The sequence below is a fragment of the Entelurus aequoreus genome, linkage group LG05 (genome assembly GCF_033978785.1).
Source record: "Entelurus aequoreus isolate RoL-2023_Sb linkage group LG05, RoL_Eaeq_v1.1, whole genome shotgun sequence".
NCBI classification, from domain to species: Eukaryota; Metazoa; Chordata; class Actinopteri; order Syngnathiformes; family Syngnathidae; genus Entelurus; species Entelurus aequoreus.
This window is the reverse complement of record NC_084735.1, coordinates 78,373,027-78,436,797: the sequence shown is the minus strand read 5'-3', so window position 1 is coordinate 78,436,797 and position 63,771 is coordinate 78,373,027. Positions and strand designations below refer to the sequence as shown.

Here is a 63,771-nt window from a genome sequence, read left to right as displayed (position 1 = left end):
TATAAAACTATATCAAATGTATTATTTTTATAATACATAATGAATAATTGTGTAGTAAAAATATAATTGTATTTCATGATGTATTACACAATCGACAAAAAAACTAAATATATTGTCCTTTTAATTTTACTTTTGTTTAATTATCGTATAGTTTTAAAGTTTATTGTAGGATTCATTTATCATACACCTAAAATTATATACAGATACTTTATATTTGGTTTTTTTATTATATCTGTATATAATTATTCATTGTATGATTTATCCAGTCTAGGGTTTACTAGGCCTCTCGCCTAAAGTCAGCTGGGATAGGCTCCAGCTTACCCATGACCCTTATGAGCAAAAGCGGTATAAAAAATGGACGGATGGGTGGAAAACTGAAATAATAAATACAAAATATTTATTATACATATATAGTTTATTGTATACAGGTTTTTGTAACAATACTAACTCTCGCAGAAGTATGAAGAGAAGCTGCACCTCTCTGTCACCAAGTGGCGCTATATAGATATTGTTCAACCTTGTGAATCTTCTGTTAGGAATTGCATTGCTCATATTGCGCTGACAATGTCGAACGAAGTTTCATTTCTGGTTCTACGGTTATCATCACTCTTTTTCTTCCTTGCCACCACTGGTACTTTTCTGCAGTAGCACCACAACAAAAGTTAAAGTACCAATGATTGTCACACACACACTAGGTGTGGTGAAATTAACCTCTGCATTTGACCCATCCCCTTGTTCCACCCCCTGGGAGGTGAGGGGAGCAGTGAGAAGCAGCGGTGGCCGTGCCTGGGAATCATTTTGGTGATTTAACGCTCCAATTCCAACCATTGATGCTGAGTGCCAAGCAGGGAGGTAATGGGTCCCATTTGTATAGTCTTTGGTATGACTCGGCTGGGTTTTGAACTCACGACCTACCGATCTCAGGGCGGACACTCTAACCCCAAGGCCCCAAAAAAAGCCAAAAGCCAAAGAGAGAAAAAAAAAAGCAACTCACTTTTGCGAACTGGGACAATTGCCACTGCCAAAACTCTCCCGCTTCGACTGACCCTCGCATGACCATGTTGGAGGTTTTGGAGCTATTGACGACCAGCTGGATTTATGAGTGAAAGGTTATGAATAATGTTTAGTTATTAATCATTCATCATGGCCAACAGAGCATATATAGACCTCCCCTGGAAATTACAGCCTTACCTCCGAAACATAAATTATCCATCAGGTCGCCATCAGCTTCCTCAATGCAGGCTGACTCCAGGAACGTTGACCAATCGGAAGGCTGAGACAGAATTGTACACAAACTGTAAAATAACAGAGGGGTACTAAATTTGATTTCTGAATTGGGAATACTTTTTTTAAAGTATTTTGTTGTATTGACATTACCTTTTTTTTCGAATACAAGGAAATAATTATTGTAATAGTCTCTCAGCTTTCCCAGTACCATTGAAACTCGCACCAGTCTAAGTTCCCAGTTTTCGTGAATGCAGCATTAGCCTAGCATCACAACACTTAACATAATTGTAGTTGTGATTTTATGAGACACAAAAATGTTTTTTAATAGGCGAGACACAATAGTGGCGTGTTGAACTACAGTTGATGCCTTAACGTAAGTGTTTAGAGCCCTAGACAAGTGGAGCTTGGTTGACAACACAATAGTTCACATCATGTAAGCGAGTTAGCATGCCTGCATTGATTACCACGAGCAACAAAAACCTATTCAAGAGTCATCTTTGTCATGCGAAGGGAAGACAAGATGGACTTTTTATACGCACACAAAGACTAGAGATTAATCACTCAAAAGGAGGGACACTTTTACCTACCTTAAAAGTTTCCCGTGTGGATTGGCCCCATTAGGATCAAACAAAACCAGCTGGTTGAAAGGAAACAGCCAAGCAGGTGATGACCAAAGACACCTTCAAAATAAAACCGGAAATGATTGCTTAAAATAAAACCGGAAATAATTGCTGAAATATACTGAAAGCCAAACGTCAATTGTTTATTTAGTAGTATGTTTGATATTGTGTTTGCACTTTTTTTTATTAGAAATATTATAGTTAGTGATATTTTTTCATATTGCATTATCCATGTTAGTCAACATTATTTGATTGTATAAGAATGCTTTAATTAATATAATTCAATCATATCATTTTAATTTAAAATAAAATATATATATATATACTGTAGTGTTGTACCGATACCAATACCGGTACCGCTACCAAAGTTATTTCAAAACTTTTTGGTACTTTTCGGTACTTTTCTAAATAAAGGCGACCACAAAAAAATTGCATTATTGGCTTTATTTTAACAAAAAATCTTAGGGTACATTAAACATGTGTTTCTTATTTCAAGTTTGTCCTTAAATAAAATAGTGAACGTACAAGACAACTTGTCTTTTATTAGTAAGTAAGCAAACAAAGGCTCCTAATTTAGCTGCTGACATATGCAGTAACATATTGTGTCATTTTCCATTCTATTATTTTGTCAAAGTTGTTAAGGACAAGCGGTAGAAAATGAATTATTAATCCACTTGTTCATTTACTGTTAATATCTGTTTACTTTCTCTTTCAACATGTTCTATCTACACTTCTGTTAAAATGTAATAATCACTTATTCTTCTGTTGTTTGATACTTTACATTAGTTTTGGATGATACCACAAATTTGGGTATCAATCCGATACCAAGTCGTTACAGGATCATACATTGGTCATATTCAAAGTCCTCATGTGTCCAGGGACATATTTCCTGAGTTTATAAACATAACATAAATTTTTAAAAAACTAAAGAAGATGTGATGCCAAAAAATATCGACGTAATCATAGTAGTATCGACTGGATACACTACTGTATTTGGTATTATTACAGTGGATGCCAGGTGGAGATCCACCAATGGCGTTTGTTTACATTTTGGCGGACCAGTACTTTTCAGAGGCGGTATAGTACCGAATATGATTTATTATTATCGCGGTACTATAGTAATGCCGGTATACCGTACAACCCTAATATACTGTAAATAATACCAAAAAACACTATTTGCATGTTTTAAATGAAGATAAAAAATATATGCATTACATTAGTTTAATATTCCATTGCTGCTATTATTATTTTATTCAGTATCTAAAAATAGAAATATAATATAAATGCAATGTAATCTATTATTCCAATAATGTTTTATATTTGTTTTGGTTGGTTCCCAACTATGATGATGATGATTATTATTTGAGATAGGAATTATATTATGCTATAAGGCGCACCTAAAAACCTCCAATTTTCTCAAAAGCTGACAGTGCGCCTTATAATCCGGTGCGCCTTATATATGGACCAATATTGAGCCACAACAGGTCTCGCAACTACGGGATGCATAACGTAACCCCAGCCTCTACTGTAGCGTCTATTCTATGTGCCTTATAATGCGGTGCGCCTTATATATGAACAAAGTTTTAAAATAGGCCATTCGTTGAAGGTGTGCCTTATAATCCAGTGCGCCTTATAGTGCGAAAAATACGCTAATTGATGCGCAAAATTGTGCAGAAATATGGGGAAATAACTACAAAAGTACACTTCATTCATTAACAGTGTTACAAAAAAGATCAGTTAGAATAATACATAATGTTGGATATAGAGAACATACAAACCCTTTATTAATTGAATCGAAAATACTGAAATTCCACGAAATAGTGAATTTGCAAACAGCTAAAATTATACACAAAGCAAACTATAACCTGCTACCCAAGAATGTACAACAATTCTTCTCAACAAAAAAGGAGAAATATAACCTTAGAGAAAAATGTAATTTAAAACATTTGTACGCACGTACAACACTTAAGACCTTCAGTATATCTGTATGTGGAATTAAATTATGGAATGGATTAAGCAAATGTGGTGGAATGTCCGAATCTTAAACAGCAACAAAAGTGAATTTAGTACAAAAGTTTTATTTACCCATAATCAAATGGTACAAGGTTGGATTGAATTGCCATGCAAACAGACAACGTCTCCGGAGACGTTGGACGGATCGAGAATCATGCGAATCATGCCTAGACTTGGTCTACTTGGTTATTTATGTGTTTCCCTCGTGTGTCAAGGTCCAGTTGTTTTGGACCTGTTTATTCTGCAACATCCTTGAATCCCTTAGCCATAATAAACAATCAAAACGTTTTGTACAATGGTCAGGCCGACCATACGTTCAACTCTAACCCACATATGCTCTTCCAATGGTGCAGAATAGAAAGAAGAGAAACGAGCAGAAATTCCACTACTGTCGTGTCCTCCTTGTTGTTTTTCGACCCCGCTCTCTTTCCCGGACTTTGACAGACACAAAATATGGTACAAAGGTCAGAAATTCCACCACACAAAGAAATCAAATAATGTACTAATATAATCCACTTCAAGAAGCACTTCAAACTTAAAGTGTTTACAAAGTACAAAGAAGAAGAACCATGATAAACATTCTGAATTTATCTCATCCATCCATTCATTTTCTAGATAATCTTACTCATCTCACCATATGTAATATAACTTACTTCACCAATTAGTATTTATTTATTTGTATTGTTATTACTTATGGAGTTTATTGTGAATAAATTGAGAACAGGAAGTGAACAAAAGTTTTTAGCAACTATGTAAAGGAAAAGGGGTAGGATTAAAGGCCTACTGAAATGAATTTTTTTTTATTTAAACGGGAATAGCAGATCCATTCTATGTGTCATACTTGATCATTTCGCGATATTGCCATATTTTTGCTGAAAGGATTTTGTAGAGAAAATCGACTATTGCTCGCTGATAAAAAAAAAGCCTTGCCTGTACCGGAAGTAGCGTGACGTCACAAGCGGTTGTGCTGCTCACAATTCCCCGTTGTTTACAATGGAGCGAGAGAGATTCGGACCGAGAAAGTGACGATTACCCCATTAATTTGAGCGAGGATGAAAGATTCGTAGATGAGGAACGTTACAGTGAAGGACTTGAGAGGCAGTGATGGACGTATCTTTTTTCGCTCTGACCGTAACTTAGGTACAAGCTGGCTCATTGGATTCCACACTCTCTATTTTTTCTATTGTGTATCACAGATTTGTATTTTAAACCATCTCAGATACTATATCCTCTTGAAAATGAGAGTCGAGAACGCGAAATGGACATTTAAAGTGACTTTTATCTCCAAGACAATACATCGGTGACACACTTAGCTACTGAGCTAACGTGCTAGCATCGTTCTCAAATGAAGATAGAAACAAAATAAATAAACCCCTGACTGGAAGGATAGACAGAAGAGCAAAAATACTATTAAACCATGTACATGTAACTACACGGTTAAAAATTCTCAGCCTTGTAAGGCTTAACAATGCTGTTGCTAACGACGCTAAGGCTAATTTAGCAACTTAGCAGCCGGAACTCACAGAACTATGATAAAACATTAGCGCTCCACCTACGCCAGCCAGCCCTCATCTTCCCATCAACAGCCGTGCTCACCTGCGTTCCAGCGATCAACGGCGCGACGAAGGACTTCATCCGTGGGTTTGGCGGCAAGCATCAGCTAGGCGTCTTCTATCAGGGTAAGTAGTCCTTGTTGTGTTGCTGTAAGTATTGTACTTAGCCGCTAATACACCGATCGATCCCACCTACAACGTTCTTCTTTGCAGCCTCCATTGTTCATTAAACAAATTGCAAAAGATTCACCAACACAGATGTCCAGAATACTGTGGAAATTTGTCGAAGAAAACAGAGCTTTGTGTATTGTGTCCAATAGGGCCCAAACACTTCCGTGCATTTTATGACGTCACGCGCATAAATCTTATCCAAAGGAGATTTTCAACCGGAAGTGTGGCGGGAATTTTAAAATTGCACTTTATAAGTTAACCCGGCCGTATTGGCATGTGTTTCAATGTTAAGATTTCATCATTGATATATAAACTATCAGACTGCGTGGTCGGTAGTAGTGGGTGTCAGTAGGCCTTTAAAGTGTTTACAAAGTACAAAGAAGAAGAACCATGATAAACATTCTGAATTTATCTCATCCATCCATTCATTTTCTAGATAATCTTACCCATCTCACCATATGAAATATAACTTACTTCACTAATTATTATTTATTTATTTTTATTGTTATTACTTATGGGGTTTATTGTGAATAAATTGAGAACAGGAAGTGAACAAAAGTTTTTAGCAACTGCTATGTAAAGGAAAAGGGGTAGGATTAAATAAGCTCTGCTTCTTCCTACTCTTTTTCGAGCATGTTGAATAGAGGAACTGGAAATTGTGACGTATCATGTTGCATGCACGCATGTTCCAAATAAACACAAACTACAAATCAACAACAACAACAAAAAGTGTCCCAGGTTGATCACCTGGGTTGGAGCGTAGTTGCCGGTAAAAAAACAAGATAATTCAGGCAGTATTTGGGCTGGAGAAAAATCCTTGGACTGTACTGGCGGCAGTAAGGCGGCATTATAATTAGTTTCAGGGGAGCGGTGTGTTTAAGGACGATAAGCGAGCGGCGCTTTGGGTGAAGAGGAGTCGGCGGCTGAGTACGGCTGCTTGTTATCTGTGCAGAGCGGGGGCGTGGGGGTGTGTAGCAAAACACCATAATAACTTTGAGACAGACGACGGAGGGGGGTTGGGGGGGGGGTCGTTATGTTGATGCTGCCAGCGGCAGAAGATTAAAAACATAAATAAAAGTAAACTGACGGAAATCCACGTGAAAATCTTGTTTGTTTGCATCATCGGGAACATTTACGAGGAGGAAGAAACAACATGGTCGCCTTCACCTTCTCCTCCATGGACCTACTCGTCATCATCATCATCGTCGTTATTATTATCATGCCTTGTGTGCTGCAGCTGCGGTTAAGACGGCGAGCGATGTCAGCTTGTCAACTGACAGGAACAAGAGCGGAAAAGATCCCAAGTGGCTTGTGTGGAAAATTGCACGCCAACATGATTTTCAACATGGCTGCTTTGATGGCGTTTACTGTTATTACTATTGTGTCAATTAGGTGCTCGCGTCACTTGTTTAAAGCTCTGAATCCGTAACTAGTTAGTTAGTTAGATAGATAGAAAGAGGTAGGGATAGTGACTTAGTTTGTTCATTAGTTAAAGGTAGGGTAAGTTTGTTAAATAATTAGTAAAATGCCACCATATCAGACCTGGGCAAATTAAGGCCCTGGGGCCACATGCGGCCCGTTGAGCTTTTCATTCTGGCCCGCCGGACATTCCCAAATAATTGTTTTATATTTTTAAGATGGAAAGTGTAGCTGCCATTATGATGTGCAGGGATGGTTTTTTTTCCACTAGGTTTGTTGCATTTTGGTTAAGTTTCGGTTGATTGTAAAATATGTTGTCAATATTCAGTGTTTTATCATTCATAGTTAATATTGTAAATCCCACATTCTTTATTTTCATGTACATTCTGGGTGCCTCATTCAGTAAAAAAAAATTTAAATTCCATTCCGTTTTTTAAGGCGGTCTATCATAACGTTTTTAGCTTTTAATTATTATTGTGAGGTTTTGTATTAGTGTTCCTAAAAATAGATATACCGGCCCCCAGACACACTTTTTTTAATCTAAATCTGGCCCCCCGAGTAAAATAATTGCCCAGGCCTGCACCATAATTTTACTCATTGTGTCAAGGACTCAATGTCCAAATATTAGTTAGTTAGTTAGTTAGCTGACTAGCTATCATCTTGGTAGGGATAATTAGCTAGAAGGATAGCTCTCTTAAGGTTATATTGGAATGTATGTTGCTCATTGGTTAAATGTACAGTAAGTTAGTTGGTTGGTTAGTTAAAAGTAGGGATATTGACTTACTTTGTTCATTAGTTAAAGGTAGGGTAAATTTGTTAAATAATTAGTAAATTACCCCCATATAGTATTCTGTTTACTCATTGTGTCAAGGACTCAATGTCCAAATATTAGTTAGTTAGTTAGCTAAATAACTAATGTATGTTGTTCATTGGTTAAATGTACAGTTAGTTAGTTTGTTAGTTAAAAGTAGGGATAGTTATTTACTTTGTTCATTAGTTAAAAATAGGGTACGTTTGTTAAATAATTAGTAAAATACCCCATATAGTATTTTCTTTACTCATTGTGTGAATGACTTAATGTCCAAATATTATTTAGTTAGTTAGCTAAATAACTAATGTATGTTGTTCATTGGTTAAATGTACAGTTAGTTAGTTTGTTAGTTAAAAGTAGGGATAGTTATTTACTTTGTTCATTAGTTAAAGGTAGGGTAAGTTTGTTAAATAATTAGTAAAATGCCACCATATCAGACCTGGGCAAATTAAGGCCCTGGGGCCACATGCGGCCCGTTGAGCTTTTCATTCTGGCCCGCCGGACATTCCCAAATAATTGTTTTATATTTTTAAGATGGAAAGTGTAGCTGCCATTATGATGTGCAGGGATGGGTTTTTTTCACTAGGTTTGTTGCATTTTGGTTAAGTTTCGGTTGATTGTAAAATATGTTGTCAATATTCAGTGTTTTATCCTTCATAGTTAATAGTGTAAATCCCACATTCTTTATTTTCATGTACATTCTGGGTGCCTCATTCAGTAAAAAAAAATTAAAATTCCATTCCGTTTTTTAAGGCGGTCTGTCATACGTTTTTAGCTTTTAATTATTATTGTGAGGTTTTGTATTAGTGTTCCTAAAAATAGATATACCGGCCCCCAGACACACTTTTTTTTAATCTAAATCTGGCCCCCCGAGTAAAATAATTGCCCAGGCCTGCACCATATGTTTACTCATTGTGTCAAGGACTCAATGTCCAAATATTAGTTAGTTAGTTAGTTAGTTAGCTGACTAGCTATCATCTTGGTAGGGATAATTAGCTAGAAGGTTAGCTCTCTTAAGGTTATATTGGAATGTATGTTGTTCATTGGTTAAATGTACAGTAAGTTAGTTGGTTGGTTAGTTAAAAGTAGGGATATTGACTTACTTTGTTCATTAGTTAAAGGTAGGGTAAATTTGTTAAATAATTAGTAAATTACCCCCATATAGTATTCTGTTTACTCATTGTGTCAAGGACTCAATGTCCAAATATTAGTTAGTTAGTTAGCTAAATAACTAATGTATGTTGTTCATTGGTTAAATGTGCAGTTAGTTAGTTTGTTAGTTAAAAGTAGGGATAGTTATTTACTTTGTTCATTAGTTAAAAATAGGGTACGTTTGTTAAATAATTAGTAAAATACCCCATATAGTATTTTCTTTACTCATTGTGTGAATGACTTAATGTCCAAATATTATTTAGTTAGTTAGTTAAATAACTAATGTATGTTGTTCATTGGTTAAATGTACAGTTAGTTAGTTTGTTAGTTAAAAGTAGGGATAGTTATTTACTTTGTTCATTAGTTAAAGGTAGGGTAAGTTTGTTAAATAATTAGTAAAATACCCCATATAGTATTCTGTTTACTCATTGTGTGAATGACTTAATGTCCAAATATTAGTTAGTTAGTTAGTTGGTTGGTTGGTTGGTTGGTTGGTTAGTTAGATAGCTATCATCTGGGTAGGGATAATTAGCTAGAAGGTTAGCTCACTCAAGGTTAGATAGTAATTGACTTTGTTCATTGGTTAAATGTAAAATTAGTTAGTTAGTCAGTTAATTAGTTAGTTAGTTACAGGTAGGGATAATTATTTAGTTTGTTCATTAGTTAAAGGTAGGGTAAGTTTGTTAAATAATTAGTCAAATACCCCCATGTAGTATTCTGTTTACTCATTGAGTCAATGACTCAATGTCCAAATATTAGTTAGTTAGTTCGCTGGCTATCATCTGGGTAGGGAAAATTAGCTAGAAGAATAGCTCACTGAAGGTTAGATAGTACGTTTGTAATTTACTTTGTTCATTGGTTAAAGGTAAAGTTAGTTAAAGGTATGGATAGTTATTTACTTTGTTCATTAGTTAAAGATAGGGTAAGTTTGTTAAATAATTAGTAAAATACCCCCAAATAGTATTCTGTTTACTCATTGTGTCAAGGACTCACAATGTCCAAATATTAGTTGGTTTAGTTAGTTAGTTAGCTAGCTATCATCTGGGTAGGGATAATTAGCTAGAAGGTTAGCTCACTCGAGGTTAGATATTAATTTACTTGTTTCATTGGTTACAGGTAAAGCTAGTTAGTTAGTTAGTTAAACTTAGGCATAGTAATTTACTTTGTTCATTGGTTAAATGTAAAGTTAGTTAGTTAGTTAGTTAGTTATATGGATAGTTATTTACTTTGTTTATTAGTTAAAGGTAGGGTAAGTTTGTTAAATAATTAGTAAAATACCCCCATATAGTATTCTGTTTACTCATTTTGTCAAGGACTCAGTGTCCAAATATTAGTTAGTCAGTTAGTTAGTTAGATAGATAGTCATCATCTGGGTAGGAATAATTAGCTGGAAGGTTAGCTCACTTGAGGTTACATAGTAATTTTTTTGTGTTAGTTAGGAGGAAGAATAATCTACTTTGTTCATTATTTAAAGGTAGGGTTAGTGAGTTTTTGGTTACTATTGGATTCTTTAGCTAGTTTTGAAAGGGATTAGTTACACATGGGTTAATTTGCTAGTTATTTTGATATTGATTCATTGTGGTTATAAAATGGTGTATATCGGGGGTGGTTATATATTGTTAGGGTAGTTTGTTAGTTACTCTTGGATTAGTTCATTAGTTTTGGTGGGGCTTAGCTAGTTGTATGACCAGCAAATTTGTTAGTGTATTAGTTAGGGCTGCAACAACTAATCGATTAATTTGATTAAAATCGATTGTTAAAATAGTTGCCGATTAATTTAGTCATCGATTCGTTGGATCAATGCTATGCGCATGCGCAGAGGGTTTTTGTTGTTGTTTTTTTTAATAACAATTTTTTTTTTTTAAATAATCCTTTATTTATAAACTGCAACATTTACAAACAGCTGAGAAACAATAATCAAAATAAGTATGGTGCCAGTATGCTGTTTTTTTTCAATAAAATACTGGATAGGATAGAAATGTAGTTTGTCTCTTTTATCCGATTAGTAATCGAATAATCGAAGTAATAATCGACAGATTAATCTATTATCAAATTAATCGTTAGTTGCAGCCCTAGTATTAGTTCATAATTAGTAAATTATCTAGTTTGTCAGTTTACTTATAGTAGAGTTAGTTACATTTGGATAAATTATTTAGGTTTGATATATGGATACTGATTCAGTTAGTTTGTTAGTTAAAATTAGGGATAGTTAGCTTTTTAAGAGTTGGGTTGGTTGGTTGTTATTTCAGTGCAGAATTAGTTATATTTGTGTTCACTTGTTAGTTGTACCCTGGGTTATTGTGTCCACATTAGGTGCAGTTAGTTCAGGGTTGAGATAGTTGGTCAATTCAATTTGTGTTGGTAAATGTCTGGGATTAAATTAGTTTGTTGGTTGAGGAGTGATTGAAGATTGAGTTTTTAATTGTATAAAGTATGGATTAACTGTGTTAGTTACTTACTTAAAGGCTATGGTATGGATTAAGTTTAGCGTACTAGTGATAGTTATTTAGTTAGTTTGTTGGTTGCTCATCATCGGTTGGTGAGTTAGTTATTAGTATGTTTAGTTATTAGTGTGCTGAGTTGGATTGGAAGTTGAACCTTTGATTTCAGATGAATCAGCATGCTACATGCTGTACTTGCAACTTTGTCATATCAGCACACATGTTAGATGACATCATAGTATTTTGATATCATAGTACTTTTACACCACCTGAATACTGTGTTTGTACTGTAAACATGGTGAAGCAGCAGGACAGTGCCTTGGGTGGAAAGTCTTCTATCACGTTGGAACGAGCAGAGCTTGTCTTCGACGTCCACGTTTTTGATGGCGGCCATCGAAGTGGCAGCCGATGTCATCGCTTGTGTCAGCCATCAGCTCGTGTGTCAGCTGCACGCCGTCATGGCGTCTTCACTGCACGCTTTTAAGCGCTGCGGCGTCATGTGGACATCCTGACAAGGGGACACAAAATACTACAACCTCATACAAAGATTTGCACTTTGATCGCGAGTGACAAGATTAAAATTTGAGATTTAGTCACACTGTAAACCACATCCAAAGACCTGCACCAGGGGAAATATATTTGTGTGTATTGATATATATTTATTTATGTATTTATTTATATATACATATTTGGGCTGTCAAGTGATTTTTTAATCAGATTAATCCCACTCTAGAACTGTGATTAATCATGACAAATCATAGGTTATTATTTGCTTGCATTAATACAATTTGCTGAAGAAAATACCCCAAAATTTGGATCCAAATGCAAAATTGTAGTCAGAATTTCATACAGGAAAGATTTTTAATGTTTTACTGAACTGCACGTCATTGGTCTGCTTAAAACTGGGTGACAGTAATTATATTAAGAATTAAGTGCTCATTTTGAATGTATTTGCAACAATATTGCAAAGTTACTGATAGATCATTGAATAAATGCACTCATAAACAACTTCTGCACCATTTAAATTTGCATTTCCTCTTCTTTAGTTTAACCAGTTGTATAAACAAACACGCTTGTTTACCTTTTCAGATGACAGTGCTGATCTCTTTTTTTGGCACAATGTGACCCCAGCTCGTTGTGATTACTTACAGATGCCCAGTGTTCTCCAGTAAGCAAAATAAATTCATATGCAGCCAGTAGTTGCAACTTGATGCTCTTGTTTGTGTAGTACAGTTGGGTCATATATATCCATCCATTTTCTACCGCTTGTCCCTTTTGGGGTCGCGGGGGGTGCTGGAGCCTATCTCAGCTGCATTCGGGTGGAAGGCGGGGTACACCCTGGACAAGTCGCCACCTCATCGCAGGGCCAACACAGATAGATATACATACATATATATGTATATACTTATATATTGTCCAAATATACATATATACACTGTATTGTATTTGTCAGTAATTATTTCTCGCTTCAGTCCAATATTATTTTACTGCATTACTTTTCTTTAAAATAAAAAAGGTGCTCATATTACTCATAAACACACAATAACACGTTCACTTCTGGGTAAAGAAAGTGTCCCAAGTTGTGTTCCATTGATCATGGCTTTTTATTGTGGTCTTAACTCAGAGTAAACATACCCAGGATTGATTAATCCAACATAGAACCTGACTCCCATCCCTGATTTCCTCAGGATCCAAAACTCTTTCCGTTTTTATTCAAGTCAATGTGTCCGTTTAAACATACGCATACGCTAAATATACGCAGGGCGGATCAATTTAGCTAAAATCTGCTTGTGTTGGACAGGAAGTCATGCACAAACACTTGACTTTCAAAATGAAATGGTCAGTCTTCAAGGTGGATCTTATTTTACACTTTGAAACGTCCTAATGGGTGGGGACGGACATGAGGTCAACTCGTCAAAGGTTTTCAGACTCAATTTCACCTCGTTGACCAAAAACCCTGATTCTGGCGGTCCAAAATGAAAGAATCATATACAGGCATATACTGTATATGATGGCACATGGGGTCCTGTTTCAAATGCCAGCTGATACAGAGCCGAGAAAGCAGGGGCGGGGTTAGTGGGAGTGGTGTGGCCAGGGATGATGTTACTGTTGTGTTGTTGCTTGTGCTGTATACTTGATGGTCGTGTCACTCACTGCGTGATGGGTGATGAGCCGAGAAGACGACAACGAGAAATCGTCGAACAAAAAGCTTTATTTGTTTCAGCGAGCCGCAGACTGGAACCTGCAGCTTCCAGGAGAATGAGTATGGAATTAATCACTCTTCTGATATCCTCTCGGACAACTGTACTTAAATACCTTTTACACAAAGACCCCCACTCTTCGTAACTCTAGCCTTGGAGCCGGCCAGTCTGGACAAAAGCCCGGCCGGCTTGTTGTTTAGCCAGTAAACCTATTTGCTATGATCGGTTTGAGTCGGGTGACCTCCAACCCCTATCCTCTACTCCTACTTGTGAGGGCCTCCTACCAGATGTTGCTAATGTCTTTACTCTTCCTCCTAAACTCCAAACCTACATTCCTGTAGGATCCCAATTTCCTGGGGGCAAGAGCCACCACTCTCTGGAGCGCTTGTGATGGACATGTGCACTTTTGACTTTAGTAGAATAATCCTCTAAAGGATTCTGTGACCAAATACAAACACATGCTAGCTCACAATCATAAAAGTAAATGGTACATGGTATAATTCACCTCACTGGCTAAATAAAAAAATTAAGTTGTCGTTCTGCAAGGCAAAACTATCGTCTTTTCCACAAGTCAAGTCCAGTCAATGCCGTCACAATTGGGGTATCGATAGACGGCAAAGCTTGAGATGTAAAAGTTTGTATTTCGCTGAACGACGGAGCCGCAACACAACGGCGGTTAGGGATTGACGGACTGTGGACTGTGCTGTTCCGTTGCGGTTTCGTTTCCAGTGGAAATCCGGGTTCAGACTGTTGGGACCAATGTTCCCTCTAAGGTGCGCGCCTGTGCAATTGCGCACTGCTCAAGCGTCCTCTGCGCACGGCAAATCTATGCCACGCACAAAATCAAATAAAAAAATAAGCGCATAACAATTTTCGACACACGGACACGACAGAGAAAACCGTTTTCGTCATCATTGTTCAAATATTGTAACGTCTGTCGAGACGCTTTGAGGACGTAAATTCCATTGATCACTTTACTGAGCAAAACTCTTTATTGTCGGCCATAAACACATCACCAAAACATTAGTAAAAAAAAAATGATGTCTAGCAAAACTGGTCATTTTCTGCAGTACAAACCAGACCAAAAGCAACTTTGTTATATCAACAGCAGCCGCTCGCTCTTTCTCACTTGCGCCAACACATGCACATATGGCACTTAGCCAGTGATGCGTTTACAGCCACACAAAAAGTCGGACAACTCCAACACCACACATAAAGTGTCATTCCAGGTCGTTACACTATGATTTACCAATCAAATGTGTGCTTATTCTAGTGTCATTTATTAGGAATCTTAATTTATAAGTATTAATCATGAAATGCTGTTAGTATATTAAATAAATACTAATAAAAATATATTTTTTACAGTTGCAGGAATGTACACATGATCCCCTGCTTACATCTCATTGTGCAACATGTGAATGTTTTAACGGGAACTAAATGCAATGTCTGAAAGGGGTACAAACTATTTCCAAAGCAGAACCTCCACCCAGACAAACAATACAAGTACACAGTTCATGAAAAACAATATTTTTTGTTATTGTCATTGTAAGTGGGCCTAAACACTTATATTAGAAAATAACCTCATGGAAATGACTGCTGTCATTTGATTATAATAATAAGAGAATGTTGTCTGTCTATCTGTGTTGGCCCTGCGATGAGATGGCGACTTGTCCAGGGTGGATGGATGGATGGAGATTGAACTTGTTATTTAGTCAGGTTTGGGACAGGTGTGCTGCTAGTGTAGCCACAGTGTGCACGTCTGATGTTGCTCACATGGGCTCCACTGAATGCTCAGGGAGTTTTTGCGTTTGCTCACACACATGAAAAATTAGAGGGAGCCTTGGTTGGGACATACTATGATTGGGATATAATGAAGATAATGAAGGATGAAGTTATTAGGAAATGTTTAAAATGGATATGCTTGTGCCTCTCAATGTGTGTTTCGAGTCCAATTAAAACTGGGTGAAGGTTGAGGCCGACCATAAACTCTTACCTACCGCATTCTTCACCGGTCAATTGGCTTCTTTGCCGGAGGTCAGAAGGACAAACACCACATGTGGGGTCGGAGTCCAGGAAGGAGAAGACAGAGGAAGATTCCACGCCTGGAAGAAGACAGAAAAAGTGTCCTCTTTAAACATCTTCTGGCTCCAGATTAAACGAATACGCCGACAAGACTTTCCCATTTTAGGTTAAGACGGGGACGGCGTGGCGCGGTTGGGAGATTGGCTGTGCTAGCAACCTGAGGGTTCTTGGTTCCATCCCCACCCTCTACCAACCTCGTCATGTCCGTTGTGTCCTTGAGCAAGACACTTCACCCTTGCTCCTGATGGGTCGTGGTTAGCGCCTTGCATGGCAGCTCCCGCCATCAGTTTGTGAATGGGTGAATGTGGAAATAGTGTCAAAGCGCTTTGTGTACCTTGAACAGGGGTGTCCAAACTTTTTCCACTGAGGGCCGCACATTGAAAAATAAAAGCAAGCAGGGGCCATTTTGATATTTTTTATTTTAAAAACCAATACAATATATGTATAAAAAAGATACATTTAGGCCTCCACTCAGACTTGATCCCAGGGACCCCAAAAGGTTTTGGTCAAAAAAAATATTACAAATGTGTCACTATTTAGTATTATTATTATTATTATTATTATTATTCAAGGTTTAAATCTCTAGATCAACATTAGGTCTATCTGTCAATATAACGCTTTTAAAGATTTAAGTTGTATGCCATTTTTGTCAAGGAAAACCATTTTTTTTTATGGGAAAAAAACACAAAATACGCAATATTTTCCCCCAATAAAATTTTTAAGTGGAATATTTGAGATTATATAATAATTAGAGTCTCAAAAAGGTCAATAACTCATAACAACATTGATTTTAATTCATTATTTTTTCGAGCAATGACACTTAAAAAAAAAAAGTCCCACTAAAATTATTGGGGATTCAAAATGGTACTGCTCAGTAAAGTTTAAAAAATAAATCCAACATTTTTTAAAACTTTTACCACAATAAGTCTTGAAGATCAACTTCAGATCGATCCGTCAATTATACGTTTTATTGTTGTTTATGTTTTTTGTTTGTTCGTTTTAGGCCCTTCTTTAAAAAACTTTGTTTTTTAAATGGCAACCAAAAAATATGCAACATTTTCCCCCAAAACTATCTCAAAGTGGAATATTTAATGTGAAGTAAATGGAGCCTTGAATAGGTCAATAATTCATAATGACATTGATTTTGATTCATTATTATTTTTTAAAGAAAGAAACAGCCTGCATGGCAGCTTTGTGTTATTAGAGTAAATAATGCAACATTTTCTTGTTACATTTCACCTGTTTGCTCTTTTATACCACTTTTTATGTTTGTTTGTTTTTTTTTTCATCGTATTTTTAGAATGTGCCGTGGGGCCGTCAAAAAATTACCTGCGGGCCACAAATGTCCGCACTTTGGACACCCCTGACCTTGAAGGTAGAAAAGCGCTAAACAAGTATAACCCTTTTTTAAAAAAAACATTTTTTAAACAACTCAGACTTCATGTTTCTTGACCCTCATACCGGGTGTAATTTCAGGTTCATTGTTGAAATCATCTTTGAGTTTTTGCTGCACATTGAGTGTTTGACTGACACCCTCAGAGTAGAAAAGACCAAAAAAAAAAAATCAGAACATTCCTCCGGGCAAAGTAAAGTGCTGCAGAAATAAGAATGAGGAGGGAAGAAAAGCGGCTTTAGCACGGTCTACTTCACACGTGGATGTTTAATTCACACACAGAAATCCTGTTCCCGGGCTCTTTAGTTCACCGCTCTTAATTAACTGCGGAAAGATAACGAGCTGGGAGTCGCAAATGTGGCCCGGGAGCGCTTCGGAATAATCCAGCCCGCCCCCCCCTCCCACACACACACACATATTACTCTTTCATAGAATTGACACATTTGTGCTGATTTCCTCCACACCGCCGTAGCTTCATTAGCGGTAAAAAAAAAAAAAGCATCTGGTGAACGGTAGAGTGACTTTTACCGCGTTTTCTACGTCGCTTCCATGCTTCCCGTTTATGGATAGTCATATTTAATCACAAAAGAACTAACAAGACTTGAGGTGAATTATACTTTGTCTTAAATAAACTCTGCTTCTTCCTACTCCTTTCTCGCATGTTGAATATTGCTCATGTACTTGATATACTTTAATGTACCATTTTTAAACAAAAACATTTATAATACACAAATGAAACTCGATATGTACTATATATTTATATATATATATATATATATATATATATACTGTATATATATACTGTATATATATATATATATATATGGTAACACTTTACTATGGGAACATATTCACCATTAATTAGTTGCTTATTAACGTAACAAAGACTTAATTTAGAGTTATTTGGACACTAGGGGAACATATAAGGGTTAGAGTTAGGGTTACTAATAAGCAATAATTCTGAGGTTATTGAGGGAAGACTCTTAGTTAATGGCTTACTGGTTGTATGATAAGGCCATGCAGAACAAGGCATTAATAAGTACTTAATAATGACTAATTAAGAGCCAATATGTTACTAATTTGCATGTTAATAAGAAACTAATTAATGGTGAATATGTTCCCCATACTTAAGTGTTAATATATATATATATATATATATATATATATATATATATATATATATATATATATATATATATATATATATATATATATATACATATATATATATTTATATATATATATATATATACACACACACACATGTATATATACATATACAGTCGCCATCAAAAGTTTACATACACTTGTAAAGAACATAATGTCATGGCTGTTTTAAGTTTCTAATATTTTGTACAACTCTTATTTTTTTGTGATAGAGTGACTGGAGCACATACTTGTTGGTCACAAAAAACATTCATGAAGTTTCCTTTACCACTTTTGACGTGTTTTTGGGGTCATTGTCCTGTTAGAACACCCAACTGCGCCCAAGACCCAACCTCCGGGCTGATGATTTTAGGTTGTCCTGAAGAATTTAGAGGTAATCCTCCTTTTTCATTGTCCCGTTTAAAGCTCCAGTTCTATTGGCAGAAAAACAGACCAAGAGCATAATACTACCACCACCATGCTTGACGGTAGTCCTGGTGTTCCTGGGATTAAGGGCCTCACCTTTTCTCCTCCAAACATATTGCTGGGTATTGTGGCCAATTTTTGTTTCATTTGACCACAGAACTTTCCTCCAGAAGGTATTATCTTTGTCCATGTGATGTCAGATGAAACAGAAATTGAGCTGTTTGGCCACAATACCCAGCAATATGTTTGGAGGGGGAAATGTGAGGCCTTTAATCCCAGGAACACCACACCTACCGTCAAGCATGGTGGTGGTAGTATTGTGCTCTGAGCCTGTTTTGCTTCCAATGGATCTGGTGCTTTAGAAATAAGTAAATGGGACAATGAAAAAGAAGGATTACCTCCAAATTCTTCAGGACAACATAAAATCATAAGCCCAGAGGTTGGGTCTTGGGCGCAGTTGGGTGTTCCAACAGGACAATGACCCCAAACACACGTCAAAAGTGGTAAAGGAATGGCTAAATCAGGCTAGAATGAAGGTTTTAGAATGGCCTTCAATTTTGTCAAGAGGAGTGGTCAAAAATTCAAGCAGAAGCTTGTGGATGGCTACCAAAAGCGCTTTGTTGCAGTGAAACTTGCCAAGGGACATGTAACCAAATATTAACATTGTTGTATGTATACTTTTGACCCAGCAGATTTGCTCACATTTTCAGTAGACCCATAATAAATTCATAAAAGAACCAAACTTCATGAATGTTTTTTGTGACCAACATGTATGTGCTCCAATCACTCTATCACAAAAAAATAAGAGTTGTAGAAATGATTGGAAACTCAAGACAGCCATGACATTATGTTCTTTACAAGTGTATGTAAACTTTTGATCGTGACTGTATATGCTGCTTGATCTAAGCTACTTTGGACTGATGGTATTCAAAATGAACAGTGTTCTTGCTTTGAACAATAATCACACACACAAAGGGTTTTTCCGAAATCTATAGGTTTGCCAGACAAATATCACTAGGGTTCTTGCCATGATGTAAAACAACAGTTCCAGATAGTGTGAAGATTTAAAATGATGAGGTCTTAAAGCAAATTTTGTGAGCTCTTTCCCCCCTCCTCCCCCCGCCAGCCATTGTTGTTGAGCTAATTACAGGTTTTAATTGAATATAATGGAGCAACCTGCTCACCACAATGCAGTAATCCATTCGCCCACGCCGCTCATTCAAGGCTCTGACAGGAAGCCACGTCGCCCGGCCTGCAGCCTGTGGAGAATCAAGGCGGGGTGGGGGGAAGACAGAATAGGAACTAACTGACTTCCTATTATATCAGTGTTGGCGTTAACACACTTTTTCTGTCTTTTTACGCATTGAAATCAGTCCCCCAGATGCGGATTTTTTTTTTTTTTACCGCCCGGTTTGCTCGTTTTTTTATTTTATTTTATCGATTATCGCTTTCTGCCGGTGTTTTGTTTTGTTTATATTTGACGGGTCAAATTTCCGTCCCCTTTTATTGCGTTTTTATTGGTCGTAAATTTTGATTCGGCGAAAGCTTTATCAATGACAAATACTGCCTCAGTTTGCACTCGGACAACTTTACTGTCAAAAGAAAGACTTCATGGTAAACACAGGGGTGTCCAAAGTGTGGCCCAGGGGCCATTTGCGGCCCGCAGCTAATTGTTTACCGGCCCGCCACACATTCTGCAAAAATTGCAAAATTGACAATATTGCAAAAATTAAAAAAAAAAAAATTTAAAAAGTGGAATGAGGTGAAATCTAACAAGAATTTGTTGACACAAATTTTTTTTCTTCTTTTGTCTTTGTTTATTTTTCTTTTTTTTGCCATTGCTAAAAAAAAAAAAAAAGACTAAAAATCTATGTTATAATGAATTAATACTTAAAAAATATCACTTTAAAATGTTTTATGTGGAAAAAATATTGCATATATTGTGTGGTTGCCATAAAAAAACATCAAAGTTTTATTTGACAAAAGAGCATAATACAAACAAAATAATAGTTCAAACGTAAAATCGACAGATATATTTAAAGTTGATCTCGTAATTTAAGTGTTAAAAGTTAAAAAAAACTAATAAAAATGTATCACTTTATGAGTGGGGGACCTTTTGGATCCCAAATATATTTAGTAGGATTTTATTTAACTTTTCTCTGGGATTACTCAAAAATATTAAAGAATTAAAATCAATGGTGTCCTGCATGATTGATTTTAGGGCTCTAATGACTAAATACTGCATATTTCAGTTTTACTATAAAAAACAAAGTTGTCTTTGACAGAAAAGGCATAAAATCTTCTTTTTTTTTTTTTTACTTTATATCAACCTCAAGTTGATGTAGAGATTTACTGTAAGCGTTAAATAAAAAATAATAATAATAATTTGACTTATTTTTAACAGTTTAATGACCGAGACCCTTTATGGTCCCCGGAAGGCCTAAAGGTAAAAAAAAAGGTTTGAAAATGAAAAATATCATGCTTAAATTTTTCCATGTGCGGCCCTCAGTGGAAAAAGTTTGGACACCCCTGGTGTAAAGTCAACCTTTTAACTTCATCCTGTGCCATGTTTCCAGTAAATTACTTATTTTAGTCTTTGTGAGTCCATGGAAACTTCACTTTTATCTCCCGCTTGATCGACATCGTTTGAGGATGGAGACAGGCTAGCTGTTAGCTTCAAGCTAACCAGCACCCGACCAAACTCCTCCGCCCCAAAAACATACCTTGTAGGTCAACAAACGGGGCAAATATGTGCCTTTTGAAGTGTTAATGTGGGAGGAGTGTTCAAAAGGAGTCTATTGGAGAAGTGGCTGACAAGTTAGCAAGTGTCGCTCGCATCGCTGACATTGACGTCATCCCCGCCATTGTTTACTGAAGCAGAAATGCTGACTGTGCGTTATGATAAACGCGCAAGCGTCACCAGGCTCTACTTTTTAAATCGATAAGACTTATCAGATTTTATTTTTTATTATCTGTAGCAGGGGTGTCAAAAATGTGGCCCGCAGCTAATGTTGTAAAGGCCCACGGCACATTCTAAAAATACTATTCAAATAAACAAAAACTTACCAAAAGTGGAATAAAAAAGCTTACAGGTGAAACGTAATTTAGAAAAAGTTGCAATGTTGACAAATAAAACAAAGCTGTTTTTTTTCTTTAAAACTGTCATTGCTCAAAACATAATATTAAATCAAAAACAATGTTTTTTTTATGAATTATTGACCTATCCAAGGCTCCGATTATTTCACATTAAATAATCCACTTTGAAAAATATTCTTTGTGGAAGATTGTGCATATTTTGTGTGTTTGCCATTAAAAAAAAAACATAGTTTTCTTTGACAAAAAGGGCAGAAAACAAACCAAAAAACATAAAAAAACTAAATAATAATTTGAATTGACCATAGACTCTAGAAATTTAAGTGTTAAATAAATAATGCATGTATGCCCGGGCACACCATTTTCATCATTTCATGACCGAAGTAAAACACTTTTTACACTTTTATACTAAAATAAATACACCTACAACTTATTAAATAAAAATATAGAAAAAACTACCGGCAGCGGTAAAGTTTAGATCCATGAAGGAAAGAAGAAAGTGAATGAATGTTTATAACTGAATACATTTACATATGCATAAAAATATATTTTCTTTTGTATTATTTTTTTTAATGAACTAAGTAACATTTATGACAACCTTTTTCCAAAACACAATATAGAATGTGAGATATAACAGGATAATGCATACATTTATCATTTGTTTTCAAAACGCTTACAAAAAAGCGGGACCCCAAAAATTTACTGTGGGACCCCATTTAGAAAATTCCTAGCACCAACACTGTATATAATATTATCCACACACATATATGTATGTATACATACTGTATATATCCAAACTACAGCCCACGGGACAGGTACAGCCCAACAGCCTCTTCAAATTGGCCCGCAAGACGTCATGAATTCAACAAAGCATCGCTGAGTGCTTTCAAATTCATCTTAAATATCAGGAGGTCTCTGAATGCTACATGGTTGCTGCCAGTGTGAGTAAATCAGAACAATGACCCTTGGAAGTGATTTGAAACAAAAGCACATTTACTTAATATGACACAATCCAAACAACCTTCCCTAGTCATGGTGCCAAAAAAAAAAAGTAATCTAACTTACATAAAAGTCAACACACATGGTCACACATTGTGGATATTATGAAAAACTTCAAACGCCATAAAAAAAAAAAAAAATCTAAATTACACCCATTTAAATCCATGAGAGTGCATGATGGGAAAAAATGTAAAACACTCTGTCCACACTTATCCATGTTTGGCACATTTTAGCTGCTTGATATTTCTGATTGATTACAAAACTTTAAGAAGGTTATCACAAAAGTAAACACGGTAGGAGTGAAACTTTTACATACTCTTAGTAACCAATTACCCATCTATCCATTTTCAATTGCCTGTCCCTCCAATAACTATATATCCATCATATTAATTATATATCCATCATACTAATTATATATCCATCATATTAATTATATATCCATCACATTAATATAATATGTACATTTATTTGGTGCCCAGCCAAAATTTTAGCCCAATGCAGCCCCCAAGTCAAAGAGTTTGGACACCCCAATGTATATATATTTAAAAAATGTAAAAATACAAATAAAAAAGAAATATATATATATATATATATATATATATATATATATATATATTTTTTTTTTTTTTTTTTTTTTTTTTTAAATAATAATAATAATTTAAAAAAAAAATATATATATATATATATATTTTTTTTTTTTAAAATAAAATACAATATATATATATATATATATATATATATATATATATATATATATATATATATATATATATATATATATATATATATATTTAAAAAATAAAATAAAATACAATATATATATATATATATATATATATATATATATATATATATATACCGTATTTTTCGGACTATAAGTCGCAGTTTTTTTTCATAGTTTGGCCGGGCTCCAGTGCGACTTATATGTTTTTTTCCTTTTTTATTATGCATTTTCGGCAGGTGCGACTTATACTCCGGTGCGACTTATACTCCGAAAAATACGGTACATATATATGTATACATATACATATATATGTATATATATACATATACATATATATATGTATATATATATATATATATATATACATATATATGTATATATATACATATACATATATATATGTATATATATATATATATATATATATATATATACATATACATATATATATGTATATATATATACATATACATATATATATGTATATATATATACATATACATATATATATATATATATATATATATATATATATATATATATATATATATATATATATATATATATATATATATATATATATATATATATATATATATATATATTTATATACATACATACATATATTGTGTATGCAACTGGGATAGGCTCGCGACCCCGGGAGGGACATTCGGTAGACAATGATGGATGGATGGATACAAGAACAGTGCCTCTGCTGGTGGCAGCCAAGCACTGCACTAACGATCACAAGTAAATCTCTGTGACCATGGTGGAATGTTGACTTGTTAAATGTAATTTCCTGACTCGGCGTTGTGAGTCAAGTTGGTTGATGCCGGGAGGAGCCGTAACAGGAACACAGCTGCAAGAAATGAGAACAAGGGCGAGTGAGGCGGGACCTTTAAATGGATGTTTTGTCGCGTGGGAGACGAGCGGCGGCACAATATCGAGCTGAAGACGAGTGTCAGATCCTCCCAATTCGCTTCATTTGACACCCAAGATACACAACAAGGTTTTAAAGGTCCCATATTATATCATCTTATCCATTTTAATTAGGTGCCAGAGGTCCCACAATAGCTTATTGGAAGTCGCTGTTTTGTGTGTATGTAGCTTTAATGCTAATGATCTGTTTTTGTCTAAGAAGTGCTATTGTGTTTTAGCCACTTTTTTAAAAATATACACTAGCTTACCCAAAATGTGGGCTAATACTTTACAGATACTGTAATATGATTGTTCATGTTTTTCAGTCTGTACAGATTGGTGTCCTATCGCATTGCGTTGTACATTGCAAACTCAAAAGCCATTCAGTTCCTGACGCAGAAGCTAGCTTACGGCTAATGTGTTAGTAAAACTTCTCAGAGGGCGAGATAACTCCTGGAAATGGCCAAAGGTATAGATGTGTGTGTCTAAGTTAAAGAAAATGGCAAGCTTTCTTCTTCTAATGGATTTATTACAATCTTTGCAAGCTGGGTAATGTTTGCTGTGGTCTGGAACAACATGGCGCACACACAACTATTAGAAATGCAGCCAATATTACATACCGTTTATGTATCATGAAACATGGAAAAATAAACTAAATACACACACGTAAAGGAAATTAAATGAGCTCAAATATACCTACAAATGAGGCATAATGATGTAATATGTACATACAGCTAGCCTAAACAGTGTGTTAGCATTGATTAGCTTGCAGTCATGCAGTGACCAAATATGCCTGATTAGCACTCCAACAAGTCTATAACATCAACAAAGCTCACCTTTGTGCATTCACGCACAGCATAAAACGTTTGGTGGACAAAATGAGACGAAGAAGGAGTGGCATAAAACACGTCTTTCTGTGGCAGCGTCGGAGAAAGTTGTACATGGAAACAAACTGTTGAGTCACAGTCTACACAATGGTGAGTTCAAGGGCCGCTGAAATTAGTAGGACAAACAGCGCTCGCCAAATACTCTCATCAGTGAAGCATACACACAAAGATATTAAACAGTGGGCTTTCTAACAATTAAGAAGTTTTATGTCATGTTTGTCCTCCTACAGCAGTGGTTCTTAACCTTGTTGGAGGTACCGAACCCCACCAGTTTCATATGCGCATTCATTGAACCCTTCTTTAGTGAAAAATAAAATGTATTTTTTTTCAAATTCAAGACAAAGTTATATGTTTTTGGTAACACTTTAGTATGGGGAACATATTCTAAATAACAAAGACTTAATTTAGAGTTATTTGGTTAGGGTTCGGGTCAGGGTTAGAGGGTTAGGGTTATAATAAGGCCATGCAGAATAAGTGAAGTGAAGTGAATTATACTTATATAGCGCTTTTCTCTAGTGACTCAAAGCGCTTTACATTGTGAAACCCAATATCTAAGTTACATTTTTAAACCAGTGTGGGTGGCACTGGGAGCAGGTGGGTAAAGTGTCTTTCCCAAGGCCACAACGGCAGTGACTCGGTTGGCAGAAGCTGGGATCGAACCCAGAACCCTCAAGTTGCTGGCACGGCCACTCTACCAACCGAGCTATACCGCCCCCCATAAGGCATTAATAAGTACTCAATAATGACTAGTTAAGAGCCAATATGTTACTAATTTGCATGTTGATAAGCAACTAATTAATGGTGAATATGTTCCCCATACTAAAGTGTTACCATGTTTTTTTTACTGGTGCACAAAATGAACCGTGCATGAACATCACCTTTTTCAAACAACAAAACCAACACAGTGCATAAACTCACAACAAATTACACACCTGCCAGTCAGTGTGACTTCTGCTGTTGCCGTATCCGCCGAACCCCCGAGGCCGACTCACCGAACCCCTAGGGTTCGATCGAACCCAGGTTAAGAACCACTGTCCTACAGAAACCGTATTACAACAAAAAACATATTTTTCACCCCATTTTTTTTTCCATTTCCATACATTTTTAAAAAAGCTCCATGGCGCCACCAGGGCGCCGCTAAGGGTTGCTGACCCCCGGGATAGGGCGAAACACTACAGACTGGCCAATCAGAGGCAAGATAAGGCGGGTCATCGAAACTAGTAAGCAAAATCATAACAGTTACGCACTCATGTCACATGACGATGAGGGAGTCGGAGACAGAGGGACGCTTCAAGCTGACCACTCAAAAAAAAAAGAGAAACAAGCTTGAAAATGGCGGAGGGATTCTCTCCCGCAGATTAGATTTTTCCTTTAGTGATGAACACGACGTCTAGGAAACCCACAATAATGCATATAATGGCCATATTTTGACAAATGTATGCATTTAGAGAAAACAGTACCCTAAACCTTAATAGTTAGTTGTTTCGACCCCGAACGGAGCGAGACAAGCTATAGAAAATGGACGGATGGATGGATGGATGGATTGATGGATATTCTGTGAACTAGAATATCGAAGACGTCCAACACAAATTTAGGAACACACATTAAGGTGAGTTGAGTTCCTGAAGAGTTTTACTGCACATAAACATTACCAACTGTTCCCAAACAACCCACAAGTCATTGTATTTGTTTTTGTCAAGATATAGATAGATGCAGTTTTTTTTACTGTAGGTAGAGAAAATTAGAGGTGGGCCAAAGAAAAGGAAAACTAAATAAATACATGGGGCGCGGGGACCCCTAGACCAGTGTTTTTCAACCACTGTGCCGCGGCACACAAGTGTGCCGTGAGATACAGTCTGGTGTGCCGTGGGAGATTATATAATTTCACCTATTTGGGTTAATAATATTTTTTTGCAAACAAGTAATTATAATCTGCAAATTATGTGTTGTTGTTGAGTGTCTGTGCTGTCTAAAGCTCAGCAGAGTAACCGTGTAATACTCTTCCATATCAGTCGGTGGCAGCCGGTAGCTAATTGCTTTGTAGATGTCAGAAACAGCGGAAGGTAGGTAAAAAAGGTGTCTAATACTTTAACCAAAAAAAAAAAAAAAGGTGAGTGCCCCTAAGAAAAGGCATTGAAGCTTAGGGAAGGCTATACAGATCGAAACTAAAACTGAACCGGCCACAAAGTAAACAAAAACAGAATGCTGGACGACAGCAAAGACTTACTGTGGAGCAAAGACTGCGTCCACAATGTACATCCGAACATGACATGGCAATCAACAATGTCCCCACAAAGAAGGATAAAAACAACTGAAATATTCTTGATTGCTAAAACAAGGTAGATGCGGGAAATATCACTTAAAGGAAGACATGTAACTGCTACAGGAAAATATTTTTTAAAAAGAGAAAAAGCCACCAAAATAAGAGTGCAAGACAACAACTAAACACTACACACAGGAAAACAGCAAAAAAAATCTAAATAAGTCATGGCGTGATGTGACAGGTGGTGACAGTACACCTACTTTGAGACAAGAGCTATAGTCATGCATGCTTGGTTATTGTTTAAAGTCATGTCCAACAATTGCAAAAACGACTTTTTACTGTCAACTGAGTTTTGTTTTTTAATGATTTCTCTGCTGGTGGTGTGCCTCTGGATTTTTTCGACGCAAAAAATGTGCCTTGCTTGGCTCAAAAAAGGTTGAAAAACACTGCCCTAGACCACCTGCTCAGTGGCCTTGTGGTTAAGAGTTAGAGAGCAAATGAGCTAATATTTGCAAAAAATAACAACGTTTTCCAGTCCGAACGTTAAGTATCTTGTTTTTGCAGTCTATTCAATTGAATATAAGTTGAAAAGGATTTGCAAATCATTGTATTCTGTTTTTATTTACCATTTACACAACGTGCCAACTTCACTGGTTTTGCACAACCCTTAAAGGCCTACTGAAATGAATTTTTTTAATTTAAACGGGGATAGCAGATCTATTCTATGTGTCATACTTGATCATTTCGCGATATTGCCATATTTTTGCTGAAAGGATTTAGTATAGAACAACGACGATAAAGATTGCAACTTTTGGTATCTGATAAAAAAAAAGGCTTGCCCCTACCGGAAGTAGCGTGACGTAGTCAGTTGAACATATACGCAAAGTTCCCTATTGTTTACAATGATGGCCGCATGAAGTGAGAGAGATTCGGACCGAGAAAGCGACAATTTCCCCATTAATTTGAGCGAGGATGAAAGATTTGTGGATGAGTAAAGTGCAAGTGAAGGACTAGTGGGGAGTTGAAGCTATTCAGATAGGGAAGATGCTGTGAGAGCCGGGGGTGACCTGATATTCAGCTGGGAATGACTACAACAGTAAATAAACACAAGACATATATGTACTCTATTAGCCACAACACAACCAGGCTTATATTTAATATGCCACAAATTAATCCTGCATAAAAACACCTGCGTGTTTGTTATGCTAGCTCCTAGCTCCTCTGCTAGCTCCTAGCTCCATAGAACACGCCAATACAATTCAAACACCTGATCAACACACACAATCACTCAGCCCAAAAGACCGTTCACCTAACCCAAGGTTCATAAAGCTTATATATTTTTAAAAAGTTACGTACATACGCAAAAAAAAGTTGCGCACATACGGTCAAGCGATCAAATGTTTAGAAGCCAAAGCTGCATACTCACAGTAGCACGTCTGCGTCTTTGTCATCCAAATCAAAGTAATCCTGGTAAGAGTCTGTGTTGTCCCAGTTCTCTACAGGCGTCTGTGTATCGAAGTCAAAAGTCCTCCTGGTTAGAGTCTCTGTTATCCGAGTTCTTCCATCTTGACTGCATCTTCCGGGAATGTAAACAAAGAAGCGCCGGCTGTGTACTGTTGTTGCTGACTACGTTCGAAAAATACGTCCATTTCGCACCGACAACTTTCTTCTTTGCTTGCTCAGCTTCCTTCTCCATAATGCAATGAACATGATTGCAACAGATTCACGAACACAGATGTCCAGAATACTGTGGAATTATGAAATGAAAACAGAGCTTTTTCGTATTGGCTTCAATGTGGAAGGCATACCCGTGTTCGCCGGGCTCCGTCACGCGCATACGTCATCCTCAGAGGCGTTTCGAACCGGAAGTTTAGCGGCAAATTTAAAATGTCACTTTATAAGTTAACCCGGCCGTATTGGCATGTGTTATAATGTTAAGATTTCATCATTGATATATAAACTATCAGACTGCGTGGTCGGTAGTAGTGGCTTTCAATAGGCCTTTAAACCTTTGAGACAGATAGTACGTTCCCTGTCGTGATCAAAGGCGTTTGCAGATCTTCTATTTCATTGTATTCTTTTCTCAAAAAGTGGAGCGAACAGGTGAGGGAGATGATGGATGTTTCTCTTGTTCAGTGCTTTTACACAGGCTTTATGTGCACGTTCATGTTAAAAAAAAGTCACTTCTGCATTACGGGGAAGCACTTTTCTTCAAAACCAATAAAAAACACTGTTTTCTTTTTTTTTTCTTCTTCTGAGGTGTTTGTTCCCGTCCTCCGTCACGCTGGCGACTCTCACAAAGTGCGGCAAAGACGGCGCCTACGGCAGCACCAAGGTCAAGGATAATAACCAATTAGGTGCATAACTGGATTACAAGCGGCCATGTATGGAAACACCACCACCCACTTTCTGTCTGCTTTTCCTGCCTTTTCTTTTCTGTGACGTAGCTCCTCCACCCTTTTTTTTTTTTTGGCTGCAAGCTCAGACTTTCCTCCCTGAAAGTCAGGCTTATGTATGCCACTCCTAATACTACCTTTTCTTTAAAAATATAATTCGTTTTTTCGCGTTCATATTTCACGGTGCAAATGATTCATTGTTGCTAGGCAGATTACAGTCATGTGAAAAAAATGAGGAGTCTTCTACTTTTTGCACACTAAAGGGAGACAATTTGTCAAAACATGATATTGCGTCGCCTGGGCTATTTTTGTTGTTGTTGACTTGCTCCCAAAAGTGGGCTTGACTTGAAACTTCTCGCACGCCTCGATGCAGTCCACACAAACGACCCGCAGTGTTTCGTCGAATCGCCACGGAATTTTTTTCGCACTTTTAGGGCAAACGACAAGCACGCGTGAGGAAAATTCCAGCAAGATTGGTCGAAAAAAATGGCTGCCGTCAATCAAAAAGGGGCGGGACTTTGCAGCTAATTGTCCATAGGTCAATGGCTATTTGTCTAATTGTCATCAATCGTGTTTGTGTTGTCGTATGTTTGGTGTTTTAGTTCCTGTCTAGCGCTCATATTCTAGTTTTTACTTCCTGTTTTGTGTGGCTTTATTTCCCCTCACCTGCTCTTGATTGGCAACCAGTCCTTGATCACTAATCAAGAGGATTCATATGTTAAGTTAAAGTTCCACTGATAGTCACACACACACTAGATGTGGTGAAATGTGTCCTCTGCATTTGACCCATCCCCTTGTTCCACCCCCTGGGAGGTGAGGGGAGCAGTGAGCAGCAGCGGTGGCCACGCTCTGAAATCATTTTTGCTGATTTAACCCCCAATTCCAACCCTTGATGCTGAGTGCCAAGCAGGGAGGTAATGGGTCCCATTTTTATAGTCTTTGGTATGACTCGGCCGGGGTTTGAACTCACGACCTACCGATCTCAGGGCGGACACTCTAACCACAAGACCACTGCTCAGTGGCCTTGTATCTTCAGCTGCCTCTTGCTGCTGGAACGTTCCTTCCGGTTGGTATGCTTTCCTTGCACTGTATTTGGTATGGCTCGCTCCCTGTGCTTTCTGTGCACTTCTCTGCTGCACTCTATTTTTTTAATTCTGTTTTTAAATACTTTTCTTACCTGCATGTCGACTCCTGTCTTAGCATCTTGGGGTCACAACTCCCGCAACAGTATAAGAACGTAACACTAATAACAATAAAACTTTGGGAGTATTTTCATTATGCTATGCTATGTTATGCTAGCATGTCTTTTGATCACAACCCCATAGGGCGGGGGTCAGCAAACCCCGCATGGGCTTCATCAATGTATGTAAAAGGAAAAAAAAATGGGGTGAAAAATATGTTTTTTGTGATAATATTGTTTCTGTAGGAGGACAAACATAACACAAAGCTTCCTAATTGTTAGAAATCCCACTGTTTAATAGGTTTGTCTTTATGCTTCACTGATGAGAGCATTTGGCGAGCGCCTTTTTGTCCCACTAATTTCAGCGGCCCTTGAACGCACCGTTGTGTGGACTGTGACTCAACAGTTTGTTTACGTGTACAACTTTCTCCAACGCTGCCACAGAAAGACGTGTTTTATGCCTTCTTTGTCTCATTTTGTCCAACGGACGTTTTATACTGTGCGTGAATGCTCAAAGGTGTGCTTTGTTGATGTTATTGACTTGTTGGATTGCTAATCAGGCATATTTGGTCACTGCATGACTGCAAGCTATCCATCCATCCATTTTCTACCGCTTATTCCCTTCGGGGTCGCGGGGGACGCTGGAGCCTATCTCAGCTACAATCGGGCGGAAGGCGGGGTACACCCTGGACAAGTCGCCACCTCATCGCAGGGCCAACACAGATAGACAGACAACATTCACACTCTAGGGCCAATTTAGTGTTGCCAATCAACCTATCTCCAGGTGCATGTCTTTGGAGGTGGGAGGAAAGCCGGAGTACTAATCGATGCTAAAATGCTATTTAGGCTAGCTGTATAATAATAATAATAATAATAATAGATTTTATTTGTAAAAAGTACTTTACATTGAGTAAACAACCTCAAAGTGCTAGTGTATAAAAAAAATAAAAAAATAAAAAATAATAAAATAAAAAGATAATAAAAAATAAATACAAATAAAAACTAGAACAGCCAAATAGCTAAAACTAGTATGCATATATCTAAAAAAAAAAAAGGCTTTTTGAAAAAGAAGGGGTTTTAAGCCTTTTTTAAAAGCATCCACAGTCTGTGGTGCCCTCAGGTGGTCAGGGAGAGCGTTCCACAGACTGGGAGCGGCGGAGCAGAAAGCCCGGTCTCCCATTGTTCTTAGTATGTACATAATGCATCATTATGCCTCGTTTGTAGGTATATTTGAGCTTATTTAATTTCCTTTACTTATGTCCTCTGTGTATTTAATTTATTTTTCCATGTCTCATGACATATTATCTGTATGTAAAACTGGCTGTATTTCTGATAGCGTTTGTGCGCCATGTTGTTCCAGACCACAGCAAACGTAACCCAGTTTGCAAAGATTGTAATAAATCCATTAGAAGAAGACAACCTGTCGTTTCCTTTAACTTGGACACACACATCTATACCTTTGGCTTTTCTAAGACAGTCATTTCCAGGAGTTGTCTCACCTTCTGAGAAGTTTTACCAATGTTTTATAATGTAAAAATGTGTCGAATAAATATTACATTTCAACATTTCTGTCAACGTAGATTTGCGTCATTTTGATAGTAGGCTAACACAGCTAATTAGCCACTCACATCATGTGTCGCCATCATTATAACACTTATATAAGTTGTTTAATTTTTTGCGGCTCTAGAGCGATTGCTTTTTTTGTATTTAAAGATTAAAGATTAAAGTACCAATGATTGTCACACACACACTAGATGTGGTGAAATTTGTCCTCTGCATTTGTCCCATCCCCTTGAGGAGCAGTGGGCAGCAGCGGCGCCGCGCCCGGGAATCATTTTGGTGATTTAACCCCCAACTCCAACCCTTTGTTGCTGAGTGCCATGGTCCAATATGGCTCTTTCAACCATTTTGGGTCGCCGACCCCTGCCATAGGGAGTGCCACAATTATAAATACAGTAGAACCTCAAATTACCAACCTCTCATTGTACAAACTTTTCAATTTACGAACCATAGATCAAATAAAAATGATCTTTGCCGTACAAACCTTGTCACCGTGTACGAACGTTACATCCCCCCCATTGTGTGCCTGCAGGGCAGCCATTTTGTGCCTGGCAGCACATCCATTGTGGGCAGGCTGATCCATCTCCGGTGCTTATTTATTCAGCAGAGTGCAGCTGTCAGCTAGTGTGCTGCTTACTGTTTTTCTATTTTTGCGAGCTCAATATAAGTCCAAGTCAAGCAACGGACACACGATGTTTAAAACATTTCGGAAGAATCCACAGCGTTGTCGACACTGCCTCCCAAAGCTCAATCCTAACTGTCCCAAAGAAAACATGAGCACTAACACAATTTAAAATGCAGATTGGAAGGGACAGCAGTTGTTTGACTATGCATGCGTTCCCAGGATGAATCACCACCCCCCCACCCCGAGAAACTTGTCACCCTCGACAGGAAAGTCGCGAGGGACCATTAGCGATGAGTCACTGGAAGCCGCGTTTGATGTTACTTGCCGTTTGCCTCGGCAGCTGACCTGTGGCGAGCTGCTGGATGGAGAACCGCCGCAGTGTGACGCACTAGCACTGCTCTTAATGTGTGTAGTCCAAGTGATAAACATGCATGACACACTGATTGTGTGTTACGGATGTCTTTGTGTTGAAATGCGTCATCGGTAATGTGTTTTTTGATTCATCTAATTTATTTTTAGATATATTTAGCATATCCTTTTTGTGATGCTGTGTTATTATCATCAGTTATCCTTTATACCTACTGGTCAAACTACTAATTATTATACATACAATACAATATCCTAAAAGTTTTGAAATCATTAGACAAATGGTCAATGACTTATTGCCAATGTTTGACGGCGGCCATCGATCTTGCTCAACATTTTTCACACATGTGCTTGTCGGTCCCCTTAAAGCAGGTGTGTCCAAACTATATATATATTCATATATATATATACATATATATGGCAATTTGTCTAATTGTCATGACCTGTCACAGCGGGTCACATCTATTTGCGTTGGATTGTCGTATAGTTGGTGTTTTAGTTATATATACAGTATATATATATCCATCCATCCATTTTCTACCGCTTGTCCCTTTTGGGGTTGCGGGGGGTGCTGTAGCCTATTTCAGCTGCATTTGTGCGAAAGGTGGGGTAAAGCCTGGACAAGATGCCACCTCATCCCAGGGCCAACACAGTGTTGCCAATCAACCTATCCCCAGGTGGTATGGTATGGTATGATATGGTCTTTATTGTCATTGCACAAGTACAACAAAATTTTATTTTCAGCACAAACCCGTTCAAGATCAGACAAACAAACAGTGTACAGGGTTACAGAACAGGAACGCTGATGGGTCACCATCAGGTGCATGTCTTTGGAGGCTGGAGGGGAGAATATGCCAACTCCACACAGAAAGACCCCGAGTCCGGGGATCGAACCCAGGACCTTCTTATTGTGAGGCACACACATTAACCCCTGTGTCACCGTGCTGCGCATATATATATATATATATATATATATATATATATATATATATATATATATATATATATATATATATATATATATATATATATATATATATATATATATATATATATATATATATATACATACATATATATATATATATATATATATATATACATATATATATATATATATATATATATATATATATATATTTACATATATACAAATATATATATATATGTATATATATATATATATATGTATATATATATATATACATATATATATATATTTGTATATATGTAAATATATATATATAATATATATATATATATATATATATATATATATATGTATGTATATATATATATATATATATATGTATGTATATATGTATATATGTATATATATATATATATATATATATATATATATATATATATATATATACACATGTATATATATATACATATATATATGTAGCTATATATATATATATAGCTACCCCAGGGCAGCTGTGGCTACGAAAGTAGTTTACCACCACCAGGTGTGAATGAATGATGGGTTTTTAACATGTAAAGCGACTTTGGGTACTTAGAAAAGCGCTATATAAATCCCAGGTATTATTATTTGTATATATGTACATATATATGTATATATATGCCTATACATATATATGTGTACATATTATAAGGGACAAGCGGTAGAAAATGGATGGATGGATATTATATAAAATGGATGTGTAATTAATATAGTTGGATATTAGGGCTGCAACTAACGATTAATTTGATAATCAATTAATCTGTCGATTATTACTTCGATTAATCGATTACTAAACGGATAAAAGAGACAAACTACATTTCTATCCTTTCCAGTATTTTATCAAACAAGTTGAAAAACGTATTCGGGTGTTACCATTTAGTGGTCAATTGTACGGAATATGTACTGTACTGTGCAATCTACTAATAAACGTTTCAATCAAATTCAATCAATTAAAACATCATTACGCTCAGTCAGCGGCGGGTCAACGAAAAAAGTGATGAGGCCGTTTATGAATGTATGATTAATGCAGAGAAGGGCGATGGGCTCCTGCTAGGTTGCTGATCACATAAGCAGAGACACAAACATCTATTTGGATGTTATTTTTTCTGTCAGTGAAACTTTTTTTAATTAGTCGGAAACCCCCAGAGATCGTCTCTCTTTAGAGCAGATACTGGTTTCTGTATAAAAAATATTTGAAGAACATTTGGTAAAAAAAATAAAAAATAAAAAAATAAGTCACACTTGATTAGAATTAAGCAAAAATTAATTAAATAATTAACAAACAGCATTAGTTCCGCTTTCACTTACTTCCTGTTTTCTCAGCCAATCGACTCTTTCGTGCTCTAGTGTTCTTCCACATGGGATTAGTTAGATTTGAAGTAAAGAAAAAAATACGAGAAAAGTGATTCTCAAACTGTGGTACGGTACTACATCTAGTTGTACGCTAAAGAATCATTTGATTAAAGTACAGTGTATTATTTTCCTATAATCAAACACAGTGTGACCGTTCAAACTGTTTGTAATTTTTAAAAGTTTTTCTCTATTAATCTTCATATGTCTTACTTGTATTTTATTATTTTTTTCTACTGATGGTTCTTACTATTTTAAAAGTTTTATTATTTGTACTTTCCAACGTTCTTCAGATGAGCCATCTGCCTCAGGGGTTATTGGCCGCGCTTGTGGGGGCGCTTTTGTGTCAGCGTCCTGGTGGCCATGGTCTGATGCCCTCCTGGTGCAGATGGCTCCTGTGATAGTGTTTACTCTGTACTCGGCCATGCAATCATTTGTCCATATAGTTGCATATACGTGTATGTTGTGTGTGTGTGTGTGTGTGTGTGTGTGTGTGTGTGTGTGTGTGTGTGTGTGTGTTTAGTATCTGTGTCCGTGCGTACGTATGTGATAATGGGGGATATGGGTCACCGGGGTATTGTTTTTAACTTTGTAAAGCACTTTCCGTTGCATTTCTTTTATGTATGAAAAGAGCTTTATAAATAAAGTTTGACTTTGTTTTTGATGAATACTTGGGCCTACTACGCTACTGTATTTTAATGTTGGTCATCATGGTGTCACGGCGCAAGTGCATGTCGCTGCGCATTCATCAATGAGCCCCGCGGAGCGCACCTCGGGACACGCCCACGGCCGCTCATCTCCTGCACGCGTCACTCCGGCGGCAGCAAGCAGCTGCAATCAATCAGCACTCAGCGCACCTGTCGTTGACGATCTTCCTAGGCTTCTTAAGCCAGTGCAGACCTGCGTTCCGGGCCAGAACGTAATCACCTGTTCGAGTACCGTAAGCGATCATCGAGCTCTATGCAATCTTGCTCTCTCTCTGTTTGTTTTCCACCATCATGTTTGATTGGTCTCGTGTAGTGATGGGTTGATGAGGCGTCATGAAGCGTTGAGACAGATTGCAAAACTGTATTGATACTGTGTCACTAAATACTGACATCTGCTGGACATTAAAAATCCCTACAGGCAACCTATGGACCGACTCAACTGACACTGATTTTATGACCTAGTATATACAATAATATAAACCAAGTCATTGTATTTCATTTAGGATTATTTCATATCTTCATTTAAATAAAAATATATTTTTATCTTTTTTAGATTCAGTCAATAAATAATGTGAACATGTATCGTGACTAGGATGGTAGAAGGTGGGGATTGAACCCCAGTAACCAGCAACCCTCCGATTGCTGGCACGGCCACTCTACCAACTTCGCCACGCCGTCATTCCTGTACCTTTCTCTGGTAACAGTAGTGATGGGTCCGGCAACACAGATGCATCGGCGCATGCGTCAAGCTCATAGAGCGAAACACTGTGTCGGTGCGCGTACCGCTTTTAGAAAGTCACGTGACCGATCATGAGCTGCTTTGGTCACGTGACCGATACGCGAACTGTATCGCACTGACGCCTCCTCTGTGCCCTGTGAGCCACGTTCCCTCTAAGGTGCGCGCCTGCGCAATTGCGCAGTGCTCAAGCGTCCTCCGCGCACAGCAAATATATGCCGCGCACCAAATCAAACCCATCTGAATTCTAAACAAAATAAACACATTTATTCTGTGTAATTTTGAAATGCGACTTTGAGTGACAGTGACAACAAGCGGCCCTAACGGTGTTCATCAACAACACGCATTGCGCCGCTTCCTAATAAACACAGTTTGGCGCGCAGGCGTCAGTGCGATACAGTTCGCGTATCGGTCACGTGACCGGAACAGCTCATGAGCGGTCACGTGACCAGAACAGCTCATGAGCGGTCACGTGACCAAAACAGCTCGTGTTCGGTCACGTGACTTTCTAAAAGCGATACGCGCACCGACACAGGGTATCGCTCTATGAGCTCGACGCATGCGCCGATGCATCACTAGTCTCGTGTCTTCCTTGTCGTCCTTCCTGTAGTCTGCCTTCGTTCCACGTGACGAGCTGTGCGTCTCGTCTCCCCTGTGTTTTCCCCCTCTGGTTCTCTGGCTGCCCCTTGGATCTCAACCTCCCGCTTGGACACGGACTTTCGACGCCTCGCTATGCCCCCGACTACTTCTTGTCTAACGGATTTTCGAGCCTGCCCTGCCTCTTTTGGACTTGCCTCTCGCTCAACACTCCGGTAACACACAACAGTTCATTCATACACATAGTCGCACACATACACACTTTTGGATTTAATCACACTCCATTCCCTTGTTAATTATCAGTATTATTTTGTATTTATATTTGTATATATATAAATAAAATACAGCTTAAAACAACGCCCCTGCTGTCTGTGTCGTCTACTCCTCCTGTACCTAACACATGGTGGTACTTGGAGAGCCAAGTGTTTTCTGAGGCGGTACTTGGTGAAAAAAAGTTGGAGAACCTCTGTACTACAATATTGAACGTAAGTAAAAGTACAATTACATTGATGACAAAAAATGCGGTAAAGCTCCCGTTATGTCACAAGCATGTTATTAAAGTCATGTATCATAACATTTTATTGTTATGATACATTGCAATGTATTAAAGTTAAAGCACCACTGATAGTCACACACACACTAGGTGTGGTGAAATTACCCTCTGCATTTGACCCATCCCCTTGTTCCGACCCCTGGGAGGTGAGGGGAGCAGGGAGCAGTGAGCAGCAGCGGTGGCCGCGCTCGGGAATCATTTTTGGTGATTTAACCCCCAATTCCAACCCTTGACGCTGAGTGCCAAGCCGGGAGGTAATGGGTCCCATTTTTATAATCTTTGGTAAGACTCGGCCGGGGTTTGAACTCACGACCTACCGATCTCAGGGCGGACATTCTAACTAGCATTTGAACATAGTCTATTTCTTTTATTATTGTATTCATTAATATTTTATGGATATTTTTTATGTACGTTTTTTTTAGGAAATTGCAATTTGCCGAAACATAAAAAAGGCTGAAAATGGTAATATTGTCACGACGCTTGCGCAATCCCTCATGCCTTCTGCTGTAAGCTCGGCTGACACCTCCGCGCCGGCAAAGCTGCAGGCAATCAGTAATCAGCGCACCTGGGACTAATGAGGGCAGGCAGCATAAAGACCAGCGGACCGGAAGTTCCAGTGCCGGAACGTAGTTCACTCTACTAGTAAGCATCCCGTCTCTGGCTTCCCTCCTGCGTACCTGCTCTCTCTCTCTGTGACTTCCCAGTTCCCGTGTCTTATGTCCTTTGTGTTCCCCGCAGTGCGCTTACCTGTTCCCCGTGATCGAGCCGTGTGCCTCGACTCCTCTCTGGATTTTGGACCGCCTCCCTCGATTCTCGGCCCCTGCTTGGACATGGACCTCGTTGCCTCTCTCCAGCCCCCGACCGCTTGCTCGCCCACGGACTGCCTTCTTGCCTTGCCCCTCTGGTCTGACGAAGGATTCATCCAACACGCACTCACAACAAACCCTAGTAACATTAACATTGTTAATTCTACACATCGTTTTTTCACCAAACACATAGAGTAGCACACCCCTCCCACCAGGGCCAACCCGTGGCATAGGCCGTATAGGCAAATGCTAAGGGCGCCGTCCATCAGGGGGCGCCATGCCAGTGCCACAAATGTTGGAGAAAAAAAAAAAAAGAAAAAAAAAGTAGGTACTATTATTTCTAAATACAAAAAATAATCCCACATTAATTAAAATGCTAAGTGAAGCCTATTTAATAGAAATATTATTTGTTACAACATTACGCCCCCCCTCCCCCCTCCCCCCGCACGGTGCGCCCCCTCCCTTCCCGTATCATGGCTTTTTTTGGACGTCACCACATCAAAAAATCAACACAAGATGTCAAAACGGCCAAAACTGTCAGGTGCCCAGGGAAGAAAAAAGAGAAAAGAAGAGGAGGAGAAACGAGAAAAAGACAGAGGTAGCAGGTAGGTAACATTAGCCTACATGAAATTATTTGTCTGTTACAGAATGTGATAGTAACCTGGCTTTTTAGCATTAAGCTAATGATTCGGCAATTGCTAATCAATAAATAGCTAGTTCTGTTTTAACGTCGGGTTAATATTGTGGAGGGGGCTAAATTGTTATGGAAAATAATAATGTAACCTTAGGTAATTACAGTACTCCCACTTTACATTCCTCAGGGACATTTGTATTAGATCTTTTAAGCAGGTGTTTTTTGTTTACATTGTTATTGCCTTCTGGTTAGCTAATGTTTGCCCTGCAGGTAATAGTCACTTTTCCACCCCTTTATATATTAGGTATAGTTGTAAGCCTAGTTGTTAAAGTGCACATCATTAATGTTAATTAAGCAATATCACATGAGAGGGGATGCTGTTTTTTTAATTTGAGCACTGCTGTGATGCGGTTAAAGATAATCATATCATAACATTCTCATATAATATGTTAATTTGCTTTCTTTAAGTAAAAAAAAAAAAGGTCAAAGACAAAGCTATTCGGTTTCTTGTGAGTATACACACTTCACTGCCGATGTGGGGGGGCGCCACCTAAAATCTTGCCTAGGGCGCCAGATTGGTTAGGGCCAGGCCTGCCTCCCACACAAACAAATACGGAGTTAAATCCATTCTCTAGCGATGATGTTCATTACGTAGTATGGTTATAAAGTTATTACTCATAGAGCAAATAAAAAAAGCATGCCCGAGGGCCTTTTTGGCATGGGTGGTACCCCCTCACAAATGTGGCCCTTCTATTAAGTGGATCCTTCCTCTCCTTTCCTTTATTTCCTGGTGCAGCGGTCACATGACGCCCATTAAATCAGCCGCTGAATGATGAAGCTTATCTGGCTTAAATTAGAGAGACACGTCCAATCCCCCTCGGCTTCAGTGGCCATGAATATTAAAGCAAAGTGGCAAGGTTACACACGGAGGAGTGAAGAAGGAGAAGGAGAAGGAAAAGAAGTGGAGGGTGGGAGGAGGAAGGAACATGAAAGGCGAAGATAAAAGTGGATTAAGTCCTTATAAATGAATATCTACGCCAAGCATGTAATCATTTTGTTCACATCAAAAACAGGCTTTCGAAAAGTGGGATAATTCAATTCCGGCACGGCACAAAAGGGGGAGCGGTTCAGAAGAAAAGCCGGCTTGATGAAGAGAAATGATCAACCTCCAACAAATTGGGACGCATTTTGCGTTTTTATTCTTCACTTCTTTGAGAAATATGATGGAGTTAATGAAATTGGACACTTACCTGGTTTGCTTCCTTGTCGTTCTTCTTCATGTATTGATCAGCCAGTTACTGCCCCCTAGTGGTCCCACATGTCAAAGACACCACGGTCAGTATAGTCCAGGGGTCGGCAACCCAAAATGTTGAAAGAGCCATATTGGACCAAAAATACAAAAACAAATCTGTCTGGAGCCGCAAAAAATTAAAAGCCATATTACATGTGTCATGAGATATAAATGTAATTAAGAGGACTTAAAGGAAACTAAATGACCTCAAATATAGCTACAAATGAGGCATATGCAATATGTACATATAGCTAACCTAAATAGCATGTTAGCATCGATTAGCTTGCAGTCACGCAGTGACCAAATATGTCTGATTAGCACTCCACACAAGTCAATAACATCAACAAAACTCACCTTTGTGCACTCATGCCCAACGTTAAAAGTGTGGTGGACAAAATGAGATAGAAAAAGTGGCATAAAACACGTCCTAGAAAGTCGGAGAAAGTTATACATGGAAACAAACTATACGGCGAGTTCAAGGACCGCCAAAATTAGTAGGACAAAACGGCGCTCGCCAAATACTCGAATCAGTGACGCATGTTTAATATAAACAGTGTGATTTATAACAATTAGCGAGGTTTATGTCATGTTTGTCCTCCCACAGAAAACATTCTGAAACAAAAAAATTGATTTTTTCCCCTCATCTTTTTCCATTCTTCATACATTTTTGAAAAATCTCCAGAGAGCCACTAGGGCGGAGCTAAAGAGCCGCATGCGGCTCTAGAGCCGCGGGTTGCCGACCCCCGGTATAGTCAAAACTTGAATGCATATAAATTAAAGTTAAAGTACCAATGATAGTCACACACACACTAGGTGTGGTGAAATTACCCTCTGCATTTGACCCATCACCCTTGATCACCGCCTGGGAGGTGAGGGGAGCAGTGGGCAGCATCGGTGGCCGCGCCCGGGAATAATTTTTGGTGATTTAACCCCCAATTCCAACCCTTGATGCTGAGTGCCAAGCAGGGAGGTAATGGGTCTCATTTTTATAGTCTTTGGTATGACTCGGCCGGGGTTTGAACTCACAACCTACCGATCTCAGGGCGGACACTCTAACCCATGGATGTCAAACTCTGGCCCCCGTGTAATTTCATTTGGCCCTTGAGGCAATATCAAATTAACATTAGAGCTGGCCCGCCGGTATTATTTTATTATTATACACCACATTTACCGCTTAACACTGTCTTCAGCGTCCTCTACAACCTATCGTCACGTCCGCTTTTCCTCCATACAAACAGCGTGCCAGCCTAGTCACATACTACAGTGGTCCCCAACCTTTTCGCGCTTGAAAATTTGTTAAAAAAGTATTTAAAAAAAAACATTTTTTACATAAATAAATACAATCATGTGTGCTTACAGACTGTATTGATCTATATTGATATATAATGTATATATTGTGTTTTTTATGTTGATTTAATTTAAAAAAAATAAAATAATAATAATTATATTTTTTTTTATTTCTTATGCGGCCCGGTACCAATCGGTCCGCGGACCGGTACCGGGCCGCGTTCCGGTGGTTGGGGACCACTGTGTGTGTAAAAGCCACATATAGTATGTCATACTATATGTGGCTTTTACACACACACACAAGTAAATGCAAGGCATACTTGATCAAAAGCCATACAGGTCACACTGAGGGTGGCCATATAAACAACTTTAACACTGTTACAAATATGCGCCACACTGTGAACCCACACCAAACAAGAATGACAAACACATTTCGGGAGAACATCCGCACCGTAACACAACATAAACAAATACCCAGAACTCCTTGCAGCACTAACTCTTCCGGGATGCTACAATATACTACCAAACCCCACCCCCGCCCACCAAGTTAATGTTGATATTTACCTCAGAAGGCTGCAAATATAAAAGAGTCATTCAATTTTTTATTTTAATTTGACTTAATATACCATTGATGTTTTTCCGTTTGTTTTTTGAAAGTTCATTTTGCACTATTAAGTTATATAAGCATTGCTTGTTCCATATTCAGTGTTAAAGCAAATCAGTGTAGCAAACTGAGCAATAATTAACGTTTTATTGATGCACTTTCTCTTGCTACTTCAAGGCTTGAATGTTTGATTCATTCATTATTGTTATTTTATTTTAAAAATGTATTATTAGCCTGTGGATAAAGTTTATTTTGACATTTACCTCAGAAGGCTGCAAATAGAAAAAGAGGCATTCAATTTTTATTTAAATTGTATTTGATATGCCATTGATATTTTTTAATTATTATTATTATTATTTTTATTTGAAACTCGATTTTGCATGTCACTATAAAGTTATACAAGCCTTGTTTGTTCAATATTCAATGCAAAACGTGTTTGGGTCCCTATTAAAAGGTTAATTTGTTCAACCTTGGCCCGCGGCTTTGTTCAGTTTTAAATTTTGGCCCACTCTGTATTTGAGTTTGACACCCCTGCTCTAACCATATGTTTTCAAACTCTTCATTATTCCAGAAAACAAAAGTGTGTGTAATATCGGGAAAAGGAAACATGTGCGATATGTATAAAGCAAATGTGTTATGTAGAACAATGTTTTTTTTAACCGGAAGGCCTCCAAAAAATATCTGTTTCTCAGCTAAGGGCCGCCGTGGCGTTCAGTTGTAATACACTTTTCCACCACGTGTGGCAGTAACAACAATATCAAACAAAGAAGAAGTCTGGAGCTAAAGTCATAGAGAAGTTTCTTAAGCGCAAAATATATGACTAAAGTGGAGAAGTTGTATTTGTGTGAATGCTCCAAAGCACTCACACATATGGTTTTATACACCAAAATTCATCTATTTATTATTCAACAACTTCTTCTTCTTCTTCTCCAGATTTTGTCGCGCTCTACCTTCCACATTGTTTTTCTTTCCGATTCAAACCGTTCCAACTTCAAACTGGTCAGCATATTCGGGAATCGCGGGCTTTCCCGTAACAAATTCCAAAAATTCCCAGATTTCCCGGGCCATTTTTCCCATTCAAAATGAATTGGCCATTTTTCAAACATCCACCATTTCCACATTTTTCAACCAATTCAAACCATTGCACCTTCAACATATTCCACCATTCTGGAAATTCAAACTATCCTTTAACCAAGTAAAAAAAAATTCCAGGATTTCCCAGAATTCCTGGTTTTCGAAAGCCCTATTTCCACCCTTTTTTCTGGCGACTACTCCTTCGACATTTTTCAACCCACTTCAACCATTCCACTGTCAAAACATTCCTCTTAATTAGGACAAAAACCAAGTTTTTGAACTGGAAAAATTCCCGGTTTTCCCGAAATTCCGTAACACCATTTTTCAATTTAACATGTTACTACTTCGACATTTCTTGACCTTTTAGAAAAATTCCAAAACCAACCATTTCAACTCATTCAGACCATTCAAGTTTTTTACCATTTAAAAAAAAATTCCCGCTTTTCCCGAAATTCCCACATTTTGGGGAAATCCCCATTGAAATCAATGGGACATTCTTCAAAGTTCCACAATTTCCACATTTTTCATCTGATTCAAACTGTTCCAACTTCAAAATGTTCAGCCTATTTGGGAATTGTGTGTTCTACTTCAACAATTCTAAAAAAAACATTCCAGGATTTCAGTTCAACTTCAGTATTGGAGCATTCACACGCAATTCCTGCAGGAATTGCCTCATCTAGTTTCACTGGCACTTGAATTGTATTAATAGTTTATTTAATAAACATATATAACTATTACTTATTATTAATTTAGTTAGAATGTATTGGTTCATGGTTTTATATCATGTGCCAAAGTTTATCCTGTGTTTAGTATGTGTGTTGAATATAATTATTAAATTACGATTAAAATCAAGAGAACGATTACTAATTCAGTGTCAATATTTTAGTGGGTCCTAGGCCGCTGTGTAGTGGAAAAGTTGGGCTCTAAAAAGTGAAGAACCACTGATGTACAATATCTAGAGAACAAATATGTGTGACATTAAAACATCTTATCTTGAAAAGGAAACACATGTTGGAAATATTAAGTGAAGAAAACTATGTGAAATACTTATTAAATGAATTATTAAATGAATTATTATAAAAAATGAAACATGGTGTGAAATATCTGAAAAATGAAATGCTTTATAGAAAATAACTAGAAAACAAAAGACTTGGTGTGAAATATCTAAAAAATGAAATGTATTACATGAAGTATTTACAAAACAAACCATGGCGTCAAATATATACAAATGAAAACATGTGAAATAGCTAGAAAGCAAATGCGCTATGTGGAAAATTTTATAAAAACAACTGTGAAATATTTACACAATAAAACAAATTATCTTGGAAACTAAACACATGGTGTGAAATATAGAGTGAAAAAACTATGCGAATTATCTCTCCAGTCCTTTCATTCGGCACCAGTAGATTCCTGGTGGTTCACCCTTCCAGTCGTGTTCATCTCCTCTGCTTTGGCTCCACTCACGCTTCTCGTTCCTGTGGCTCTTCCCCGGCGTTGCCGTGTAGTGTTAGCTGTTTCTTCTCCACATCTTTTGAGTGTGCTTTTTGTTATTAATCTTTTTTTTTTTTTCTCTGCGTTGGAGTCCTAGCAAAGCCGATCGTGACACCGTGGTCTGGAATATCCGGAAAATTAAAACTACTCTAGGAAATATCCGGAAAACAAAACATGGTGTAAAATATCTAGAAATCCAAACGTTAAATATAGAGTTGCTAGAAAACAAAACATGGTTTGAAATATCTACAAAATGAAATGTACCATTAAAATATTTAGAAAACAAATCATGGTGTGAAATATCTACAAAATTAAATATATGAACTCAATCAATCATTTAAAGCTTAATTATATATCCCTTGATCACAAGTGCATCGAAGGGCTGCACAAACCAAAACTACATACCCTGATCTCAAACCCAAGGAAAAACTCCAAAAGCCCAAAATGTGGAAAAAAGAAACCTTGGGAAGGGGCCGCAGATGTGGGGACTCTGCTGATGGGTGACCGGCTGCAATGGATGCCAAGTGGGTGCAGTTTTTGCATTATTCATGATAATGTGAGAGTCCAGTCCATTGGGAGGCTGGCAGAGGGTCATAGGAGGTCACGATTCAGAACCACTAGCGCGTCCTCCAGACTCGTACCTCTCCAGAGATTATCCGTGGCCACCTGATAACCTCTTCATGCAGGAGAGGGGGGCAAAAAGGAGAAGTGGCAGGTCAACTGGTCTAAAACAGAGTCTTATTAAAAGCTGAAGTATATAAATTAGTTTTAAGGTGGGGTTTAAATGCTCCTACCAGGGTGGCATATTTGGCTGTTGCAGGTAGGACATTCCAGAGTACTGGAGCCCAAATACAAAACGCTCTCGAGCCTGCAGACATTTTTGGGGTTCTGTAAATCACTAATAAGCCGGCATTCTTGGAACGTACATAATTTCTGGATGTTAAGTAGGGTATAATACAATCAGCAAGATCAGATGGTGCTAAACATACTGTGAAATATCTATATAATGAATATAATACAACACCCGAATTTTAATTATCTTGAAAACAAAACACATTGGTGTACTAAAGAAGGAAATGTAATATTGTAAAAAAAAAATAAAAAAAATCTAGAAAACATGACTTGCTGTGAAATACTGTATCTACAAAATGGAATAATATGAAATATCTGGAAAAAAATATGGGATCAAATATGTACAAAATGAAACGTATTACAGTATATACACAATAGAGAATAGAATGTGATGGTAAATATCTAGAAAACAAAACAAGTTGTAAAAAATATCTGGAGAAGGAAACATACTATGTCAAATATTGGGGGTATATTGGAAATATTAAACCATGTGGAATATCTAGAGAAAGTAACATGATGTGTGAAATATTAAGAAAACAAACTTTGACATATCACAAAACGCGGTTTTAAATTGTTAATAGAAGGAAACAATGTGAAATATCTAAAGCAGGGGTCTCCAAACTTTTTGACTCGGGGGCCGCATTGGGTTAAAACAATTTGGCCGGGGGCCGGGCTGTATATATATATATATATATATATATATATATATATATATATATATATATATATATATATATATATATATATATATATATATATATTGTGATTTTTTCCCACACATACATATATATATATATATATATATATATATATATATATATATATATATATATATATATATATATATATATATATATATATATATATATATATATATATATATATATATATATATATATGTATGTGTGTGTGGGAAAAAATCACAATATATATATATATATATATATATATATATATATATGTATGTGTGGGAAAAAATCACAAGACTATTTGAAGATGAAATAGTCTTTTTCCCACACATACATATTACGCTCTACCACGGTATCGAGCACTATTTTTTGGATAATCTAATTAAGACATATATATATATATATATATATATATATATATATATATATATATATATATATATATATATATATATATATATATATATATATATATATATATATATATATATATATATATATATACATACACTACCGTTCAAAAGTTTGGGGTCACCCAAACCATTTTGTGGAATAGCTTTCATTTCTAAGAACAAGAATAAACTGTCGAGTTTCAGATGAAAGTTCTCTTTTTCTGGCCATTTTGAGCGTTTAATTGACCCCACAAATGTGATGCTCCAGAAACTCAATCTGCTCAAAGGAAGGTCCGTTTTGTAGCTTCTGTAACGAGCTAAACTGTTTTCAGATGTGTGAACATGATTGCACAATGGTTTTCTAATCATCAATTAGCCTTCTGAGCCAATGAGCAAACACATTGTACCATTAGAACACTGGAGTGATAGTTGCAGGAAATGGGCCTCTATACACCTATGTAGATATTGCACCAAAAACCAGACATTTGCAGCTAGAATAGTCATTTACCACATTAGCAATGTATAGAGTGTATTTCTTTAAAGTTAAGACTAGTTTAAAGTTATCTTCATTGAAAAGTACAGTGCTTTTCCTTCAAAAATAAGGACATTTCAATGTGACCCCAAACTTTTGAACGGTAGTGTATATATATATATATATATATAAGATATATATAGCGCACTCTCCGCGCGTTTTCTATGTTGTCACGTTATCGATGAGAAAATGCATTTTTAGACAATATGATTTGCCTGAGCGGCTAGGAGACACCGTGAGATAAGAAAGTGGATAAGAAAAGACAGAATTATTATTATTTATTTATTTTTTATACTTGGGACTTCCTGCGGGCCTGTTTTTGGACGCTGGCGGGCCGGATCCATAGTTTGGGGACCCCTGATCTAAAGGAATTTACATATTGTTTGAAATATTAAGAAAATAAATATGCCTTGTGAAATATTGGGGAAAAAAACATGCTGTCAGATCTGTAGAAAGGGATACTCTATCTAAAAAGAAAAATAATAAATATGGTATTAAATATGAATGATCAAACCATATGGAATATTTACGGAATATACGAGGGTATGTGAAGTATCTGGAGAATGAAATCAAAAGGATTGTTCCTACTTAGCCTTTCTTTTCAGCACATGAATGTCCAGACTATGAATGTTCCATCCTATCTGACCATTAAGTCTACATTCATGCACACTCTCGCCCGCTCGACCGTCGTTATCTTTCGCTTTTCACCGACGTTTTGTATTCCAGGCACACGTTGGCAGGGAGCTCTTATCTTCTCTTGGGCCTTTGAAAAGGTCCTGATGCTGCAATAAAAAAAGGTGAAGGAGGTGACTTGTGGCGCTATGCTAACAATCTTTTTGGGACTTTTATTAAAGACGGTCAAGAAAGATCCAGCCATCTGGCCGTCCACCATCAATCTACTGTCTGCCCTTCATCTGTTCTTCCAATTAAACATTTATCTTTCCAACGATCCTTTTGGTTATCCATCCATCCATGTATCAGTAAGTCGGCCCATCCATTCTTTCAGAGATCATTGGATCTGCCTGTTTATGCTTACATCATTCGATCAATCAATCTTCTATTGACCTGTGTCCATCAGTTTCCTTTCCATCAATCCATCCTTCCGATGATATTTGCGTCCTTTAATCTATCCTTTCATTACAACTTCTGTCCATCTATCTTTTCTTCCAATTATACTTGTGTCTCTCAGTCTGTACGCCCGCCTGTCTGTCCATCAATTAATCAACTGTATCTGTCTGTCTGTCCTTGACTTGTTCACATCCATTTCAACTTCTATCTTTTCAATGATTATTTTAGTCATCCTTCCATCCATGTATCAACTAGTCGATTCATCCATTCTTCTGCTGATCAATCATTCTATTTATTTGTACAGCCTTCTATCGGTTGGTCAAACAATTTTCTATCAAGCTATGTGTTCATCCATCCTTTGATTTGTCCTTCCGGTAATATTTGCACTTCTCTTTTCAATCCTGCTTCTGTCTTATCTTCCATCAATCCATCTCTCTGTCAATTTATCTGTCCATCCATCCGTTTTTCCTATAACCGATCTGTCTTTTGATTAGGTGGTCCATCTGCCCTACTATCGATATATTTATCGACTTATCTATCTGTTCGGTCATCTATCAACCTACTACTGACCGATCTGATTTATCCGTACAGTCATCTGTCTATCATCCTACTACTGATAAATCTGTTTATCTGTGTATATATCCTCCCAATTCTACTTCCAACTTTTGATCTACTCTTTCATTTATCCTTCCATCTGTCTATCCCTCCGTCTGTCAGTTCGCCAATCGATCAGTGAATGTATCTGTCCATTCAAATGTTTTTCCTGTAACTGATCCATCTTTTGATCGGGTGGTCCATCGGTCCTACTATCGATCTATTTATCGACTTATCTATTTATCTATCATCCTACTACTGAAAAATCTGTTTAACCGTCTATTCATCCTGTCAATTCTACTTCCAACTTTTGATCTACTCTTTCATTTATCCTTCCATCTGTCTTATGGTCATTCTGTCAATCCCTCCATCTGATTTATCTGTACAGTCATCTATCTATCATCCTACTACTGATAAATATGTTTATCCGTCTATTCATCCTGCCAATTCTACTTCCAACTTTTGATCTACTCTTTCATTTATCCTATATGGTCATTCTGTCAATCCCTCCGTCTGTATCTGTCCATCCAACTGTTTTTTCCTATAACTAATATATCTTTTGATCCATTGGTCCTACTATCGATCTATCTATCGACTTATCTATCTGTTCGGTCATCTATCAACCTACTACTGATCAATCTGTTTATCTGTCTCTCATACTTGCCAACCTTGAGACCGGGAGATAGGGGGGTGTGGTTGGGGTTTGAGGTGGGCGGGGTTAGGGGGGCGGGGTTTGGTGGTGTATATCGTAGCGTCCCGGAAGAGTTAGTGCTGCAAGGGATTCTGGGTATTTGTTCTGTTGTGTTTATGTTGTGTTACGGTGCGGATGTTCTCCCGAAATTTGTTTGTCATTCTTGTTTGGTGTGGCGCATATTTGTAACAGTGTTAAAGTTGTTTATACGGGCCCCCCTCAGTGTGACCTGTATGGCTGTTGATCAAGTATGCCCTGCAGTCACTCGTGTGTGTGTAAAAGCTGCATATAATATGTGACTGGGTCGGCATGCTGTTTGAATGGAGAAAAAGCGAACGTGATGACAGGTTGTAGAGGATGCTAAAGACAGTGTCTTTAAGGAACGCCCCCAATATTTTTGTCCGGGTGGAAATCGGGAGAAATTCGGGAGAATGGTTGCCCCATTTTAGAGATTTTAGGGAGGGGGCACTGAAATTCAGGAGTCTCCCGGGAAAATCGGGAGGGTTGGCAAGTATGGTCTATCTATGCCGCCAATGAAACTTCCATATTTCGATCTGTTCTTGATTTTATCCTTGCATCTGTCTATCAGTCAATCTGTCGATCCCTCCGTCTGTCAGTTCGCCAATCGATCTGTGAATAGATCTGTCCATCAAACCATCCATCAAACCATCCGTTTATCCTCTAATTGATCCATCTATCTGTCCATTATCCCTATACCCCTTTATTTATACTTCTAATTATTCTTACAGCCATCATTCTGTCTGCCGATTCATTTATCTACTCTCACGATTATAACGTCAGTCTTTCAATCTATCTTTTCATTCAGTGAATGTATCTGTCCAGCCAAATGTTTTTCCTATAACCGATCTGTCTTTTGATTGGGCGGTCCATCTGTCCTACTATCAATCTATTTATCGACTTATCTATCTGTAAATAATCCTACTATTGATAAATCTGTTTATCCGTCTATAAATCCTGCCAATTCTACTTCCAACTTTTGATCTACTCTTTCATTTATCCTTCCATCTGTCTATCGATCATTCTGTCGATCCCTCCGTCTGTCAGTTCGCCAATCGATCTGTGAATGTATCTGTCCATCCAAATGTTTTTCCTGTAACTGATCCATCTTTTGATTGGGCGGTCCATCTGTCCTACTACTGATCTATTTATCGACTTATCTATCTGTACAGTCATCTATCTATCATCGTACTACTGATAAACCTGGTTATCCGTCTATCCATCCTGCCAATTCTACTTCCAACTTTTGATCTACTCTTTCATTTATCCTTCCTTCTGTCTATCGGTCATTCTGTCAATCCCTCTGTCTGTATCTATCCATCCAACAGTTTTTTCATCTTTTGATCGGGCGGTCCATCGGTCCTACTATCGATCTATCTATTGACTTATCTATCTGTTCGGTCATCTATCTATAAACCCACTACTGATCAATCTGTTTATCCGTCTGTTTATCCCGCCAATGAAACTTCTATCTTTCGATCTATTCTTTCATTTATCCTTCCATCTGTCAATCAGTCAGTCTGTCGATCCCTCCGTCTGTCAGTTTGCCAATCGATCTGTGAATTGATCTGTCCATCAAACCATCCGTTTATCCTCTAATTGATCCATCTATCTGTCCATTATCCCTACACCCCTTTATTTATACTTCTAATTATTCTTACAGCCATCATTCTGTCTGCCGATTCATTTATCTACTCTCACGATTATAACGTCAGTCTTTCAATCTATCTTTTCATTAATTCGTCCATCTGTCTACCAGTTGTTGGTCAATCAGTCCTTCCATCTGTCTCTAGCTTCCCTCCATCAATCTACCTGTCCGTCCAGTTACACTTCCAATCATCCACTATCTGTACTGTTTTTCTATTTATCTAGCTAGGTATGTACTGTATCTGACTATGAACTAAATAAACTGTGGTGTCTTGTTTAATGGGAGAATAACAACGATCGCATTTCTGGCATGTTCATCCCCCGAAATGTCAGCGCTGCTGTTCTTTCAGTGCATGAAACACCCCCTCTCCTTCCTTTCCAGACTTATGATAGAGCTTGTCAAGCAGACAGGCGCTTCTTGCGAGCAGGAGGCAAAGATGGCCGTTTAATCAGATAAAAGGTGTGAAAGTGATGCCAAGAAAGTGTCACAGCTGCCAGGGAGAGACACCACACCAGCCCCGTGTCGCCTCCTGCAAACACACACTCGTGTCCCTGTCAGCCTCGTCTTGTTTGAAAATATCAAGTAACTTACTGCCTCCTGAAGGTTTCGCCTGCAATCCCCACATTTTTGCTCCCTAGTCGGCCTCATCATGCTGCAAGTAACGTATTGGATGTCATCCATCTGAGCATTCCCAAAAGGGAGGATGGGGGGGGTGGGGGGGGGGGGTACTTTGACTTGAAACATGTCCCAAAGCAAAACACTTGGCGCCTGCAACCACGCCAGCAGCAGCTGTGCTTAGACACAAATGCTAACGCTAACGGCATGTAGGGAAGTTCAAAACTCATTAAAATGTGCAGCATATAAAGTATGTCTGTTCAATAAATAAAGATGCACAAAAATATTTCAGAGACATCATTCAACTATTATATTACTCACTCAACAGCAGAGAGTATTAGGTATTTTAGAGGTAAGGCATTTAATTGAGAGCATGCCTTTATTTTTACAAATGCATTTTAATCAAATGTAAACAAATACTATAAATAGGGGTAACTCGATCCGATATTGATATTGTTTATATTTGCTTTTCTCATGGCCCAAATAGTTTACAGTAGCACTATACAAAATCATAATACCAGGGCGTCTAGTGAGGGGCATTTTGTACTCCCTCGTCCCAGGAAGAATGCTTTGCAGAAATCTTTTATTTATAGATCTGTATCGCTCTGGAATAACCTGCCTCGAATTCTCACCGGCATTGAAAGTAAACAGGTTTTTAAAAGGAAAGTAATATTTTATCTGAGTCTGTAAATTAGTTTGCTTGTTGATGATTTTTGTTTGGTTTTGTTTTGTTTAGTTATATTTATATGGTACTTATTATTCTGTGACTGTAAATTGTTTGCTTGTTTGTTTATTGATGCTTTTATTTGTTTCTGTATTGTGTAGTTATAATTATATGCTTTTACTTGTAATTGTATTGAGTTTGTGCACCCCAGGAAGACTAGTGGGTTGTTGTGGCAACCAGCCAATGGGGCTCCTTAATAAAAATCAAATCAAATCAAATCAAAAACAAGTATCAGGTGGTATTGGCTCGCATCTAAAATCTCTGACATAAGCTCCGATACATCTGATAAGCCCTGCGGCGGGCCTGTTTACTTGTGCAAAGCTGCACAGCCAGTTAACATCTGATTGTTCTCCAATAAGCACACAAGGTTTGTATTTTCTTGTATTTCAGTCAAGTCATTCACAAAATGTAAACATGGCAGGCTATTATGAAGCTAGCAGCTACACAACAGCTGAGCACACAATGGCACACAAGCTAGACATACAGTACGTAATAAGTGTCCTTATTTGAACAATTTTGCAGTCTAAAACAGCATATCTGCCAATACAAACAAGTATCATATAATTATAGTTGCATATTACTTACTCATACAAAGTCTCCAAGGCAGACGTTTGTTAGAAAGTATCCAGTAACAAACGTGTCCGCATCATTCAATTTACTGTGTCGTGGACTTTTATCCATCCATTGTCTACCGCTTATTCCCTTCGGGGTCGCAGGGGGCGCTGGAGCCTATCTCAGCTACAATCGGGCTTAATTTATTTAATTATTGTTCAAGTTAAAGTACCAATGATTGTCACACTCACACTAAGTGTGGCGAAAGTGTTCTCTGCATTTGACCCATCACCCTTGATCCTCTAAAGTTCCTTGGGTGAATAATGTAAAGTCACTACACCGGTATATTTTAGCGCTTTCATGGCGAGTTTACTGACAGATATAAGTAAGAACTGTACACTACTTTATATTAGAAATGGCAACAGCGGAGAATCAATGTCCCATACGAAGATAGAGAAAAAGAAGAAGCTTATCGATTACGGTGTCGTCACGGACTACAAAGGCGGACGTGTGTCATTATTCAGGATTTATGCAGATCCCAAATACAGATCAGCAGGTACCAGAAGGTAAGAAAAGTTGCTTTTGCATAATATTGCGAAACAAAATGCCAGATAATATGTCTTACCTTATACACACACCATAATAATACTCCTATGTTGAAGCACATCAAGAGGTGCGGCTTCATAGCTTACCAAAGTCGTACTAAAACATTTTGATAGATTTTTGAGCGCCGTGTGTAATGTTCTATATTTTCAATGGAACATATAAAATGTTGGTGTTGTTTACTTGAGTCATATTGCAATCATATTGCAGTCTACACGTACCTCTTATGTTTGAGTGCCATCACACTTATCATTACACCATGTACCAAATAAATTTGCTTCGAGGTCGGTAAGCAAAACCAGAATTATTCCGTACATTAGGCGCACCGGGTTATAAGGCGCACTGTCGAGTTTTGAGGGGAAAAAAAGGATTTTAAGTGCGCCTTATAGTCCGGAAAATACGGTATTTGTCTTGTACAGGTATTTGAATAATGGCTATTTTAAGCTTTAGCGGCTAACGTTAGCATGTTTTGGATGAGATGTAATTCTGAAAATTGTTCTTATTTACTTTTTTGTTAGGAGGTACAAACATACTTGCCAACCCTCCCGATTTTTCCGGGAGACTCCCGAATTTCAGTGCCCCTCCCGAAAATCTCCCGGGGCAACCATTCTCCCGAATTTCTCCCGATTTTCACCCGGACAACAATATTAAGGGCACTGCCTTTAGCGTCCTCTACAGCCTGTCGACGCGTCCGCTTTTTCACCATACAAACAGCGTGCCGGCCCAGTCAAGACATACTTGATTAACAGCCATACAGGTCACACTGAGGGTGTCCATATAAACAACTTTAACACTGTTACAAATACGCGCCACACTGTGAACCCACACCAAACAAGAATGACAAAACACATTTCGGGAGAACATCCGCACTTTAACACAACAGAACAAATACCCAGAATCCCATGCATCCCTAACTCTTCCGGGCTACAATATACACCCCCGCTACCACCAAACCCCGCCCACCTCAACCCTCCAATCTCCCGAATTCGAAGGTCTCAAGGTTGGCAAGTATGGGTACAAATGGTCTAGTTATTAGTGGGTAAAAATGTTTTTTAAAAATTAAAAAGATATACAATTAAATATGACAGTTTGAGTAAAAGGGTGGAGTGCCATCTCCGGGTTGGGGAGGAGACCCTGCCCCAAGTGGAGGAGTTCAAGTACCTCGGAGTCTTGATCAGGAGTGAGGGAAGAGTGGATCTGCAGTAATGCGGACGCTGTATCGATCCGTTGTGGTGAAGAAGGAGCTGAGCCGGAAGACAAAGCTCTCAATTTATCGGTCGATCTACATTCTTTGGGTTATGACCGAAAGGACAAGATCACGGGTACAAACGGCCGATATAGAGATAGGGTGAGAAGCTCTGCCATCCGGAGGGAGCTCAAGGTAAAGCCACTGCTCCTCCACATTGAGAGGAGCCAGATGAGGTGGTTCGGGCATCTGGTCTGGATGCCACCCGAACGCCTCCCTAGGGAGGTGTTTAGGGCACGTCCGACCGGTAGGAGTCCACGGGGAAGACCCAGGACACGTTGGGTCGGCTGGCCTGGGAACGCCTACGGATCCCCCGGGAAGAGCTGGACTAAGTGGCTGGGGAGAGGAAAGTCTGGGTTTCCCTGCTTAGGCTGCTGCCCCCGCGACCCGACCTCAGATAAGCGAAAGAAGATGGATGGATGGATGGAATTTGAGTAAATATACAAACTGGAGGTTAGCTGCTCGGTAGCGCTATTTTTTCATTTGCATATATGTTGAAAACAATATTAGAAAAACTGAAGTTTGTAAGTATGCTTAGCGGTCATTCCTGGCCAGAAACCAATCATTTAAAGGCCTACTGAAAGCCACTACTACCGACCACGCAGTCTGATAGTTTATATATCAATGATGAAATCTTAACATTATAACACATGCCAATACGGCCGGGTTAACTTATAAAGTGACATTTTAAATTTGCCGCTAAACTTCCGGTTCGAAACGCCTCTGAGGATGACGTATGCGCGTGACGTAGACCGGGGAACACGGGTATGCCTTCCACATTGAAGCCAATACGAAAAAGCTCTGTTTTCATTTCATAATTCCACAGTATTCTGGACATCTGTGTTCGTGAATCTGTTGCAATCATGTTCATTGCATTATGGAGAAGGAAGCTGAGCAAGCAAAGAAGAAAGTTGTCGGTGCGAAATGGACGTATTTTTCGAACGTAGTCAGCAACAACAGTACACAGCCGGCGCTTCTTTGTTTACATTCCCGGAAGATGCAGTCAAGATGGAAGAACTCGGATAACAGAGACTCTAACCAGGAGGACTTTTGACTTCGATACACAGACGCCTGTAGAGAACTGGGACAACACAGACTCTTACCAGGATTACTTTGATTTGGATGACAAAGACGCAGACGTGCTACTGTGAGTATGCAGCTTTGGCTTCTAAACATTTGATCGCTTGACCGTATGTGCGCAAATTTTTTTTGCGTATGTACGTAACTTTTTTAAAATATATAAGCTTTATAAACTTTGGGTTAGGTGAACGGTCTTTTGGGCTGAGTGATTGTGTGTGTTGATCAGGTGTTTGAATTGTATTGGCGTGTTCTATGGAGCTAGGAGCTAGCATAGGAGCTAGGAGCTAGCATAACAAACACGCAGGTGTTTTTATGCAGGATTAATTTGTGGCATATTAAATATAAGCCTGGTTGTGTTGTGGCTAATAGAGTATATATATGTCTTGTGTTTATTTACTGTTGTAGTCATTCCCAGCTGAATATCAGGTACCGTGAGTATGCAGCCTTGGCTGCTAAACATTTGATAGCTTGACCGTATGTGCGCGTCACGTACGTAACTTTTTAAAAATATATAAGCTTTATGAACCTTGGGTTAGGTGAACGGTCTTTTGGGCTGAGTGATTGTGTGTGTTGATCAGGTGTTTGAATTGTATTGGCGTGTTCTATGGAGCTAGGAGCTAGCAGAGGAGCTAGGAGCTAGCGTAACAAACACGCAGGTGTTTTTATGCAGGATTAATTTGTGGCATATTAAATATAAGCCTGGTTGTGTTGTGGCTAATAGAGTATATATATGTCTTGTGTTTATTTACTGTTGTAGTCATTCCCAGCTGAATATCAGGTCACCCCCGGCTCTCACAGCATCTTCCCTATCTGAATAGCTTCAACTCCCCACTAGTCCTTCACTTGCACTTTACTCATCCACAAATCTTTCAACCTCGCTCAAATTAATGGGGAAATTGTCGCTTTCTCGGTCCGAATCTCTCTCACTTCATGCGGCCATCATTGTAAACAATAGGGAACTTTGCGTATATGTTCAACTGACTACGTCACGCTACTTCCGGTAGGGGCAAGCCTTTTTTTTATCAGATACCAAAAGTTGCAATCTTTATCGTCGTTGTTCTATACTAAATCCTTTCAGCAAAAATATGGCAATATCGCGAAATGATCAAGTATGACACATAGAATAGATCTGCTATCCCCGTTTAAATAAAAAAAATTCATTTCAGTAGGCCTTTAACCATACATTAAAATGAGAGTAAAATCTTTTAAGACTAAAGCTAACTGAAACAAGGGAGAAATGTCCACCTGGTCCCCTACTGCTTTCCATTTGTATTAAGCTCATTTACATGCTAATCTTACCTAAGCAGCGGATCAATGAATCCTGCTGTTTTCCCCCCGATTTCGAACATTCATATTTAATCTTCAACTTTCCAGCAAACTTTGATGTTTCTTGCATCTCGTCTGCCTCGTCAGCTCAAACTGGGGACCGTGGGGGGGGGGGGGGGGACGTCTTAAGCAATCAAATTTAAAATTAAAATTGCGTTGCTGTCACTAAACGGCCGTCACGGGAACTGACCGTTGGCCGCTGACTCATGAATTAGCGTTAAACAAAATGACTAATTATACATTTACAGCAGCTGTGAGGCTTGCATTGCATCACATGCGGGATTTGCACACACACACACGAGCGGAAATGAGCGTTTTGCACACATTAATGAGCAATTGCGATAAGGACCGGCGAATCTGATAAGGACGCCTATTGATACTCGATTGCAACATTGATGGCGGCGGCGACGCGGCACACCAGGCTCATCCTCCTCCACTGTGGAAGTGATGAGCAATGTGGCGGGATTATGCAAATGAACGCACCCCTGATCGAGGGGGAAACGGGGCGGCTTCCCTGGCAGTCGACTTCAAAGCCGGGACGGAGCTGGAGATGGAATTAGCTCTGTGCCTAATCCCAACTGGAGGAGGGCGGAATGAGGGTGAGGGGGTGTGTATGTTAGTACTGCAAGCATAGGCAAGCGGGGGGGGAAAAAAAAAATAAAAAGTGGTAAAATAAGTGAAGAAGCCATGACGCACAGGAAGGAGATAAAGTAGCAGCCGGGTGTGCGAGGCGGTGCAAAACAAGAAGCATCAAAGTGAATTTTGAGAGGAGACTTGTGCCAAAACACCACCTGCAACATCTGACGTGTTCTCGCCACTACGGGAGAACACAAACTTACTGCTCGAGGTTCCTAGTCGGAAATAAGGCGAAAGTCGCTTTCATCTGTTCTGGCGCTGTTAAGCTAACATGGTAGCGCTTTTAACTGACATGCAATGGAAACAACTCTGTAAAATAAAACCAACATAAAGTAAAACTACTGTAGTCGAGTTCACTGTAAAAAAAAATGGAAAGAAAATAATGTGTGGTGTTAGAGCAGAAGTGATATTTCCAGGGGGAGTAGACGGCACAGACAACAAGGGGGCGTAGTTTGGCTCTATGATTTCCATCCATCCATCCATCCATTTTCTACTGCTTGTCCCTTATGGGGTCGCGGGTGGCTCTATGATTTATTATATAAATAAATATATATCCATCCATCCATCCGTTTTCTACCGATTTTCCCGTTCGGGGTCGTGGGGGTTGCTGGAGCCTGGCTCAGCTGCACATGGGCGGAAGGCGGGGTACACCCTGGAGAAGTCGCCACCTCATCGCAGGGCCAACACAGATAGACAGACAACATTCACACTCACATTCACACACTAGGGCCAATTTAGTGTTGCCAATCAACCTATAGGTAGGAGGAAGCCGGAGTACCCGGAGGGAACCCACGCAGTCACGGGGAGAACATGCAAACTCCACACAGAAAGATCCCGAGCCCGGGATTGAACTCAGGACTACTCAGGACCTTTGTATTGTAAGGCACATGCACTAATCCCCGTTCCACCGTGCTGCCCATAAATATATATATATACTATATATATTTATAATAAAAAACAATAATAATATAGACTACAGAATGTAGTGTGACAAAAATCCAAGAGTGTGTATGGTGTGTGACCAAGTGTGGGAATTAATTGTTGTGCGTTACCGGGAGTGTTGAGCGAGAGGCGGAAGTCCCAGAGGGGAAAGGCAGGCTCAAATGTCCGTGAGACAGGCAGGTAGTCGGGGGTATAGTGAGGCGTCAACAGGTCCGTGTCCAGGCGAGAGGTCGAGACCCAAAGGGCGGCCAGGGAACCAGAGAGGAACAACGAGGAAGACGAGACACACAGCTCGTCACGCAGGAACGGGGATTTGTGTACGTGAACAGAAGATTACGTTCTGGCCCGGAACGCAGGTCTGCACTGGCTTAAGAAGCCCAGGAAGCTCATTAATGGCAGGTGCGCTGAGTGCTGATTGATTGCAGCTGCTTGCTGCCGCCGGAGTGACGCGTGCAGGAGATGAGCGGCCGTGGGCGTGTCCCGAGGTGCTCTCCGCGGGGCTCATTGAAGAATGCGCAGCGGCATGCGCTTGAGCCGTGACAAGAAGTGTCCAAAGTGTGGGCCAAGGGCCATTTGCGGCCCGCAGCTAGTTTTTTAACGGCCCGCGGCACATTCTAAAAATACTATTTAAAAAAAAAACTACAATAAAAGTAGAAGAAAAGAGCATGCAGTTGAAATGTAACGGGAAAAAGTTTCAATGTTGACTCTAAAAACACAAAGCTGCCATGCAGAATGTAGTTTTCTTTAAAATTGTCATTGCTCGAAAAATAACAATGAATTGAAATCAATGTTGTGATGAATTATTGACCTATTAGAGATTTCAAATAGCTCACATTCAAAATGTTACTTAGAAATGTTTTTTGGGGGAAACTATTGCATATTTTGTGTGTTTGCCATACAAAAGTGTTTATGACAAAAAGGGCATATAACAAACAAAACTTATCATATACAACTTAGTATATATATATTTATATATATACATATATGTACATACATACATATACAAACCCCAAAACCAGTGAAGTTGGCATGTTGTGTAAATCGTAAATAAAAACAGAATACAATGATTTGCAAATCCTTTTCAACCTATATTCAATTGAATAGACTGCAAAGACAAGATACTTGACGTTCGAACTGGTAAACTTTGTTATGTTTTGCAAATACTAACTAATTTGGAATTTGATGCCTGCAACATGTTTCAAAAAAGCTGGCACAAGCGGCAAAAAAGACTGAGAAAGTTGAAGAATGCTCATCAAACACTTATTTGGAACGTCCCACAGGTGAACAGGCTAATTGGGAACAGGTGGGTGCCATGATTGGGTATAAAAGTAGATTCCATGAAATGCTCAGTCATTCACAAACAAGGATGGGGCGAGGGTCACCACTTTGTGAACAAATGCGTGAGCAAATTGTCGAACAGTTTAAGAACAACATTTCTCAACCAGCTATTGCAAGGAATTTAGGGATTTCACCATCTACGGTCCGTAATATCATCAAAATGTTCAGAGAATCTCGAGAAATCCCTGCACGTAAGCGGCAGGGCCGAAAACCAACATTGAATGCAGGTGATCTTCGATCCCTCAGGCTGTACTGTATCTAAAACTGACATCAGTGTGTAAAGGATATCATCACATGGGCTCAGGAACACTTCGGAAAATGACTGTCAGTAACTACAGTTGGTCGCTACATCTGTAAGTGCAAGTTAAAACTCTACTATGCAAAGCGAAAGCCATTTATCAACAACACCCAGAAATGCCGCCGGCTTCGCTGGGCCCGATCTCATCTAAAATGGACTGATGCAAAGTGGAAAAGTGTTCTGTGGTCTGACGAGTCCACAATTCAAATTGTTTTTGGAAACTGTGGTAGTCGTGTCCTCCGGACCAAAGAGGAAAAGAACCATAAGGATTGTTATAGGTGCAAAGTTCATCTGTGAGGGTATGTGGGTGTAAATTTGGCTTGTACTGTGCGCGCGCGCACACGCACACACAAGGTTGCCCATTCCTTCTAATTAATACCGCAGTGTTGACGTATTTAATATAATGACACTTACAATAATGAAGATTGCTTCTTTGGCATTGTCTAAGAAAAACGATGACACGATGATTTTCTTTTCTAGCGGGTGTGTATGTGTGTAGTACATGTTTCTCCATGGACACCGTGGCCCCTCCAAAGTCCATACAAAAGGGACATTTGGTGAAAGGATGAAACGAACGGACCGCAGCGATTTCTAACAGCATAAAGGTTGGCCTCTAGCACACCCAAGTGGCCACCTGGCAGTACTGCAAAACTACGCTGACCTCTGGTCAAGAAACGCTTGAATTAATTTTGTGACAAACCGTAGAGCACAATGTGTGTCAACACAGCTAGAAAAGAGAAGAAAGACACAAAAAAGTGGAGAAAAAGAGGGGAAAAATGAAAGCCCTTTTAATTTTTTAAACATATTTTTCAATTATTTTTATATATTCAAAATTATATAAAATTAATAACATTTGTATTAGTAATAATTAATCATGTTCATATCATTATATTCTACATACATATAACAGTGACACATCCCAGTAATGATGTAAACATTATAATTAGTGCTGCTTTAAAAGGTCCCCTATTATGCAAACATGACTTTGCAATGTAATGTTCTAACAGTAATATGTTTATCAGCATTCAAATGTAAGAGAAAATAAATATAATGTCCCTTACTTGTTTGCTCAAATGCTAGTTTTTGAAGTTGTGGAGTTTCGTGAAGGAAAAACCTTCCTCATTGACATGGTTTAATACTCGATGTAGGACACATTTTATAAAAAAATGTAAAATAAAAAAAGGCGCCTCTACACATCTTAAAATAAAGCCTGTCAACTATCCATCAATCAGCTACAGACGTAATAATAACAATTATTGTTCTACAGCAGGGGTCTCCAAACTTTTTGACTCGGGGGGGAAAAAAAATTTGGCCGGGGGGCCGGCTGTATATATATATATATATATATATATATATATATATATATATATATATATATATATATATATATATATATATGTATATATATATATACACACTACCGTTCAAAAGTTTGGGGTCACATTGAAATGTCCTTATTTTTGAAAGAAAAGCACTGTACTTTTCAATAAGATCACTTTAAACTAGTCTTAACTTTAAAGAAATACACTATACATTGCTAATGTGGTAAATGACTATTCTAGCTGCAAATGTCTGGTTTTTGGTGCAATATCTACATAGGTGTATAGAGGCCCATTTCCAGCAACTATCACTCCAGTGTTCTAATGGTACAATGTGTTTGCTCATTGGCTCAGAAGGCTAATTGATGATTAGAAAACCCTTGTGCAATCATGTTCACACATCTGAAAACAGTTTAGCTCGTTACAGAAGCTACAAAACTGACCTTCCTTTGAGCAGATTGAGTTTCTGGAGCATCACATTTGTGGGGTCAATTAAACGCTCAAAATGGCCAGAAAAAGAGAACTTTCATCTGAAACTCGACAGTCACTTTTGAACGGTAGTGTGTATATATATATATATATATATATATATATATATATATATATATATATATATATATATATATATATATATATATATATATACATATATATATATATATATTCCGAGCGCGATGATGTCATGTTATCGATGGGAAAATGCCGTTTTAGACAATATGATTTGCCTGAGCTGCTAGGAGACACCGAGAGTACCAAGCGGTAGAAAATGGATTACAAAGGACAGATTTTTTTTTTTAAATAATAAAAAAAATTATAATAATAATAAATTGTTTTGTTTTTGT

At 38.2% G+C, this 63,771-nt stretch overlaps 1 long non-coding RNA gene across 1 annotated transcript; it reads right to left on the bottom strand.

The window, feature by feature from the left end:
* Positions 1–3,736: 3,736 nt before the first annotated feature.
* LOC133651067 (uncharacterized) lies at positions 3,737–41,379 on the bottom strand. The gene is made up of 4 exons (XR_009826367.1): positions 41,270–41,379; positions 39,327–39,524; positions 15,606–15,710; positions 3,737–11,915 (listed from the first exon to the last, which is right to left on the bottom strand). It is a non-coding gene; the product is annotated as an uncharacterized LOC133651067 (long non-coding RNA).
* Between the last annotated feature and the right edge of the window lie 22,392 nt (positions 41,380–63,771).